Source organism: Schistocerca piceifrons, chromosome 8 (assembly GCF_021461385.2).
Source record: "Schistocerca piceifrons isolate TAMUIC-IGC-003096 chromosome 8, iqSchPice1.1, whole genome shotgun sequence".
Taxonomy (NCBI): domain Eukaryota; kingdom Metazoa; phylum Arthropoda; class Insecta; order Orthoptera; family Acrididae; genus Schistocerca; species Schistocerca piceifrons.
Window position 1 is genome coordinate 333,518,747 of NC_060145.1, and position 72,089 is coordinate 333,590,835.

Below are 72,089 nucleotides of genomic sequence, written 5' to 3' on the forward strand. Positions count from 1 at the left end.
GCCCACACCCACGTCAGACCTACCCAGCAGAGGTTTGTCCAACTGGTTGGCCTATGTATGGTGGCCTTTAAGACAGGCCAGGTGACATGAACCAAAATACCCTGCTGTGTTGCTCTCTAAGGACCAGGGGCGTTCTGTGAAGAACTCACCGGACAGCTGGAGGAGGTATTAACCCAGCCAGACAGCAGGTATGCCGCCGACCTATAATGTTTCGACCAAGGTTCGATCCGTCGCCTGTAGCAAATTTTTTCCTTGTGATATAGAAAACAGTGCAAAAATCAAGAGCTAAGATGAACACTAAAATGGTAACCAGTGGAAATACTCACCCCAGCAAATGAATGGCTACGTAACAACTGGGCACACCTTCCCCAGTGAGTTCTCAGAAGGTAGGTGGTAAGGGGAGCAAAATGAACAGATCACTGTTTGCCTGCTTGTCCAGAACGCAGACGAACTGTTCAACTTCTATGTTCTTTAACTGCTTGGCGAAAGTGTATTGCAATAAACAAATGTCAAGGGCTGGGGGGTTGGAGATCTTTTTTCCACTACAGACAACACGGAAATGCATCGGGTGTTCTCAAAACACAGTAAGAGTTGGGAGCCAGCAGCAGTTTTCTGTATTTTTGTACGTGAAAAGGCCGTGCATTGGTGGAATAAAGAAGCGAGATGATGATATAGACTCACAAGTCGATAGTTCTGTGCAGAGCTCAGGGAAAAAACTGGTCATTGGAGAATGATTTTTACACCGTTTTTGATGAGACAGAAACACTAACATAACAATTACGTCACTGGCTTGAGCTGGGTCAATATTTTTTCGTTGATGAGTGATTTTTAGACGTAAACCGAGTGCAGAGCAGTCACGGAGATACAGTTTACTTTACTCTTCGTACAGCGGTAGAGAAAATACTCTTCTTCACGGTGGAAACCAGATAACGATAGATACTCTTCTCTTGACGGCTTATCACTGCTCGTGAGACAGAACAGTCCAAATGGCATCCACCTGCCCCATCCGCAGTCTGCTCGTCGACACACAACAGTTATAATGAGAATATCTGGCGACATTAACTGACAAGGAAGAAATTTTAGTTATCTTGTCACCAGCACAAAGTATATAGTGAATTGATCGAAATTCCGATGACGTGATTGCTCATGTACTAACGAACAGTGACCGTCGAGCATTGCGAACGGTGGTTTAAAACATTGCATGATATCCGAAGAAGGAATCACTCGTAAGCTCCAAGTGTTATCATGACTGTACGTAGGGAGTTATAAAGAATGGGGTACAATGTTCCAGCTGCTCCTCATGAGCCACACATCTCTGTAGGCAGTACCAAGCGGTGCTTGATGTGGAGTGAAGAGTGACGTCACTGGACCGTGATTTACTGGAAGCGAGTGATTTGGAGTGCTGAATCACGCTATACCCTGTGACAATCATATGAAAAGGTTTAGAGGTGCCGATTGTCTTGAGAACCTTATCTGCCATCATGTGTAGTGCCAACAGCGAAGTACAGAGGAGGTGGTGTTACAATACAGGAGTGTTTCAGTCTGTTACAGTGTGGTCCACTTATTGCAATTAAGACGACGCTAAATACGGAAAGATGTGAACACATTTTGCAGCATCACGTAATGCGTACAGTAGAGGAACAGCTCGGAGATGATGATTTTTTGCGCCAGCATGGGAACGCACTCTGTCATAAAACAGCATCTGTGAGGCAATGGTTTGTGCACGATAACATTCCTGAAATGGACTGGCCTGTCCAGCGTCCCGATGGAACGCCTCTGGAATAAGTTGACTTCGCTCCAGACCACAGCTTCAAAAATTGCTACCTTCAGACTGAAACCGACGTTCACGTATGTCTCTCCTCAGGTCGCCAAAGAAGTCAAAATCCGATGAAAGAATGGGGCTATACGGAGGATGTTAACAGTGTTTCCCAACGAAGCCTTCGTGCGATTGGCAGTGCAGGGAGGGTGTTATCGTGCAACAGAATGATTGCGTCCGAGAGCATACCGACAGCCTGAGGGCAGAGGGCAAAGCCAACAGTGGAAACATCCCACATTTCCCCCGCCACAGAAATGCAAAGCTGTTCACACAAGTTTCGGTAAGATCGTGATGACCTTCTTCTTCGACTGCAGCGGTCCCCTGCGAGTAAGTTTCACGAGCGTGGAACAACAATGAGCGCGCAGAGCTATGAAGACACTTTGCAGAAACTGCGACCCGCCATAAAGTCAAAACGCCCACGAATGCTGTCAGACGGAATCGTCCTGTTGCGTAACGCCCGTCCCACACTGTCTATCGGACGAAGGGAAACACTGCAGGATCTTTCACTGTGTGTCTTCCACAGCTTTGGCAACCTGAAAAAAAGGACATGCGTTGACGTCGGTTTCAGTCGGACGAGGAAGTGTAAGAATGGGTGCGGTTGTGGGTCCGTCAGCGGCCGAGAGCGTTCTACGAATCAGGAATTGATCGTCTCTTCTCCAAGTGGCATAAATGTCTTTACGCGTGTGATGATTACTTTTGAACGGAACAATTCGACGGTCCCATTGATGGGTGTTCGGTGTGATTTGACTGCTCCATAAACTTTAATAGTGAAGATAAGGCGTCTTCCAAAACTCCTGAAGATAGGCAGGGTTTTTCGCGACTATGTGGAGGGTGCTGTGATATTCGGCGGAAGCAAATTTCATCCACTTGTCGTGCAAAGAGGAATTCGCCAAGGCTGTGTAATGGCTCCTACATTATTTGGTATATCCTTCTCGCTCCTTGTCAAAGCTGTATCTGTTGAAACAGTCATCGGCATACATTTATATATAAGTCAAATGAAAACGAGATGGAAAAACGTAAGTAAACTTTTTATCATTCCAGAAGTAACATGGAAATCGCAGTCCCACTTGTTGACAAGGTTGTTTCGAGAATGTTGCAGAGGTTTCAAAAAAATGTGTGTGAAATCTTATGGGACGTAATTGCTAAGGTCATCAGTCACTAAGCTTACACGCTACTTAACCTAAATTATCCTAAGGACAAACACACACACCCATGCCCGAGGGAGGACTCGAACCTCCGCCGGGACCAGCCCCACAGTCTATGACTGCAGCGCCCAAGACCGCTCGGCTAATCCCGTGCGGCGCAGAGGTTTGTCTTACACATTCTCCATACAACCCCGATCTTTCCCCATACGATACCCATGCTTTTGGAGCCCTACAGATAGACATTAGATTTGCTTCGTACGAAGAATTGTATGTCTGGGTACAACCAATTCTAAACATTTTTCCTTGAAGGCACTGACCGTCTTGTCTCACGGTGGGATACATGTATTAACAGTTACGGCGATTACTTGTGACATAATAAACAGTTTACTTACGACATTTCCTGGCAGATTAAAACTGTGTTCCAGACCGAGACTCGAACACGAGACCATTTGCCTTTCGCGGACAAATGCTCTACCATCTGAGCTACCCAAGAACGACGCACATCCGCTTCTCACAGCTTCAATTCGGCCAGTACCTCGTCTCCTATCCTTCCAAACTTCACAGAAGCCCTTCTGCGAACCTTATTCTGGAATCATCTCCCAGCCATGTCCCCACAATATCTTTTCTTCCAGGAGTGCTAGTTCTGCAGGTTCGCGGAAGAGCTTCTGCGTAATTTGGAAGGTAGGAGACGAAGTACTAGTAGAATTGAAGGAGGACGGGTCGTGAGTTGTCCTTGGGTAGCTCAGATGATAGAACACTTGCCCGCGAAAGGCAAAGGTCCCGCGTTACAATCTCGGTCCGGCATACAGTTTTGATCTGCCAGGTAGTTTCATATCAGGGCACACCCCGCCGCAGAGTGAAAATCTCATTCTAGTTTACTTATGTTTTTTTCCATCGGTATTGCTTTCATTTGACTGCCCGTTATACAAAGACTAACGGTAATCTTTACAACGTCTCGCTATTCATATCCAAACGATATCGTGAGGACTTAATTGTAAGCCACCTTTTATCCCCTGACGATGCACCATTTGTAGAACTAACTACCTTCAAAGGCTTATGGACAAATTTACTGGTGCTCGCAAGCTCGTCTTTATGTCTGTTAACGTATAGAAGACTGCGATTATGGCGCAAGGATACACAGATATGCCTTGTTTAACATTGTGTGGTTCCTTTTTCAGTCTAGTCGACAGATTCTCCTAACGTGGCTCGCTACTGTCAGAACTCTCCGGACGACGAAACAAACGCGAGAATTGACAAAGAAACGAATACTTTCGGAAATCCTCGCGCAAGAGTATCGGTCAACAAACACCTTACGGTTGCCATAAAATATTCGTCTGTCAAGCATGCGTGTCACGCACCCTTGTGTATGTTACCATACTTGAACACTATCCTAAACAATAGCGTAAACTCGACACCTTACCCTTGCGGTGATTAGGAAATATTATTAACATGGAAGGACTATGTGACACATGAGATGGTCCTGAATGCTGCCACTCTTGGGGAACGTCGCCTGAGGTGGCTAGGAGACTTACATCGTATGGACCACTCCCGTCTTCTCCGACGCACACTACTCCATGAGACAGCACCTGCCAAGAGTCTGCAGTAAAGACCTGCATTGTGCCCCATGAACGCATTTAATATTGACTGCGACAAGTGGGAGGAGCTTGCCGAAGACTGTAGGGGACAGAGGACGGCAGCAAGATACGCGACGGAGCCTGCATCGACAACTTAGCTGCGACGAACTCCTCATATACCGTGATACACACTTGGTATGTTTGTGGGCTCCAAGTGGGCTCTCGCATCGGACTCGCTGTCACCAACGAAAGTGCTTGCGTGATGTTACTTCAGTCTTCTGTTCAGAGGTGTAGTCCATTGACGGAATAATGTTCAACTTGCCACAACAAATACGGAATCTCAGCGCTTCAACAATGTACGAGGTGCATTCAGGTTCTAAGGCCTCCAATTTTTTTTCTCTGGACTGGAAAGAGATAGAAACATGCGCATTGTTTTAAAATGAGGCCGCGTTCATTGTCAATACGTCCCAGAGATGGCAGCATCGTACGGCAGATGGAATTTTACCGCCAGCGGCGAGAATGAGCACTGTTTTAAATACTTAAAATGGCGACGTTTTCCTTACTTGAACAGCGTGCAATCATTCGTTTTCTGAATTTGCGTGGTGTCAAACCAATTGAAATTCATCGACAGTTGAAAGAGACATGTGGTGATGGAGTTATGGATGTGTCGAAAGTGCGTTCATGGGTGCGACAGTTTAATGAAGGCAGAACATCGTGTGACTACAAACCGAAACAACCCCGGGCTCGCACAAGCCGGTCTGACGACATGATCGAGAAAGTGGAGAGAATTGTTTTGGGGGATCGCCGAATGACTGTTGAACAGATCGCCTCCAGAGTTGGCATTTCTGTGGGTTCTGTGCACACAATCGTGCATGACGACCTGAAAATGCGAAAAGTGTCATTCAGGTGGGTGCCACGAATGCTGACGGACGACCACAGGACTGCCCGTGTGGCATGTTGCCAAGCAATGTTGACGCGCAACGACAGCATGAATGGGACTTTCTTTTCGTCGGTTGTGACAGTGGATGAGACGTGGATGCCATTTTTCAATCCAGAAACAAAGCGCCAGTCAGCTCAATGGAAGCACACAGATTCACCGACACCAAAAAAATTTCGGGTAACCGCCAGTGCTGAAAAAATGATGGTGTCCATGTTCTGGGACAGCGAGGGCGTAATCCTTACCCATTGCGTTCCAAAGGGCACTACGGTAACAGGTGCATCCTACGAAAATGTTTTGAAGAACAAATTCCTTCCTGCACTGCAACAAAAACGTCCGGGAACGGCTGCGCGTGTGCTGTTTCATCAAGACAACGCACCCGCACATCGAGCTAACGTTACGCAACAGTTTCTTCGTGATAACAACTTTGAAGTGATTCCTCATGCTCCCTACTCACCTGACCTGGCTCCTAGTTCCTTTTGGCTTTTTCCAACAATGAAAGACACTCTCCGTGGCCGCACATTCACCAGCCGTGCTGCTATTGCCTCAGTGATTTTCCAGTGGTCAAAACAGACTCCTAAAGAAGACTTCGCCGCTGCCATGGAATCATGGCGTCAGCGTTGTGAAAAATGTGTACGTCTGCAGGGCGATTACGTCGAGAAGTAACGCCAGTTTCGTCGATTTCGGGTGAGTGGTTAATTAGAAAAAAAAATCTGAGGCCTTAGAACTTGAATGCACCTCGTACAAGGCGATTTTTTCCACCGTGTAAAAACTCTAGGGATTGATCGATGAGGGTATACTGAACAAAAAAGTCTCATGAACTTATGTCCAGAAATGCATGGTTTCCAAGGTAGAGGCCATTTATTCAATGCAGCATGCATTGTTTCCTCCTAGAGAGTAGTACTGTTCCTCATACGTCATGTTCTAGCGCGCTCTCCTGCCGTAGTAATTGGTAATGTTCTGTCCAGTTTACTTCTCTTGCTGATTAACCTTGTATTGGCAGTGATACAGCATTGTAGACAATGGTTCCGTATTCGAATCGAGAGCCTGCCGACATGCTGTTTACTTACGGAAAAGCAAGTGGGAACAGGCGGCGGGCATTGCTGCTGTTGTATCAGGAGGCCTGTCCCCGCCGACAACAACAACAGCATTCAATGTTTTCAACAAAGTTTCACCATTTTTCTGAGACAGGGTCATTTCAGGAAGCAGGAAATCATGAAGGACGTACCCAAAATGCTCGGACACCAGACTTAGAACAAAATGTGATCAACACTATGGAAGGCGACCGCCGGTCAGTACCAGACAGTTGGCTCGCCAGTACAGGATAAGCCAGACAATCGTGTGGAACATTCTTCACAACAGTTGTTACTGTCCTTATCACTTACAGTGTGTGCAGGGCTTATTAGCGACAGACTTTTCATATCGGGAGTAGCTTTGTAACTAGTTTCTTCTCCAGACAGCCACGATTACAGGATTTGTGTCATCCATCCTATTCGCAGATGAGACCACATTTACACGGAGCGGTATCTTCAATTTTAATAACAGTCATCTGTGAAATGTTAAGCAGAACCGCCGTGGTATGATGACAGCGAATCATCAGCGTCGGTGCAGGTGGACTGTATGGGACCGGGATAATTGGCGCCGTATTTTGGGGCCAGTCTTCCACGTCGCCTAAGGGCCGGAACTAACGACGTTTCTTGCGAGCAGCTTTTCCTCCCCTGCTGGAAGAAGCGACATTCATGATTCAAGTGTTATGTGGCTGCTACATGATAGTGCTCCAGCCGTCTTCGCCGCTGTCGTCCGGACGCATCTCAATCGTGTCTTCCCAGGTCAATGGATCGGGCGAGGGAGTTGAATGGATTGGCCGCGCGGAGTGGCCGAGCGGTTAGAGGCGCCATGTCAATGATTGCGCGGCCATTCACACCGGAGGTTCGAGTCCTCCCTCAGGCATGTGTGTGTGTGTGTGTGTGTGTGTGTGTGCGTGTGTGTGTGTGTGTGTGTGTGCTGTTCTTAGCATAAGTTAGTTTAAGTAATGTGTATGTCTATGGACCGATAACCTCAGCAGTTTGGTCCCTTAGGAATTCACACACATTTGAACATTTTTTGAATGGGTTGCTCGTTCACCGGATTTCTGATTATGGGGCCACATCAGAATTACCACGCATGCAGAGCCCATTCCAGATATGGAGATACTGGAGCAGCGTATTCATGCTTCCTTTGACACTGTTCGAATGCAGCCTGGCCGATGTGAACGTGTGAGGCAGAAAATGGTATGGCGCGTACACGCATGCTTTGAGGCACATGGAAACCATTTTCAGCACATACTGTAGCTCTGGCTGCATGGTACAGGGCGTATTAGATCGCAGTCTCTGTAACCAAGTATGATTGAATAAATGGTCTCTAGCATGGAAACCTGCATTTCCGAACATAAGTTCATCAGAAGTATTTTGTTCCGTATCCTCTCATCGATCAACCCGTAGAGTTTCTACACGGTGGAAAAAATCACCTTGTATATGCCTGACATTCATCTTTTCGTGGTTTGTAAAGGTAGCTTCGTCGGCGAAGAGAATTCTTTGAGGATGAAAAGCGTATTGTCCTGAAGCCACATCGTAACGGAGCGACAGAATTTCACGCGTCATCTTCATTCCCGTTCGTTAATCTTTTGATGAAGTGACACATAATACGGATTGAAGTTGTTTGCATGCAAAATGCGAACAATGCTTAACCGACTTTTTACAGGCGCACTTAACTGACTTTTTACAGGCGCACTGCAGTTTGTCTGTGCTAACGTCTGGGTTATAAGCAACATCTGCCAGAGGTTCTGTTTTGTCCATTCCACTCGTTGCATGTCAACCGCTTACCCTCTGCACTGTATTCAGCTGCTCTTCCAAAAGCACTTTCTTCCACATTCACCGAATTGTCATCATTGTTGGGCCCCGTCGCTCGGGGTAGCTTCGTATGCACAACTAAACCGTTCTGTTGGCGATCCTTCAGAATTTTTCGTAAAGAAGTAGCACATCCACACTGCACAATACAAAATAAAGGATCACTTCTTTAAAACCCCGTATTTTTCTCCCGTTGTGTCGCAGATGTTTGAAATTTGTCTCAAAGGTGGCTACACCCTTCCTCTGTAACGGTGCAAAAGCGTGGCGCCCTGCGACGTTAGCCCAGCGCTCGACAACGCTTCGAAGGGCAACGTGTCGACACACGCGGAAAGGACACAACTCAGAAGTTCATGTAAAGTGTAAGTTGGGTTAATGATGTCACACTGGCACCAAATTTCACCATAATTGTGCATAGTGCCACCGTGGCCGTGTCACATGATGGAAACGTCGTCACATCCCCTCTTATCATCATTTTACTTCTTTTGACGCCTCTGCGACAGAGGTCAGAACCGCGACACGTACCACTGAAATAACGCGGTTTTCATATCAGTTGTCGAAAACATTCCAGATACACCGTCCTCCAGAATCTGCACGAAAAGGCCTGAGAAGACGGGCTTGGAGCAGATGCCCACGCTAATCTTCATGTACAAGTATTTCCATCTCTGCGTAATTACGGCGATCTACTGTAAATCCGTTTCATACTGTTTATTCTGATATTAACTACCCAAGCGGACTTTGTGTAGCTTGACTATCGTATAACTTCAGATTCAATAGCCTGTCAACTATACCTATTCTACACGCAAAATGAAGCACTTATTGTTGGATGTGAGTCTCCCATAGATTCTGGTGCATCGCACTGGAAGTGTGGTAGCACTGGCTACTGAATCTGAAGTTTTACGATAGTCAAGCTACACAAAGTCCGCTTGGGTAGTTAATATCAAGATAAACAGCATGAAACGGATGTACAGTAGATCGCCGTAATTACGCAGAGATGAAAATACTTGTACATGTTCATGTTACCAGATAGTAATTCAGTAGAAATTATTAGCTGCAAACTCAGACTTACTATAACGTTATTATGAGGAGGTGCTGCTCTATAAAATTGTTGTAACATCCAGTGAGATGTTGACAAAAATGTGAACCCGGTACAGGTACACCGATTAGCATCTAGTTACTCATGCAGAGAAATGTGAAATTATGTAGACTTGTAGCACACGATTATTAAGTTACAACTGGCGTTACGTGTGTCATATGGTGTCTTCAGTAGGGGAGCTTTGGAGTAGAGGTTAGGGAGATGAGTTATAATTAAAGAAAGGAGAGGTGCTATGTTGTGTTTAAGTACTTAAACTGAGTTCTATATGTAAGACTTTTTGATCCTTCCAACAGCTCATGATTTCGTCTGAAACTACTGCTTCACAGCTGTATAAAGTGAAAAGATCAACCACATTCCGTCGTACATGAAGAGTAAACGAGGAAAAAGTCGTTGGGTGCCATGTCGGGTGCGTAAGGGGATTGAGGACGCTCAGTAGAAACAGCATGTACGATTATGTCTGAGCAGAATGTGCTCGGGCGTGGTCGCCATGGGGCACAACGTCCCCTTCGACAGTTATTCGCGAAACTTGGTCTTGACAGCCTTCCATAACCACATCAGGAGATTTGGGAGTTATGCTCATGCGGCATTTTACCCCTTACGAGCATTATCTGTTAGCACCACAGCATGACAGCCATCCAAACCATTCAGTATCACCTGGCCCAGTGGTGATTGGGTGTTTGTCACTTTTAGCGGCAGTGAATCCTCATGTTTCCACTGCTTGCTCCGCTCTTGTGTATCGTTGTCGAACTGATGCGTCGGACGCTCTTTAGTGTTGATTAAAGACATCTGGGTTGGTCTGACACAGATGCAACATATCCGCTAATGCTTTTCGAAAAGGAATGAGCAATCGCTTAACTCTGCAGCAACCGTCGTGATGTTCAGAGTGTCGTGCAGGGCAATGAAAACTGATGCGATTGATTTTTTCACTTTTTGCACTGTCGCCTCGATTGTGACACGCCTGCCATTTAGCACCAGCTCCTGAGATTGACAGCTCATCACAAAGAGATGATCCGCCCCTTCGTTCCCCGTCATTTAGGCTGATTTGAGCATCTTAGAAGTGTCTGCGTCAACCAGTGGGTACCGTTTTGCACTAGTTGTACACTGAAGATGAAAGCAGAGCTGACCATTTGCAGCATAGTCGACAGGACCGATTGCGGACCTCTGGTACAGAGCCGAGTGGAGGGTCTGAATCAGAGGCTCAGACGGTTCTGCGACCGTGTAGGCTGCAGATTCCTCGACTTGCGCCAAAGGGTGGTTGGGTTTCGGATTCCGCTGAATAGATCAGGTGTCCACTATACGCAGGAGACGGCTACACGGGTAGCAGGGGCTGTGTGGCGTGGACTGGGCGGTTTTATAGGTTAGAGGGTCTCGGGAAAACACAAGAAGGGTTTCAGTCATAAAGGGTGCAGGCTGAACACAGGAAGAACGTAGATACAGTTGTAAATTGCCGTAGCTGTGTTGGGTAAGTACCAGAGCTCCAAGCGCTAATAGTAAACACTGGTGCTCAAATCCTTATAGGCACTGAAAGCTGGCTAAAGCCGGATATAAGCTCAGCCGAAATTTTTGCGAAGAACCTAATGGTGTTCCGAAAAGATAGGCTAAACACGGTTGGCGGTGGCGTGTTTGTTGCTGTCAGAAGTAGTTTAACTTGTCGCGAAATTGAAGCAGATACTTCCTCTGAGTTAGTATGGACAGAGGTAATTGTTGGTAACCGGAATAAAATAATAATTGGATCCTTTTACCGACCTCCCAAGTCTGATGATACAAACTTCCTGGCAGATTAAAACTGTGTGCCCGACCGAGACTCGAACTCGGGACCTTTGCCTTTCGCGGGCAAGTGCTCTACCATCTGAGCTACCGAAGCACGACTCACGGCCGGTCCTCACAGCTTTACTTCTGCCAGTATCTCGTCTCCTACCTTCCAAACTTTACAGAAGCTCTCCTGCGAACTTTGCAGAACTAGCACTCCTGAAAGAAAGGATACTGCGGAGACATAGCTTAGCCACAGCCTGGGGGATGTTTCCAGAATGATATTTTCACTCTGCAGCGGAGTGTGCGCTGATATGAAACTTCCTGGCAGATTAAAACTGAAAATCTCATTCTGGAAACATCCCCCAGGCTGTGGCTAAGCCATGTCTCCGCATTATCCTTTCTTTCAGGAGTGCTAGTTCTGCAAGGTTCGCAGGAGAGCTTCTGTAAAGTTTGGAAGGTAGGAGACGAGATACTGGCAGAAGTAAAACTGTGAGGACCGGGCGTGAGTCGTGCTTCGGTAGCTCAGATGGTAGAGCACTTGCCCGCGAAAGGCAAAGATCCCGAGTTCGAGTCTCGGTCGGGCACACAGTTCTAATGTGCCAGGAAGTTTCATATCAGCGCACACTCCGCTGCAGAGTGAAAATCTCATTCTGATGATACTGTTGCTGAAAGGTTCAAAGAAAACTTGAGTTTGATTTCAAACACGTACCCGACTCATACGATAATAGTTGGTGGTGAATTTAATTTTCCCTCCATATGTTGGCGAAAATACATATTTAATTCCGGAGCTACGCATAAAATATCATCCGAAAATGTGCTAAACGCATTCTCTCAAAATTATTACGAGCAGTTAGTTCATGAGCCCATGCGAATAGTAAACGGTTTTGAAAACACACTTGACCTCTTAGCAACAAATAATCCTGAGTTAATAACGAGCATCAAAACCGATTCAGGGATTAGTGAACACAGTGTAGTCGTAGGGAGATTGAATATTGTAATTCCCAAATCCTCGAAAATAAGCGAAAAGCAGATAAAAATTCACTTGACACCTTCCTGAGAGACAATCTCCATTCATTCCAAATTAATAATATAAACGTAGACCAGATGTAGCTTAACTTCAAAGAAACAGTACCGGCAGCAATTGATAGATTTATACCAAATAAATTAACAAACGAGGGAGCTGATCTTCCTCGGTACACAAAACGGGTTAGAACACTGTTGCAGAAACAACGAAACAAATATGCCAAATTTAAACAGACGCAAAATCCCAAAGATTGGCGATCTTTTACAGAAGCTCGAAATTTTGCGCGGACTTCAATGCGAAATGCTTATAACAGTTTCCACAACGAAACTTTGTCTCGAAACCTGGCAGAAAATCCAAAGTTTGTCTCGAAACCTGGCAGAAAATCCAAAGAGATTCTGGTTGTATGTGAAGTATGTTAGTGGCAAGTAACAATCAGTGCCTTATCCGCGCGATAGTAATGGAGATACTATCAAAGACAATGTTGCCAAAGCAGAGTTACTAAACACAGCCGGCCGGGGGGGCCGAGCGGTTCTAGGCGCTACAGTCTGGATCCGCGCGACCTATACGGTCGCAGGTTCGAATCCTGCTATGGGCATGGATGTGTGTAATGTCCTTAGGCTAGTTAGGTTTAAGTAGTTCTAGGGGACTGATGACCTCAGAAGTTAAGTCCCATAATGCTCAGAGCCATTTGAACTAAACACAGCCTTCCTAAATGCCTTCACAAAAGAGGACGAAGTAAATATTCCAGGATTCGAATCTTCTGGTCCAGACTGTATACCAATTAGGTTCCTTTCGGAGTATGCTGATGCATTAGCTCCATACTTAATAATCATATAAAACCGTACCCAAAGACTGGAAATTTGCTCAGGTCACATAAATATTCAAGAAAGGTAGTAGGAGTAATCCACTAAATTACAGGCCCATATCGTTAACATCGATATGCAGCAAGATTTTGGAACATATATCGTGTTCGAACATTGTGAATTGCCTCGAAGAAGACGACACACAGTCAACATGGGTTTAGAAAACACCTTTCCTGTTAAAAACAACTAGCTCTTTATTCACATTAAGTGTTGAGTGCTATTGACAAGGGACTTCAGAACGAATCCGTATTTCTGGATTTCTGAAAGGCTTTACACACTGTACCACACAAGCGGCTAGTAGTGAAATTGCGTGTTATGGAATATCGTCTCAATCGTCTCAGTTATGTGACTGGATTTGTGATTTCCTATCAGAGAGGTCACAGTTCGTAGTAAGTGAGGGAAAGTCATCGAGTAAAACAGAAGTGATTTCTGGCGTTCCCCAAAGTAGTGTTATAGGCCCTTTGCTGTTCCTTATCTATATAAACGATTTGAGAGACAATCTGAGGAGCCGTCTTCGGTTGTTTGCAGATGACGCTGTCGTTTATCGACTAATAAAGTCATCATAAGATCAAAACAAACTGCAAAACTATTTAGAAAAGATATCGGAAAGGTGCGAAAAGTGGCAGTTGACCCTAAATATCGAAAAGTGTGAGGTCATCCCCATGAGTGCTAAAAGGAACTCGTTAAACTTCGGTTACACGATAAATCAGTCTAATCTAAAAGCCGTAAATTCAACTAAATACCTAGGTATTACAATGGCGCACAACTTAAATTGGAAGGAACACACAGAAAATGTTGTGGGGAAGGCTAACCAAAGATTGCGTTTCGTTGGCAGGACACTTAGAAAATGTAACACATCTACTAAGGAGACTGCTTACACTACGCTTGTCCGTCCTCTTTTAGAATACTGCTGCGCGGTGTGGGATCCTGACCAGATAGGACTGACGAATTACATCGAAAAAGTTCAAAGAAAGGCAGCACGTTTTTTATTATGGCGAAATAGGTGAGAGAGTGTCATAGAAATGATACAGGATTTGGGCTGGACATCATTAAAAGAAAGTTGTTTTTCGTTGCGACGGAATCTTCTCACGAACTTCCAGTCACCAACTTTCTCCTCCGAATGCGAAAATATTTTGTTGACACCGACCTACATAGGAAGGAACGATCACCACGATAAAATAAGGGAAATCAGAGCTCGTACGGAAAGACATAGGTGTTCGTTCTTTCCACGCGCTATACGAGATTGGAATAATAGAGAATTGTGATGTCTGGGGAGTTTCGTGACCAGCGGAAGTGTTTCAACTCAGGAGAGTGTTCCTGGAGCCACTCTGTAGCAATTCTGGATATGTGGAGTGTCGCATTGTCCTGCTGGAATTGCCCACGTCCGTCGGAATGCACAATGGATGCAGGTGATCAGACAAGAAGCTTACGTACGTGTCACCTGTATCTAGACGTATCAAGGGTGCCATATCAGTTCAACTGCACACGACCCACACCATTACATATGCTCCACCAGCTTGAATAGTCCCCTGCTGACGTGCAGGTTCCATGGATTCAAGAGGTTGTCTCCATACCCGTGCACGTCCATCCGCTCGATGGAATTTGAAACGAGACTCGTCCAACCAGGCACTATGTTTCCAGTCCAATATCGGTGTTGACGGGCCCAGGCAAGGCGTAAAGCTGTGTCGTGCAGTCAAGTGGACCTTCCACACCGAAAGCCCATATCCATGATATTTCGTTCAGTGGTTCACAAGCTGACTGTTGTTGATGGCCCAGCATCGAAATATGCAGCAATTTACGGAAGGCTTGCACTTCTGTTACGCTGAACGAGTCTCTTCAGTCGCCATTGGTCCCGTTCTTGCAGGATGTGTTTCTGGCCACAGAGATGTCGGAGATTTGATGTTTTACCGGATTCGTGATATTCACGGTATACTCGTGAAGTGGTCGTACGGGAAAATCCGCACTGTATCGCTACCTCGGAGATGCTGTGTCCCATCGCTCGTCCGCCGACTATAGCACCACGTTCAAAGTCGCTTAAATCTTGATAACCTCACACTGTAGCAGCGACAACCTATCTAACAACTGCGCCAGACACTTTTTGTCTCATATAGGCGTTGCCAACCGCAGCGCCGTACTCTACCTGTTTACATGTCTCTGTATTTGAATACGCATGCCTGTACCAGTTTCTTTGGCTCTTCAGTGTATGACGGTCCATTGTTTCCGTACTCTCCTTCCTTATGACACTCCTCGTAGTTCGGCTTGGTATGGCTTCCATAGATCTGAGCATCATTTCAGATAGATCGCACAATATAAGCAATGTCTTAAGTAACATAGAAGAGTTTCCCGGCAAATCTGCCTTAGACTTTCAGTTAGTTCACTTATAACTGAAAGTGATTGATATTTCCACTTAATACAGCTACGAAATAACGTTTTCAAGCAAATCAGACCTTTTAGAAGGCCAGAAGTTTCAGGAAGTCTTACATGTGGAACTGTTTTACGTGATTAAACACAGTTTAGTGCCTGTCCTTTCCTTAGGTATACCTCATCTCCTTAACTTCCACACATAAACTTTCCACCTGAAGATACCGTATGACATATGTAACGTCAGTTGTGACCTACGATTTGTCCGCTAAAGGACCAGACAGTATCCCATTTGTCTCTATTAAGAACTAGCTTCTAATCAGTGGATCAAGATCATATTTGCGTCGGCGTCTGACAGGATATTACGACATCGTCATAAGTAGAAGTTTCAGGTGTACCCCAGGGAAATGTGCTGGGACATCGCTGTTCACGTTGCATATCAGTGACGTTGCAGACAATATTAATATTAATCTCAGACATTTTCCAGATGATACAGTTATATGTGATGAAGTACTGTCTGAAAGAAGCTGCATAAATAGTCAGACCTTGATAAGATTTCAAAGTGGTACAAAGACTGGCAACTTGCTTTAAATGTTCTCAAATACAGTATAAAACCGTGCACTTCATAAAACAAAAAACGTAGTATCCTGTGACTATAATACGATTGAGTCACTGTTGGAATCGGCCAACTCATACAAATACCTTGGTGTAACACTCTGTAGGGATATGAAATGGAATGATCACATAGGCTCAGTTATGAGTAAAGCAGGCGGTAGATTTCGGTTTATTGGTGGAATAGTGGGGAAGTGCAATCAGCCTATAAAAGGAGGTTGCTCACAAAACACTCGTGTGACCACTTCTAGAACATTGCTCAAGTGTGTGGGAAGGACTAACAGAGGAAAATGGCTCAAATGGTTCTCAGCACTATGGGACTTAACAGCTGTGGTCATCAGTTCCCTAGAACTTAGAACTACTTAAACCTAACTAACCTAAGGACATCACACACATCCATGCCCGAGGCAGGATTCGAACCTGCGACCGTAGCAGTCGCACGGTTCCGGACTGCGCGCCTAGAACCGTGAGACCACCGCGGCTGGCTCTAACAGAGGATATTGAACGTTTACGGAGAAGGGCAGCACGAATTGTCACATGTTTGTTTAATCCGTGAGAGAATGTCAAGAGATACTGAAGAAACTGAACTGGAAGACTCTAGAAGATAGACGTAAAATATCCCTAGAAAATCTTCTAACAAAATTTCAAGAACCGGCTCTAAATTATGACTCTAGGAATATACTACAACCTTCTACGTTCCCGCTGACATAGGGGTCGTGAGGACAAGACTAGAATAATTACTGCACGCACATAGGCATTCAAGTAATCATTCTTCCCGCGCTCCATACGTGAATGAAACGGCAACAAACCTTAATAACTGGTACAATGGAACGTACCACCTGCCATGCACCTCACAATAGTCGTTGCACAGGAACAAGCAGTCAATGATTTGGTGTCTGTCGTCGAACCTCACGTAAACAGTTGCTTAAAAACCAGGTGTACTAACACCAGCTCCCAGAATACGTCAGCTGTACGTGAGTTTGATTAGAAGAGTCAGTCAGAATACAAACATAACATCAGTATTAATACATGTAACTTTGGGAATAAAGGTAGCCTTCACTATCGGCAATATAGCCTTGCTCTTGAACAGAATGGAGTTGGTTGGCCTAAAAGAAGTTTTAAAAATAAACAGAAATCATTTCTGCTTCACAACTCCTTCCGTTCCATAGATGATTTTTTGTAATAATCACAGCTGTGTCGGATTAGGTTACATTCATTACATTTGATAGTATATTAAGAATAACTTAAAAATCGAGTCGTGTAAATAGTGATCAGGTAATCCCATATTCACTGAGAAAATGTATAATATTCGCAAATGTTCTGGCACGTTCCACACCGTACCGAGCAGATGCTAATGATGACGACTTTTTTTTGTCATCAGTCTTCTGACTGGTTTGATGCAGTCCGCCACAAATTCCTCTCCTGTGCTAACCGCTTCACCTCAGAGTAGCACTTGCAACCTACGTCCTCAATTATTTGCTGGATGTATTCCAATCTCTATCTTCCTCTACAATTTTTGCCTCCTCTGCAGTTTTTGCCCTCTACAGCTCCCTCTAATACCATGGAAGTCATTCCCTCATGTCTTAAACAGATGTCCTATCATCCTGTCAGTGTTTTCCACATATTCTGCTCCTCTCCGATTCTGCGCAGAACCTCTTCATTCCTTACCTTATCAGTCCACCTAACTTTCAACATTCGTCTGTAGCACCACAACTCAAATGCTTCGGTTCTCTGCTGTTCCAGTTTTCCCACAGTCCATGTTTCACTACCATACAATGCTGTACTCCAGACGTACATTCTCAGAAATTTCTTCCTCAATGTTTGATATTAGTGGTCTTCTCTTGGTCAGGAATTCTCGTTTTGCCATTGCTAGTTTGCTTTTGATGTCTTCCTTGCTCCGTCCCTCATTGGTTATTTTACTGCCTACGTAGCAGAATTCCTTAACGTCATCCACTTCGTGACCATCAATCCTGAAGTTAAGTTTCTCGCAGTTCTCATTTCTACTACTTCTCATTACTTTCGTCTTTCTTCGATTTGCTCAGAGTCCATATTCTGTACTCATTAGACTCTTCATTCCGTTCAGCAGATCATGTAATTCTTCTTCACTTTCACTCAATGTGATCAGCGAATTGTATCATTGATATCCTTTCACCTTAAATTTTAATTCTACTCCTGAACATTTCTTTTATTTCCATCATTGCTTCTTGGATGTACACATTGAAAAGCAGGGGCAAAAGGCTACATCCTTGTCTTACTCCTTTTTTAATACGAGCACTTCGTTCTTGGTCGTCCACTCTTATTATTCCCTCATGACTGTTGTACGGTCGTGCTCAAAAGTATCCGAACGACCTGAATTGCATTTCGCCTGACTCGCATGCAAACCGCATAACGCAGCTGTCTAGCAGGTCCTCTAATCGCTCCTTGGTGCAGTCGTTTGACTATTGAAAATGGTTCTAACAAGTTACCACTAGAAAACTCTGCTCTGTATCGCAATAACTCAAGATGTAAAATAATACCATGATACTAAAAATATCAGGGAACACCTTATCCCAGATAAGACTGTCCGTAAGGCTTGTAAACTCACATTTATTGCAATAAATGACTTACCTGAAATGTTACCACTCTCATTATTACGTCAGATATGTAACGAACGTAGTAAGTTCGTCGTATTCATGATTTCCTCTTCAAAGTAACATACCATACTTGTTATTTAACACAAAATGATATTAAAAATTTACGTTATTCACTAGCAGCTAGTTGAGAATACGTATGAATTTCAAATGACAAGACTAACCGCCACGTTCTGCATATGGATTCAAACCCAGGTCACGCAGACTAAGATTTCGTGACTGACGGAAACTAACAGTCATTCCTGACTAGGCATACAGAGAATGATATACCTCGATTTTAGACAGTATCAGTTAGCAAATATCAACTTAAAATTAGATTACGTAAACTTTTTAACGGAGGCGAATCCCTACCCAGCGTCTATTATTCTGTTAAGGAACTACGAGAGATGTTAAATACTGCTTCTTCACAAGTAACTTACTTGAAATGCCGTGAGGTAAAGCTTTGTGCTGGACAGTGATTCGAACCCAGAACCTAATCGGATTGTTATCGAAGTACAATCAACTGTGACGTATCGGATTTTCTCGGCAGTAGCAAGATGTTTTAACTGAAATGACGAGACAAAACATTAATTTTTTTCCTTCCCAGGACTCCAACCCGGCACCTATCGCTGCTGTATTCTAGAGAAAACGAACGTTAAATATGGGTTTGTTACACCAGCAGCGACATGTAAGCATGTTTGAACTACAAATAATATGACGAAGAGTTCAGTACTGACTGGTAATCGAACCTGACACATATCGTTGTTGACTACACAGAAAGAGACGTCAGCTACCGAAGTTTTCTTCACCAGCAGCTCGGAATAACATCCTTTAACTTACAGTGATCTCTCAAATAGTTCTGTGTCTCACTGGGACTCAAAAACGTCAGATATCGTTAGTGTTGACAACAAATGAAAATGCATTAAAAATCAAAATTATTATCCACCAACAGGTAGGTGTTCTCAAGCTAGAGCTTGATAATACATGACGAAAACTTTAGTGCCAGGCTAGGATTCGAACCCCTTCACGCGCAATATGTGGAGATGTTGAGAAATCTACAGTTTTGAACAAACAACAAATTGTACTCAAGCTGTATTGTCACTAAGGAATCAAATTACGCGTTAAGGGCGGTCTGAGTTGCATTCCCATTTCAGAACCAATTTTATCGACATACAGAAGCTCGAATAAAAGATGGAATAAGTGTCCTGTAACCCTACATAGCGTCTGTTTCGTCATTAGAAATAAATAACTAGTATAAGAAAGGTTACTGGTGGTAGAGTTCCCACATTTCGCCACTCCTGACATTATCGTGGTTCAACCTAACGTCTACATGGTAGAGAAGGAATATCTTGTTTAATGTGAATTTCAGACCACAATGCCATTATACGTTTTTCACTTGGCGTAGGCAGAAGATAACAGGATGTGTATCTCCCTATTAAAAATCATCGGATGAAGTTGGAATCGAACCCACACCATCATCATAGGAACCTATCACCAATCCAACAGATCACCAAACCCTCTTCTCTGAGACTCATTTTTCTATCATAACACCATTGCGGCACACTCGATGAGAATTCTGACACACAGGCTCCATGTAGTCGTTTGCAGCATGTTCAGTACATTCATTTACTTGGTTGACTGAGTCACCATGAAGTAGCTGCCTCGTCTACCCAGTGCATACATACATCTCCATTTTGTAATCACCGAAATAAATTCACGTAACTGCCACCTACACAGAACTGACAACAGTGTAGGATGCAGAAATTTAAATAGGAAGTGTTCTTTTCCATTTGAGCTACTCTATTGCGCTATCTTTTTGTTGAAAAAGTCGTGCAGTGCAAAAAAAAACTTGTAACTGTCTGTCTCTCAGAAGTCTAGAACCGGCCATATGCATTATCTCACAGCTCTGTGGAATGCGGAAGTTCTGGAGGAACTGTTGTTGACTTCTGGTGCTGCTGTAGCGACATGACAGCTAGTAGTGTAACGGTAAGCGCCTCCCACTGTAGATAAGACGTCGCGAGTTCTATTACATTCGCTGCTACATTTTTTAAAAAGCAGTTCTTCTGTCTTGTGAAGTTATCAATTTAATGGAACTTTGAACATAATTCCCTTCACTTCTCAACTTAAAGTAGCCGCATGTGGCAAAAGGGCTAACTTCTACAACATTTTGTTCTTTTCGGGTTTAATAGACAGCCAGGCAGCAGATGCATCTCGAAGCTTTTGTATTATGTATGGGGAGAGTGCATCGTGTCAAAATAGAAAACTATTTTCTACATTAGCTGACGTCTGGTAGTGGCATTTTATTCTTCTCCAATGCATGTGCATTGTCAGACTGTTATAGATAACATCAGAGAATTCGCATATATCGTGGTTTTAACAACACTAAAAGAAACCTTACAAAAATTGTGCACAGCATTATATGAAATGAAATAAAACTACCCACGATAACCTTACAAGGAAAGTCTTTTTTAATAAAACTGAGTACCTTTACACAAGCGTGTCTCTATCGGTACGAATTAGTAAAATACTACTCAGTTAGATTTCAATTGGGTCTGTGTTTAATTGGTATGCTGTGTCATACTCAACAGGTATGCAAATGTGCCATTTCATAAATAAAGTTATGTATTCCTAGAAACCTAATGCTTGCTTGTCAGCAGCGGAAAGAGGCGTTACCTGTTGTGCAGCATTGTAAGCTTTTCACCATTGCACTATGAGGCGAAAGTATTTTCTTGCGTTTTCCTTATCGATGTTTGATTTAACTGCCTGTAGCTCTCTCACAGAGGGGATAAAAACGTCATAGTAAGCGAGACTGGAAACACGAACCATAACAGACGCTTTTTCACAGGTCAGCACGTCACCACATAGCTAACGAAGAGGTGTGTGTTATGCCTACCTCTTACCAGGCCAATAGTGGCTAGAACTCGTAAACCGCTATTTAAAGGACGAGACTAGCTGCGATTTCCAAGTGCAACGACTTTCCTGGGCTGAAAAACGTAAATTTACAATCTTTTGTTACACCTCAAGCGATAATAACTCAGATTATTCAATGGAAATGGCAGGAAAAATCAAGTGAACTTTGAGGCTCAATTCCGTGCACACCAGGAAGTAACTCTTCGATCACAGAGTTGCCAAACTTACCTTGCATTGTTGCCAAATCTCAGTTACAGTACCAGCAGGAAGAAAATGGTTCAAATGGCTCTGAGCACTATGCGACTTCTGAGGTCATCAGTCGCCTAGAACTTATAACTAATTAAACCTAACTAACCTAAGGACATCACACACATCCATGCCCGAGGCAAGATTCGCACCTGCGACCGTAGCGGTGGCCCGGTTCCAAACTGTAGCGCCTAGAACCGAACGGCCACTCCGGCCGGCGAACTACTTCTATAATGACCAAACTGTCTTAAATGATCTTCAAGCACATGTGTTCCAGCAGGGGCATGAAGAAAATGATAGTAATAATGACGGTAATAATCGAATTATCCGGTAACTTCACACTTCACAGTGGATTTTCTCGAACGAAGAAATTTCCTGAATTAGTGAAAATTTCAAAATGGCTTCACATCGAGGCTATGATGCCTAGAAGAGTCTTTAGATCCTTCTGTCGTGAGAATAGCATAATCTCCTCGTCAGAAGCTTGCTTCTACTTAACCATTTAATAGACTCGCATTTTTCCCACCGTGACTAATTTTGTAAGCTAAGCACATCATCCGTTGCAGCACACTCCTGAGGCTGGGAAATGTGGCCACAATGGTCTGGTGGAACGAACTATCACAAATGCAATGCGTGGGTTCAGGTATTTACTTTTAAGAGGCACAAACAGATTTACTTTACCTCTGGTAACCTCAAAAGAAAGGCGTTATAATCCAGAATCCGCATTAAACATCACGTTCCTTCATTCCCAACTAGACAGAGCCGGTTTACGTTGGGAAATGACATAGGCGGAGGTCATGGTAAACAGAAATACTGTCGCCGGTAAACTTACGTACATTAGAAAACTTTATTTTATTTGATGGACCGATAGCCATTTAAAGGAACAGGGCTCTTATTTTACTTGTGCTTGATTGAACTAGAGACGTTGAAAAATTTGGTGCTGGACTGTGATTCGAATTCGTATCTCCTCTTTCGAGGATATGAATCTCTCGGAACAGTATGGTTCAATCACTTCGTTCCTTTTTCCAAGATTGCAGTCTTCTCTAAGTCTCCTCCAAAGGTAAGTATGTGGGTCCGATTCCTGATCCAGTACAAAAATATTCATAATTTCATTTCAAGCCCTATCACGTGCACACCGGCCTGATAGTGAAAATAACATGCATTTTTAATGTCTGTTCATGTGTTGCCAACAATTTCTGGTCAAACACGAACACATCTTACTGTTGGTGAGTAAGGAATTTACACATAAGCTATATTCGTGGACGATAAAGAAGAACGGTGGGAGTGCGGTTCGATTGTCACTCAGGCACAAAAATTTGTGTCCTTATTTTAGATTCAAACACCTAGCAGCTAGTAAGAAAAACCGATACGTAACATTTGATTTTACTTAGTTAACAATCCGATTACGTGTTGGGTTCGTATCTCTGTCACAGAACTTCACATCATGCACTTCATCTTTAAATGCAACACACTTCGTAACCTCTGAATGGAGGTATATCAGACATCTTTCGTGGTTAGTTAACAGGGATGAAAGGGAATCGATAGGAGTCCCGGTTTATTACAAAAACTGTGGTCTTTTATTTTCAAGTTTAGATTTGGTTACTGATATTGGCGAAAAATTCGGTAATTCATGGCTCTTCACGGCTAGTCAGCAATTTGATATGATTAGATTAGGTTAGATTAATACTTGTTTCATAGATCATGAGTACGACATTTCGTAATGATTTAGAACATGTCATTTTAATGAAAGATTTCTTTACATACCGGTATTCAATTTCTTTACATCAATTTTTTACCCTCTCTCTCTCATCCTTTTTAATTTCTCTCTCTCTCTCTCTCTCTCTCTCTCTCTCTCTCTCTCTCTCACACACACACACACACACACACACACACACACACACACATATACACACACACACACATTCTTGTTTTACTTTTATTTGTTTGGTGTGCTCGACTATCGGCGAGACACGCAAACGTCCTGAATGAGTTTCTCAGTTTTGTGTACAGTTACGAAATAAATATAAAAACAATTATGAGAGTTACTGATTTATGATGCTTAGTTGCAGTCAGTTCTGCGTATTATTAGTAACTACGCTCCAGTCCCTAAACCTAGTTACAGACATGCGAATCAGATGCATTACGTATTCCAGGCCGTAGCACCCGCGTCTTTGATAAGTCAGTTATGGTCACTTCCCAGCCTACTGTAGCATCACATCGGTTCGTCTTCGTCCTGCTGGTACTGTAACTGAGATTTGGCAACAATGCGAGGTATGTTTTGCAACTCTGTGATCGAAGAGTTACTTCCTGGTGTGCACGGAATTAAGCCTCAAAGTTCACTTGATTTTTCCTGCCATTTCCATTGAATAATCTGAGTTATTATCGCTTTAGGTGTAACAAAAGATTGTAAATTTACGTTTTTCAGCCCAGGAAAGTCGTTGCACTTGGAAATCGCAACCAGTCTCGTCCTTTAAATAGCGGTTTACGAGTTCTAGCCACTATTGGCCTGGTAAGAGGTAGGCATAACACACACCTCTTCGTTAGCTATGTGGTGACGTGCTGACCTGTGAAAAAGCGTCTGTTATGGTTCGTGTTTCCAGTCTCGCTTACTATGACGTTTTTATCCCTTCTGTGAAAGAGCTACAAGCAGTCAGATCAAACATCGATAAGGAAAACGCAAGAAAATACTTTCGCCTCATAGTGCAGTGGTGAAAAGCTTACAATGCTGCACAACAGGTAATGTCTATTTCCGTTGCTTACAAGCAAATTTTGGGTTTCTAGGGATACATAATTTTTTTTATGAAATGCTACATTTGCGTACCTCTTGGATATGACACAGCATACCAATTAAACACAGACCCAATTGAAAGCTAACTGAGTATTATTTTACTAATTCGGTCCGATAGAGGCACGCTTGTGTACAGATACTCAGCTTTATTAAAACAGACTTTCGTCGTAAGATTATCATGGGTAGTTTTATCTCATTTCTTACAATACAGTGCACAATTTTCGTAGTGTTTCTTTTAGTGTTGATTAAACAATAGTAGACCTGAGAGAGAAATTAATCATCAATGATATATGCGAGTTCTCTAAAGTTATCTATAACAGTCTGACAATGCACATGCATGTAGAAAACTCGTTCTGAGTTAAAGCTCTCAAACAAGGTTTGAAGAAGAATAAAATGCCACTACCAGACGACAGCTAACGTAGGAAATAGTTTTCTGTCTATTTTGACACGATGCGCTCTCTCCATGCATAGTACAAAAGTTTCGAGATGCATCTGCTGCCTGGCCATCTATTACACCTGAAAAGAACAAAATGTCACAGTAGTTGGCACTTTTTCCACATGCGATTATTTTGGGTTGAGAAGTGAAGGGAATTATGTTCAAAGTTCCATTAGATTGATATCTTCAGCAGACAGCACAATTGCGTTTTAAAAAACGTGCACTACACGTACCATTTCACTACTAGCTGAATGATAATTACAGCATCTCCAGAAGTCAACAATTCCCTCAGCACTTCCGCATTCCACGGTGTTGTGAGAGAATTCATAAGGCCAGATGTAGACGTCTGAGAGACAAACAGTTACAACTTTTCTTTGGCACTGCACGACGTTTTCAACGAAAAGATAGCGCAATAGAGTAGCTCAAGTGGAAAGGAACAGTTCCTATTTAAATTTCTGCATACTACAATGTTGGCAGTTCTGTGTAGGCGGCAGTTACGTGATTTTATTTCGGTGATTACAAAATAGAGACGAATCTATGCACCGGGTAGACGAGACAACTACTTCATGGCGATTCGGTCAACCAAGTAATTAAATGTACTGAACATGCTGCAAACTACTACTGGGAGCTTGTGTGTCAGACTTCTCATCCAGTGTGGCGCAACGCCGTTACAATAATTGCTGATAGATTCATATGCTCATGGTCTGGGTTCGATTCCAACTCCTACCGATGTTTTTTGATAGGGAGATACACATCCTGTTATCTTCTGCCTACGCCAAGTGAAGAACGTATAATGGCATTGTGGTCTGAAACTCACATTAAACATGATATCCCTTCTCTACCAAGTAGACATTAGGTTGAACCACAATAAAGTCAGGAGTGGCGAAATGTGGGAACTCTATCACCAGTAACCTTTCTTATACTAGTTATTTATTTCTAATGACGAAACAGACGCTATGTAGGGTCACAGGACACTTATTCCATCTTTTATTTGAGCTTCTGTATGTCGATAAAATTGGTTCTGAAATGGGAATGCAACTCAGACCGCCCTTAACGCGGAATCTGATCCCTTCGTGACAATACAGCTCGACTACAATTTGTTTTTTGTTCAAAACTGTAGATTTCTCAACATCTCCACATATTGCGCGTGAAGGGATTCGAATCCTAGCCCGACACTAAAGTTTTCATCATGTATTATCAAGCTCTAGCATGTTAACACCTGTCTGCTGGTGGATAATAATTTTGATTTTTAATGTATTTTAATTCGTTGTCAACACTAACGATATCTGACGTTTTTGACTCCCAGTGAGACACAGAACTATTTGCGAGATCACGGTAAGTTAAAGGATGTTATTCCGAGCTGCGGATGGAGAAAAATTCGGTAGCTGACGTCTCTTTGTGTATTGTTGTTGTTGTTGTGGTCTTCAGTCCTGAGACTGGTTTGATGTAGCTCTCCATGCTACTCTATCCTGTGCAAGCCTCTTCATCTCCCAGTACCTACTGCAACCTACATCCTTCTGAATCTGCTTAGTGTATTCATCTCTTGGTCTCCCTCTACGATTTTTACCCTCCACGCTGCCCTCCAATACTAAATTGGTGATCCCTTGATGCCTCAGAACATGTCCTACCAACCGATCCCTTCTTCTGGTCAAGTTGTGCCACAAACTTCTCTTCTCCCCAATCCTATTCAATACTTCCTCATTAGTTATGTGGTCTATCCATCTAATCTTCAGCATTCTTCTGTAGCACCACATTTCGAAAGCTTCTATTCTCTTCTTGTCCAAACTATTTATCGTCCATGTTTCACTTCCATACATGGCTACACTCCATACAACTACTTTCAGAAATGACTTCCTGACACTTAAATCTATACTCGATGTTAACAAATTTCTCTTCTTCAGAAACGCTTTCCTTGCCATTGCCAGCCTACATTTTATATCCTCTCTACTTCGACCATCATCAGTTATTTTGCTCCCCAAATAGCAAAACTCCTTTACTACTTTAAGTGTCTCATTTCCTAATCTAATTCCCTCAGCATCACCCGACTTAATTCGACTACATTCCATTATCCTCGTTTTGCTTTTGTTGATGTTCATCTTATATCCTCCTTTCAAGACACTGTCCATTCCATTCAACTGCTCTTCCAAGTCCTTTGCTGTCTCTGACAGAATTACAATGTCATCGGCGAACCTCAAAGTTTTTGTTTCTTCTCCATGGATTTTAATACCTAATCCGAATTTTTCTTTTGTTTCCTTTACTGCTTGCTCAATATACAGATTGAATAACATCGGGGAGAGACTACAACCCTGTCTTACTCCCTTCCCAACCACTGCTTCCCTTTCATGTCCTTCGACTCTTATAACTGCCATCTAGTTTCTGTACAAATTGTAAATAGCCTGCCGCTCCCTGTATTTTGCCCCTGCCACCTTTAGAGTTTGAAAGAGAGTATTTCAGTCAACATTGTCAAAAGCTTTCTCTAAGTCTACAAATGCTAGAAACGTAGGTTTGCCTTTCCTTAATCTTTCTTCTAAGATAAGTCGTAAGGTCAGTATTGCCTCACTTGTTCCAGTGTTTCTACGGAATCCAAACTGATCTTCCCCGAGGTCGGCTTCTACTAGTTTTCCATTCGTCTGTAAAGAATTCGTGTTAGTATTTTGCAGCTGTGGCTTATTAAACTGATTGTTCGGTAATTTTCACATCTGTCAACACCTGCTTTCTTTGGGATTGGAATTATTATATTCTTCCTGAAGTCTGAGGGTATTTCGTCTGTTTCATACATCTTGCTCACCATATGGTAGACTTTTGTCAGGACTGGCTCTCCCAAGGCCGTCAGTAGTTTCAATGGAATGTTGTCTACTCCCGGGGCCTTGTTACGATTCATGTCTTTCAGAGCTCTGTCAAACTCTTCACGCAGTATTGTATCTCCCATTTCATCTTCATCTACATCCTCTTCCATTTCCATAATATTGTCCTCAAGTACATCGCCTTTGTATAGACCCTCTATATACTCCATCCACCTTTCTGCTTTCCCTTCTTTGCTTAGAACTGGGTTTCCATGTGAGCTCTTGATATTCATACAAGTCGTTCTCTTATCTCCAAAGGTCTCTTTAATTTTCCTGTAGGCAGTATCTATCTTACCCCTACTGAGATAAGTCTCTACATCCTTACATTTGTCCGCTAGCCATCCCTGCTTAGCCATTTTGCACTTCCTGTCGATCTCATTTTTGAGACGTTTGTATTCCTTTTTGCCTGCTTCATTTACTGCATTTTTATATTTTCTCCTTTCATCAATAAAATTCAATATTTCTTCTGTTACCCAAGGATTTCTACTAGTCCTCGTCTTATTACCTACTTGATCCTCTGCTGCCTTCACTACTTCATCCCTCAAAGCAACCAATTCTTCTTCTACTGTATTTCTTTCCCCCATTCCTGTCAATTGTTCCCTTATGCTTTCCCTGAAACTCTCTACAACCTCTGGTTCTTTCAGTTTATCCAGGTCCCATCACTTTAAACTCCCACCTTTTTGCAGTTTCTTCAGTTTTAAGCTACAGTTCATAACTAATAGATTGTGGTCAGAGTCCACATCTGCCCCTGGAAATGTCTTATAATTTAAAACCTGGTTCCTAAATCTCTGTCTTACCATTATATAATCTATCTGATACCTTTTAGTATCTCCAGGGTTCTTCCATGTATACAACCTTCTTTCATGGTTCTTAAACCATGTGTTAGCTATGATTATGTTGTGCTCTGTGCAAAATTCTACCAGGCGGCTTCCTCTTTCATTTCTTAGCCCCAATCCATATTCACCTACTACGTTTCCTTCTCTCCCTTTTCCTACACTCGAATTCCAGTCACCCATGACTATTAAATTTTCGTCTCCCTTCACTATCTGAATAATTTCTTTTCTTTCATCACACATTTCTTCAATTTCTTCGTCATCTGCAGAGCTAGTTGGCATATAAACTTGTACTACTGTAGTAGGTGTGGGCTTCGTATCTATCTTGGCCACAATAATGCGTTCACTATGCTGTTTGTAGTAGCTTACCCGCATTCCTATTTTCCTATTCATTATTAAACCGACTCCTGCATTACCCCTATTTGATTTTGTGTTTATAACCCTGTAGTCACCTGACCAGAAGTCTTGTTCCTCCTGCCACCGAACTTCACTGATTCCCACTATAGCTAACTTTAACCTATCCATTTCCCTTTTTAAATTGTCTAACCTACCTGCCCGATTAAGGGATCTGACATTCCACACTCCGATCCGTAGAACGCCAGTTTTCTTTGTCCTGATAAAGACATCCTCTTGAGTAGTCCCCGCCCGGAGATCCGAATGGGGGACTATTTTACCTCCGGAATATTTTACCCAAGAAGACGCCATCATCATTTAATCATACAGTAAAGCTGCATGCCCTCGGGAAAAATTACGGCTGTAGTTTCCCCTTGCTTTCAGCCGTTCGCAGTACCAGCACAGCAAGGCCGTTTTGGTTAGTGTTACAAGGCCAGATCAGTCAATCATCCAGACTGTTGCCCTTGCAACTACTGAAAAGGCTGCTGCCCCTCTTCAGGAACCACACGTTTGTCTGGCCTCTCAACAGATACCCCTCCGTTGTGGTTGCACCTACGGTACGGCTATCTGTATCGCTGAGGCACGCAAGCCTCCCCACCAACGGCAAGGTCCATGGTTCATGGGGGGGGGGGGGGGGGGGCTCTTTGTGTAGTCAACAACTATATGTGTGGGGTTCGATTACCAGTCAGCATGGACTCTTCGTCGTATTATTTGCTGGGTAGGAATTCGCGTCCGTTAAAAATGTTTACGTAACGTAATTTTAAGTTGATGTTTTCTAACTGATACTGTCTAAAATCGAGGTATGTCACTCTCTGTATGCCTAGTCAGGAATGACTGTTAGTTTCTGTCAGTCACGAAATCTTTGCTTAGTCTGCATGACCTGGGTTTGAATCCATATGCAAAATGAGGCGGTTCGTCTTGTCATCTGAAGTTCATACATATTCTCAACTAGCAGCTCGTGAATAAGTTAAATTTTTAATTTCATTTTGTATTAAATAACAAGTATGGTATGTTACTTTGAAGCGGAAATCATGAATACGACGAACGTACTACGTGCATTACCTATCTGACGTAATAATGGGAGTGGTAACATTTCAGGTATGTCATTTATTGTAATAAATTTGAGCTTACAAGCCTTATTGACAGTTTCATCTGTGATAAGGTGTTCCCTGATATTTGTAGTATCAAGTGGTTCAAGTGGCTCTGAGCACTATGGGACGTAACTTCTGAGGTCATCAGTCCTTTAGAACTTAGAACTACTTAAACCTAACTAACCTAAGGACATTACACACATCCATGCCCGAGGCAGGATTCGAACCTGCGGCCGTAGCGGTTGCGCGGTTCCAAACTGTAGCACCTAGAACCGCTCGGCCACCCAGGCCGGCTTTGTAGTATCGTGGTATTACTTTACATCTTGAGTTATTGCGATACAGAGCAGTGTTTTCTTGTGGTGATTTGTTGGAACCATTTTCAATAGTCAAACGACTGTACCGAGGAGCGAGTAGAGGACCTGCTAGACAGCTGCGTTATGAGGGTTGTATGCGAATCAGGCGAAATGCAATTCAGGTCGTTCGGATACTTCTGAGCACGACTGTACATGACCAAACGCGCCGTAACTGTGGGCCTATTTGGGACTATTTCTCGCTCAACACGAGGGAAGAGCGCGATGACGTCGATCCCGCTCCATGGAATGTAGATGGTATTCGTTGAGTTGAGGTGGAGGTCGCCTAGGTCGGCCATAATGAGAATGATCGACGATGGATGTCGACGGTGTGGGGCTAGAGTGTGTGCGTGGCGAAGTGCCGGGATTGGTGACGTCATGATCCACAGGATCAGTTGCAGGCCGTCGTGGTTTCCTGGGGTCCTTAATAGTCAGGAATTCCTGGTGCGAGGGTCGTAATGTAACTGCAGCTGTGTCCACATCGCTCGGGATTTTGTAACTTCAAGAGAAGTGTCGGGTGATAAATCCATTCTCGACTTAACGGTCCTTGTGCAACCCCTCAACCAGGAGGAAATCAAAGACTAGTTTGACTTGAATGTCTTCTGGCAGAAAGTGTGGTGCCCCTAGGTGCAACACAAAAATGTTGTTGGTGTTTGAGCTGGGTGATGTGTCATCAGGCTGTGGAGAGCCTGGAGGAACCACAACAGTCAGAATGGATCGTACGTCTTTGGTATGGGGGATGTCGCACACGGTCCAATCTGCTTTTAAACGGTTGACTGCCCCACTAGTTGGCTTATGTTGCAGGTGTCAGTGTCTCGTCTGATGACTCCATGAGGCCTATTGTAAGGATTGTAGTGTAGGTTAGATAGGTTCAACCTGGAGCATGACGTAGTTATAGGCTCCTATTGCCTTATGTACGAGATTTTCGAAGAATTGTGTGGCTGTGGAGGTGGTATCCTGAGCTGTGTGATGCACTGTTTGACTCATGTAACGAGGATACGGAATTCGGATGTATCCATCACAACTTGTAGCAAAAAGTCTGCTGGCAGAGTGAGCAGATAACCATAGAGGACTTCTGTGAATGGGACACAGCAATCATGTTTGTGAGTGATGCTTACACCTAATAGCGTCCAAGGTAACGGTTCAGTCCAGCAGTTGCTGTGACATATAAGGAGGCTTTAATTGTGTGGTGCAGTCATTTCATGAAGCCATTGTTTTCTGGATGGTTAACAGTTGTGCAGTAATATCATGTACTGCAGAGGTTCCATAGCTCATTAAATAGGACCAACTTAAACAGTTGTCCTTGTTCAGTGGTCATAGAGATCAGATAGCCAAAGCATGATAGCCGTGCTTTGCCAAATACTCTGGATGTCATCTTTACTGTAATCTCCTTGAGGGAATGTCTCCCACCCAGCTCATCACACAATCGACGATAGAGAGTAAAGCTCAGGAAGAAGCCATACCAGGTCGACACGGACATGATGAAATCGACCTTTCAGAATCTCAACCGACCAATTGGCAGCTGCTCATGGTGACCCAGTTTGCTGGATTATTAAGCCATGTAGGTGTGCATCCTATCTCGGCAATCCTTTTTGACATTAGGCCAATACTTCAACAGATTGCTGGGATTCACACTGCAGATTGTAACAGAAATACTGAAGTATCTCAGCTGGCAGACATTAAAAGGAAGACTCCTACAATACCCTGCGAAAGTATACATAAAAAATTTCAAAATCGTTTTCCAGAGAGGAGTCCACGAAACTGAAGCTGTCATCTACTCGTATTTGTACGAATTTAAATTTGTTGTGTGGCACAATATTTCGTTAATGTGTAAACGGTTTAAGCGCTCTCAATAGATGCAGACGGGATCAGTACGACCACAGACTGATAAAGGTTTCGGTGCCACGAACCGAAATCTTATACACAATGGCACTTTAGCTTGCACGACTTTTCTATGAAGACGATCAAGCCACAGACAATAATTACGTAGCACATGTAGCGTAAACTGAAGCAATGGTTAGCTGCCAGACAAAAGCCTGTACAGTCTTTACAAGTACATTGACAAGACATAAATTAAGAAAAAGAGTATTTTACTGTTGGAGGTGATGTGACTTAACCATCCAGTTATAGAGAGGTCTCATAGTAAGCGTGAACTCTGAACCGTGGTTCAAAAACAATTGCAAGAAGTGAAAGTCACGTCTACAAGGTGGTCAGAAACAATCTGAATAGCTTCTAGGGGTGTTGCAAGGTAGGTTGTGTTGAACACTTACAACCTGCGTTTGTCTTGTGGCAACGTACACTACTGGTCATTAAAATTGCTACACCACGAAGATGTCTTGCTACAGACGGGAAATTTAACCGACAGGAAGAAGATGCTGTGATATGCAAATGATTAGCTTTCCAGAGCATTCACACAAGGTTCGCGCCAGTGGCGACACCTACAACGTGCTGAGATGAGGAAAGTTTCCAACCGATTTCTCACGCATAAACAGCAGTTGACCGGCGTTGCCTAGTGAAACGTTGTTGTGATGCCTCGTGTGAGGCGGATAAATGCGTACCATCACGTTTCCGACTTTGATAAAGGTCGGATTGTAGCCTATCGCGATTGCGGTTTATCATGTTGCGACATTGTTGCTTGCGTTGGTCGAGATCCAATGACTGTTAGCAGAATATGGAAGCGGTGGGTTCAGGAGGGTAATACGGAACGCCGTGCTGGATCCCAACGGCGTCGTATCACTAGCAGTCGAGATGACAGGCATCTTATCCGCATGGCTGTAATGGATCGTGCAGCCACGTCTCGATCCCTGAGTCAACAGATGGGGACATTTGCAAGACAACAACCATCTGCACGAACAGTTCGACGACGTTTGCAGCAGCATGGACTATCAGCTCGGAGACCATGGCTGCGGTTACCCTTGACGCTGCATCACAGACAGGAGGGCCTGCGATGGTGTACTCAACGACGAACATGGGTGCACGAATGGCAAAACGTCATTTTTTCGGACGAATCCAGGTTCTGTTTACAGCATCATGATGGTCGCATCCGTGTTTGTCGACATCGCGGTGAACGCACATTGGAAGCGTGTGTTCATCATCGCTATACTGGTGTATCACCCGGCGTGATGGTATGGGGTGCCATTGCTTACACGTCTAGGTCACTTCTTGTTCGCATTGACGGCACTTTGAACAGTGGACGTTACATTTCAGATGTGTTACGACCCGTGGCCCTACCCTTCAGTCGATCCCTGCGAAACCCTACATTTCAGCAGGATAATGCACTACCGCATGTTGCAGGTCCTGTACGGGCCTTTCTGGATGCAGAAAATGTTCGACTGCTGCCCAGATCTCTCACCAGTTGAAAACGTCTGGTCAATGGTGGCCGAGCAACTGGCTCGTCACAATACGCCAGTCACTACTCTTGATGAACTGTGCTATCGAGTTGAAGCTGCATGGGCAGCTGTACCTGTACACGCCATCCAAGCTCTGTTTGACTCAATGCCCAGGCGTATCAAGGCCGTTATTACGGCCAGAGGTGGTTGTTCTGGGTACTGACATCTCAGGATCTATGCACCCAAATTGCGTGAAAATGTAATCCCATGTCATTTCTAGTATAATATATTTGTCCAATGAATACCCGTTTATCATCTGCATTTCTTCTTGGTGTAGCAAATTTAATGGCCAGTAGTGTAACTGATGGCCCGTAAATTCACGGACTTTATTCACCCAGTATATGAGAATAAGAGCACGTAGCGACTTCCAACGAGCTTTACACGTAATTTCAAATCCTTATAAAACTTTTTGTCGCTGACACTACCGCAGAACGACGGACGAAAAAACATTTTCCGCTGTTCATGCAGTAAAAAAGCACCATTAGGCGTGACGTTTTAATTTATTACTACCAACTCTAATCGCAACACAGTTTTCAGACGGTGTCCATATACGAGCTATGTTCAAAAAGTATAGGGTATTTTCATTTGTTGGAAATATTTATTTATTCTTCTACATTAATGTTATCTCGTACAAAGTAGTCCCCATTAGATATCATACTCTTACGCCAGCACTTCTTCCACTGCCCGAAACTCTTCTGGAAATCGATCTTTGAGACTTTCAATGATACGCTTTTAATCTCATCGAAGCTTGTAAAACGACAGTCCTCTAAGATTCTCTTTGTTTTTGGGAACAGAAATAAGTCATACGCGACCATATGTGACGAATATCATGGCTGGGGCATCATTACAGTGTTACTTTCGCCCAAAATTCACGAATAAGGAATGAAGTGTGAGCAGGTACACTATCGTGGAGCAAAGGTCATGAACTGTTACGCCGCAAATCCGGCGTTTTCTTCTCAGAGGGCTTCTCACAAATGCCGTTGAGACTGTAGGTATTACTCCTTACTGATCGTTTAATTTTTGGCAGGTACTCATGGTGCACCAGGCCGTTAAAATCAAAGAAAACAGTGAGCAGAACCTTCGCATTCGACAGTAATTGCCAAGATTTTTTCGGTCTTGGAAATCCAGAATGCCTTCAGTAGGACGACTGATTGTTAGTTTCGGCGTCAGTACACCTGTGTTTCGTCACCTGTTACAACACGTTTCGGTAGTTCGGCATAGTTGTTGACTTCCATTCGTCGTTGCTTTTGTTCGAAATTCAATACTTTGGTACAAATTTTGCTGCTGCATGTTTCACACTGCAAAAATCTGGTTTCTTGTCATAAACCAGTTGATACGGTAACATCAGAAACGTCTCTGACTGTGATTCGGCGATTGTTCATAATCATCTCTTACACTTTTTCCACGTTGTCATCGATTGTTGATGTGCCGAGGCATCCAGAACATTCGTCATCTTTAATTTCTTCACGGCCATCTTGGAAACGCTTATACAATTCGTAAAGCCTTGTTTTGCTCACAGCAGTCACCAAAAGCAATATTCAACATTTCTCATCATTTCTCAAACTTTGTTACATTTTATTCCATTTTTATAACAAAATTAAATACGGATTCTCCGATCAGTTTTTAAAACAAGTCGATAATCACCACTCGTAAGTAAACGCATCAACCTCCGAGACAACTGAAGACAAACTAAACAATATCGCTACCAGTGTACAGATACATTTCAGACATGTTTACCAATGCAGCAATGAAAAACGATGTGAATCGAACTAACACAACCTGCGAATTTACAAAATTTCCGATAGTTTTTGAACACACCTCGTACGCCACTTAACGTACCTGTAGAACCATATCACTATAGGACACATAATACAGAAAATATGAAGTCATAAACATTTAGATGGGTGAAAAACTAGCGTTTGCTTGAAATGGCGAGCAGTAAAATTTCCACATCACGCACGACGTGCTACTTTATTACTTCTTTACCACTAACGTTGTTCGCAACTCGCTTTGCAGACAGTATCTATATATCACTGAATGTACTGGTTAACACTATACCGCCGGCGATGACAATCCACTGTGGCCTCGCGTGCTACGGATTCGTCGACGCGAACCAGCCCTCTCTATACGGAAATAAAATGTCAGCGAGCGGACGCACGACACGGAACTAAACGCCACGAAATAAAAGTGCTCACGCTATCTGATGCAGAATTAACAATTAAATGTCACCAGAGACGGGCCCACCAGCTTCCCCTCCCCCAGCACACCCGACCCGAATCCAACACCACTCCCGACGTGATCCTCGCCTCCCCCAACCTCCTTGCAAGCATCACCACAGATGTCCTTGACCTCATTGGCAGTAACCATGCTCCCGTTCTCCTCACTATCTCTAATGGTCGCCATCCCCGATCCCACTCCTCGCCCGACATCCCTCCTAAACTTGTCCATGATTACTCCCTTGCCAACTGGGATGCGTACCAGGACTCCATTCACACCCAGGTCGAAGGCCACGACCTTACCCTCCAATCTCCTGATGACATCTCCCACACCGCTGCCTTCCTGCACCAGACCTTGTATGACGCCGTCGCCACCCGACCATCCCCGATCCCACTCCTCGCCCGACATCCCTCCTAAACTTGTCCATGATTACTCCCTTGCCAACTGGGATGCGTACCAGGACTCCATTCACACCCAGGTCGAAGGCCACGACCTTACCCTCCAATCTCCTGATGACATCTCCCACACCGCTGCCTTCCTGCACCAGACCTTGTATGACGCCGTCGCCACCCATATCCCTACCAAAGCCATCCACCCTCACCATCCAGTCCTGACCCCACAGGCCGTCCTTCTCCTTCGTGAATCCCGCCGCCTCTACCGCTCTTTTCTCCGCCCTCGTGACCAGGACACACTCACCCGCCACCGGCAATTACAACGACACATCCGCAACCTGCTTACTGCGAAGAAACGCCGCACATGGCGACAGACATGTACACAACTCAACACCACATTCCCAATAAACTCTTCCAAGTATTGGTCTGCTTTCCACCGCCTTACTGGGAACCGCCCCACCCCCCAGTACCCTCTCCTCCTTGATGACCGTCCCTTTCTTGACAACCTCAGTAAGACCGGCCACATTGCCTCGCACCTATCCCATATTTTTCCATCCCAGGTGATCCCCAATTTGATTACTCCGTCTTCCCTGTCATCAACAGTACAGATTCCTCTGTTCCTCCCCTTGCTCCTAGCTTCCAGTACTTGGGCCACACACCACCATCTGAACTCAACACTACCATCACTACACAGGACATCAGCCTCACACTCCGCACTGAACGCAACACTGCTCCCGGCCACAAACTTGTTACCTACTGCCACCTCAAACACTGTCCTCCCTCCGTCCTTTCGGTCCTTGCCACCCTCTACAACGTCATCCTTGCCACCGGCTTCTACCCCAACCTGTGGAAAACCACCCATATCCTGATGTTCTCCAAACCCAACAAGCCTCCTTCTGATGCCTCTTCCACTCGTCCTATATGTCTCACCTCAGTGTTCAGCAAGCTCTAAGAATCCATTCTTATCCGGCGCATCCATCACCACCTCGACCGAAACCACCTCCTCCCCAACACCCAATATGGATTTCAACCTTCCTTCTGTGCCGTTGACCAACTCCTACACCTCACTCATCTCCTCTCCCTTCAGCTTAACTCCCGTCGTTCTGCCATTTTTGTCTCTCTCGACCTCGAAAAGGCCTACGACGTCTGGCATCCCGTTCTCCTGTTTAAACTCCAGATCTACGCCCTTTCTGTCAACTACATCTATTTGATTCCCTCCTTCTTCTCCTGCTGCCCCTCCTATGTTACCATCCATAACGCCAATACCGACACCTTCTGCCCCTCTGCAGGTGTGCCCCAGGGCTCTCTCCTCTCCCCTCTCCTCTACCTCCTCTACATGGCAGATATGCCCCAACGCCCCCTCCCCTCCAATACACCTCCTGCAGTATTCCAATGTCACCGTATTCCTTGCCCTTGCTCCAACCCTCCAACGGTCCAATGCCTTCTCCAGAATCACGTTGACCTTTTTGCTGTATGGTGTAACCAGTGGCTCCTGAAAATCAATTCTTCCAAGACCCAGACAATCATCGTAGTTCGTACCACTCGCTCCTTCCAGCTCCTTGATTTCTCCCTCACCATCTGCGCCCATCCTGTCCGCCTCTCCCCCACCCTCACCTATCTTGGCCTCATCATTGACCGTCACCTCACCTGGATCCCTCATCTCTGCTTTCTCCAATCCAAAACCCACAACCACCTCTGACTCCTCAAACTCCTCTTTGGCCGGACATGGGGGTTGAACCCCTCTACCATCCTCCACACCTACAAATCCTTAATCTGGCCCGTCCTCTGTTATGCCAGTCCTGCCTGGATATCCAACCCCCCCCCAAATTCTATAAGTCCCTCCAGATCCTTGAGCGCCATGCACTCCCCCTTGCCTTCTGTATACGCTTCCCGTCCCCCACACGGATCCTCTATGACCTGATTCCCACATTTGCTCCTATTCCTTGAACATATCCGCATGTTCTACACCTCCCTCCACCTTGATCCCCCTCATTCCCTGGTTGCTCCTCTCCTCTCCAACCCCCCACCCTCGGCTGCGCCTTTACTGTTGTGTCCCCCTTACCCTCCATCTCTACACCTTTCATCTCCTTTCCCAAGATGGCTTCTGTTGACTCCCCCTCCTGGATGATGCCCTCTCTCCCTCCATTTATCTCTCCTATCAACTCTAATCCTCATCTCCCCCTCTCTTCTTCTGTCCTTTTCCTGGGCTCCCTCTTCCCCCCTTCCATCTTGTTTTTTTCCCATCTATCCTCTCTCTGCCTCCCTTCTCTCCACCGTCCTTTTGCATTTCCCTCCTGTGCCTTTCCCCATTCCCTCTCGCGTCTTCCCTGCCACCCTCCTTATGACTCCTATCCCTCCGTCGGTCGCCCCCCCCCCCCTTCGTTTATCCTCTCCTCACCCTTTTTTCCCCTCATCTGTCCAGGTCCTTCCCATCTGCCCTTGGCTGTGGTGTGTCATCTTCGTGACGACTATTTAGTGCTGTGTTTCCAGTGAGTGTTCAGTGTTGTGCATTTTTTCCTAAGTGTTGCGAACAGAATTCATACTGTCGCTGGGTGAGATTTTTATATCTCTTGCGAACAGAAATCAGACTGTCGCCGTGTTTTATAATTCTCTGTCTACTATTTTACCAGTGCTTCCAGTGTATTTTATTAGCTTCGCCAACCCTTTGTTTTATGTTTTAACTTTCCACAATTTTCTTTCGTTTTACAATTTAAGTCACCGTTTTATCGCCTGCTTTTATTGTTTCTTATCTTCTTCTTGATGATGATGATGATGATGACTCCCATACTTCTTTACAGAGCGTAGGGGAGCAATGCGGGAGACCCGCGCCACCTTACTAGGCAAGATCCTAGTGAAGGTTGTTTGCCATTGCCTTCCTCCGACCGTAATGGGGATGAATGATGATGATGAAGACGACACAACAACAACCAGTCATCTGAAGGCAGGAAAAATCCCTGACCCCGCCGGGAATCGAACCCGGGACCCCGTGCTCAGGAAGCGAGAATGCTACCGCGAGACCACGATGTTTTGAAAATTCTGTAGGGTGAAGAGCGGCGTACTAGGCTGGTGCCGGTCCACCCCCTTCGGGGGGGGGGGGGGGGGGATCGAAATTCAATAAAGGAGAAAAAAAAGGCCCACCAGTACGAAAGGAAAAGTCAGTATTGTGTTGCCAGTAGGGAAGCAGTAACAGCGGAATACATCGGTCAGGAGACTCAGTGACTTCGTAATTGGATGTCACCTGACTGACAGATCCATCAGGGACAATTCATCCCTTCTAAACTTGCCCAAGCAGACTGTTGGCGATGTCACTGCGAAGTGGAAATGCAAAAGAACAACCACGGCTAAACCAAGTCTGGCAGATCTCACGTACTGATAGGCAGGGGCCGCCGATCGTTACGAAGGGTGGTTGCGAAAAATAGCATTAAATTTATATCTACATCTACATAGATTCCCCGCAAGCCACCGTACGGTGCGTGGTGAAGGTTCCCTCTACAACTAATTATCATTTCCCTTCCTGTTCCACTCGCAAATAGAGCGAGACAAAAACTACTGTTTGTACTCCTCTTTATGAGCCCTAATTTCTCGTATCTTATCTTCGTTGTCCTTATGCGCGATGTATGTTGGTGGCATTAGAATCATTCGGCAATCAGTTTCAAATGAAGTTCTCTAAATTTTCTCAATATCGTTTCTCGAAATGAACGTCGCCTTCCCTCCAGGGATTCCCATTTGAGTTCCCGAAGCATCTGCACAACGCGTTCCGAACCTAGCAGTAACAAATCTAGCGGCCCGCCTCTGAATTGCTTCGATGTCTTCCTTCAATCCGACCTAGTACGGATCCCAAACACACGAACGGTAATCTAGGTCGCACCAGCGTCCAATATGCGGTCTCTTTTACAGGTCAAGCATTATCTATCTATATCCGGATCCCGCTCCAGCTACCTCCGGGTCTGGGTCCTGACGAGTCCTCCCCACGTGGCCGAGGCTCGTCTGTGTTTTGAAAGCAACATATGAAGACTTTCCTACTGGCTTGCTAGGCCCAACGCAAGAAAGGATTTTCTGTTGGGGTTGTCTCCCTTAGCCTTTGGAGTTTCTCCTCCATCACAAGGCAGTGGTTCCCTTTTCATTTAATCCCCAGAAAGGAGGGTCGCCTCATCTGCCAGCTACGCCGTTCCAAAGTCTTCCGCCGTCGCTGCCATTAAGGTCTTCACCCGTAACCGTAGGCATGGGTTCCGTGTTATACCCCACGGGACTGAGTCCCTGCCTGAACTCAGCCATCCTAGCACTCCGGCCTACTGAAGTGTAGGATGCCCACCCCCGCGACGTGGACGCGCCAGACAGGAATTACCCCAGTGGAGGAATAGGGAAGGGGATCCTACCTCCCTGGAGCCGAGTTAATGATTGTGTGTGGTGCCACAATCAAAGGCTACAGGTCAAGCACTATTTCCTAAAATTCTCCCAATAAACCGAAGTCTATCATTTGCCTTCCCTACCACAGTTTTCACATGATCGTTCCACATCATATCGCTTTGCAACGTTACGCTCGGATATTTAAACGACTTGACTGTGTCATGCAGGACGCTAGTAATACTGTATCCGAACGTTACAGGATTCTTCTTCCTACTCATCCACATAAACTTACATTTTTCCACATATAGGGCTGGGGGCCATTCATCACACCAAGAAGGTAGCGCTCGCGAGTTCCGAACTGCTACCAGGAGTCCAGTTAGCACAGCGACTGCGTGTAGGGAGTTAAAAAGAATTGGAAACAGCGGTCGAGCAGCTCCTCATAAGCCACACATTTCTGTGGGTAATGCTGAGCGGCGCTTGAGGTGGTGTAAAGAACAACGGCAGTGGACAGTAACTGACTAGAAACGAGTAGTGTGGAGTGATGAATCGCGCTATACCCTGTGCCAATCCGATGAAGTGGTTTGGGTTTGGCGAATGCCTAGAGAACGTTATCTGCCGCAGTGTAGTACGGAGGAGGTGTTTTCCGTTGTTAGGGTATGGTCCCCTTCTTACGCTTAAGAGAAGGAGGAGATGAACGTATCTTACTGCACTGTGTGCGGCATACAATAGAAGAAAAATTCGAAGACGATGATTGTTTGTATAAGCATGACAATGTACCCTGTCATAAAGCAGCATCTGTGAGGCTATGGTTTTGTGGTGAATACTATTCCTGAAACAGACTGGTCCGCCCAGAGTCCCGATCTGATTCCAATGAAAACCTTTTGGGACGAGTTAGAATGTTGACTTCACTCCACACCCAGCGTTCAACGTCTCTACCTTCTCTGTTTCCAGATCGTGAGGGAGAATGGGCTGCCATTCCTCCACAGGTATTCAGACATTTCATTGTCAGTGATCCAGCAGAGTTCAAGCTGTCAAAAGGCGAAGGGTGGACACACCCCATATTAATGTCCACTATAATGGGGTACTATCTGAAAGAAGCTGCACAAATCTCGATGAGATTTCAAAATGGTGCAAAGATTGGCAACCCACTTTAAACGTTCAGGAATATAACATTGTGCACTTCAGAAAACTAAAAAAACGTGGTATCGTATGACTATAATATCAATGAGTCACTGTTAGAATCAGCCAACTCGTACAAATACCTGGGTGTAGCACTCTATAGCAATATGAAATGGAATGGTCACATAGGCTCGCTCTTAGGTAAAGCAGGTGGTAGTCTTCCGTTTATTGGCAGAATACTGGGGAAGAGCAATCAGCGGAGCAGACAAAGGAACGCTCTGTTTTCTTTTTTTTTTTTTGTAGAATATCTGAGTGTAATATCAGAAAAAACTGGCAGAGGTATAAGAGCCAAAAACATTATTCCAGCGTATTTTACATTTTCAGGTCCAGGCAGAAAACTCAGGCACAAGGAAAAAGCAGTGGTTGCTCTGGGAAATATAGAGAGCGAACCGGCAGGTAATTTCGAATGAGATTTCAAGAACACTTTAACTTAAATAATCCTCGCTCTGCTTTAACAGTACACTTACGCGACATGGGGCACAGAATCACAAGCCCTTCATAAAAAAAATACTTCACAAAACAGAAAAAAAGCCATATTTTGAATATATATTTGAGGAAGAAGACATTTTTAGACACAAAAAAGAAAACGCACAGTTCACGATGAGTAACCAGTCGGAATTAAAGCACCATAGCATTCTGGCTAACTTTGATTGTTTGTATGAACAGGTGCAAGCAGGTATTAAAATTCTGTACTATTCTCGCTTGTAAAGGTAGCCACCTACCGCTCCACGTCATAGGTATATGACTTCACATCGTGTTAGCAGTGACAATTCTTTATCGCCTTCTTATTTTTAAAAAAAGAATTTATCGTTCCCTTTTTATAATTTTTTTTCTCTTTCTAGATGCAGGCAAATTTTGAAGAATGGGGCACTTCTTCCTTACCTTTCGCTCGGCATAATATTGACGATATTCTCTTAATAGTAACTTTTGACTATGATCTTTTACCATTGTGGGTATATTTTAGACATTCCTTTACTAATTTTAATATCCATAAAAAAGTGGTGACACTGTACCTTGCTTTTTACCAGGTAGGTTCACTGATGATGTGGCTTAAAGCCGCGAAACCGGTCGTGTTTTAATAAACTATCCCGAGAAAGTGTATTAACAAAGTTTCAAGAACCTGCATTAAATTATGATTCTAGGAATATACTACAATCCCCTACTTACCGCTCACTCGTGGATCGTAAGGATGGGACTAGAATAATTACTGCACGCACAGAGGCATTCAAACAATCATTCTTCCCGCTCTCCATACGTGACCGGAAGAGGAGGAAACCCTAATAAGAGGTACAGTGGTACGCACACTCTACCATGCACCTCACGATGGTTTGCGGAATATAGAAATATGTGTAGAATATTTGTCCGAATGTAATATGGTGTCCCATCTAACTTTGCCACTTCATATGCACTGAAGAGCCAAAGAAACTGGTACACCTGCCCCTGCAGGCACGCAGAAATGCCGCAACACAACGTGCCGTGGACTCGACTAATGTCTGAAGTAGGGCTGGAGGGAACTGACACTATGAATCCCGCACGGCTGTCCATAAATACGTAAGAGTACGAGGAGGTTGAGATCTCTTCTGAACAGCACGTTGCAGGCGTCCCAGATTTGCTTAATAATGTTCATGTCTGAGGAGCTTGGTGGCCAGCAGAAGTGTTTAAACTCGGAAGAGTGTTCCTGGAGCCACTCTGTAGCAATTCTAGACGTGTGCGGTGTCGCATTGTCCTGCTGGAATTGCCCAAGTTCGTCGGAATGCACAACGGACATGAATGGATGCAGGTGATCAGAAAGGATGCTTACGTTCATGTCACCTGTCATAGTCGTATCTAGACGTATCAGGGGTCCCATATCACTCGAATTGCATAAGCCCCACACCACTACAGAACCTCCACCAGCTTCAACAGTCCCCTACTGACATGCAGGGTCCATGGATTCATGAGGTTGTCTCCATACCCGTACACGTCTATCCGCTCAATACAATTTGGAACGAGACTCATCCGACCATGCAACATGTTTCCAGTCATCAACAGTCCAATGTCGGTAGTGATGGGCCCAGGCGAGGCGTAGAGCTTTTTGTCGGGCAGTCGTCAATGATACACGAGAGGGATTTCGGCTTCGAAAGCTCATATCGATGATGTTTCGTTGAATGGTTTGCACTCTGACACTTGTTGATGGCCTAGCATTAAAATGTGCAACAATTTGCGGAACGGTCGCACATCTGTGACGTTGAACGTTTCTCTTCAGTCGTCGTTGATCCCGTTCTTGCAGGATCTTTTTCCGGCCGCAGCGATGTCGGAGATTTAACGTTTTTCCAGGCTCCCGATATTCACGGTACCCTCGTGAAATGGTTGTACGGGAAAATCTACTAACACGGAGATGCTGTGTCCCATCGCTCGTGCGCCGACTATAACACCACGTTCAAACTCACTTAAATCTTGATAACCAGCAATTCTAGCAGCAGTAACCGCTCTAAGAACTGCGCCAGACACTTGTTGTCTTACATAGGCGTTGCCGACCGCAGCGCCTTATTATGCCTGTTTACATATCTATTTTGAGTACGAATGCCTATACCAGTTTCTTTGGCGTTTCAGTACATTTCCAAAATGAAACATCATGTGAAAAACGCATTGAGCCAGGGATGTACCTATGTGAGGAGTTCACACAATGAGTATACACAAACCATATAAGCAAACAAAAGTCGTTTTCACCACAAAGTTAAATTTTGTTTTTATTTATTTATTTAGTTTTAGGCACGTAACGTTTTCTCTGCGGAAACGAGAACTATTCGTAGAATTAGTGATGGCAGACTTCGTTTCAATGCTCAAAACAACATACCTTCTGGTGTACTTAGACGTTAAATAATGGAAACGTTGCCACAGTTTCTGCCGAATGTCGTAATGCCGTAATGCGGGTTGCCAGCACTGTCTTAAAGCCTGCAGTAGGCAACCCTTGCTCTGCGCATTATGGCAAAACTATGGCGCCGTTGCCACCCATTAAAGTCTACGTATTTCAGAAGGTATAAGGTTTAGAACAGTGAAACACAAGTCTGCCGTCACTAATTGTAGCTCTGGCTTTTATTTCTTTAGAAAAAAACATACATGTGCATTTAAAAAATTGGCCAGGTGCGTGTAGGGCACGCGCACTGAGAGTTCTGCAAAAAGTTATGTATATAGACAGTTCATCCATTCTGGGAATCGAGACTTTTGACAATTTTTGCCTGTTATCGATATTGATATCGGCAAGTTCCACGATTTTCGAGAATGTTTTACTTTCAATAATACAGTATGAATGTTACATAAAGCCATGCGGGAGGCATACGACCATTATTATAATAATCTGTAGGTCTCCATTCTGGATTACTGGATCGTAATGGTAAAAGTCAAACACAGGCATTGCTGATATGACTCGTTTCAGAATTTATATATCATTAGACATCCAGGAGCGATTACTCCACGTAGTTACAGAGTTCCAAGTTGTATGTGGGACAAACATTCGCAAACCAGTCTGGATACCTGGTGACGAATAAATTGCGAAACGCGTCATATGAGTGGTAACATCATTCCGTGCTTGATGTTTGACTTACACCATTGCGTCAATCTGAATGCAGAACTACAAACTGTTTCAGTTTCAAGTTTGACTTCGGAAGCAAATGATAAAGGAAATATTTTTTCGTGTGATATAGTTACTAATTAACAATTTTATATTTTTACCATTACTTTTACTGTGAAACCTTGCTTTTTGCGAAATATCATGATTATAGGTCAACGAGAAGTGCCCTGTAGGTGTTGATGAGCGACTTTTCTAATGTCTACATATGTGACAAAATATATCTTGTGATTCAGTTCACTTAGAAGCTTAAAATTTTTACTCTGCTAAGACACCATGTTCGCCGCGATAGCTGAGTGGTCAGTGCGGCGGTCTGTCATGCCAAGGGGCCCGGGTGCGATTCCTGGCTGGACCGGAGATTTTTCTCCGTTCAGGGACGGGGTGTTGTGTTGTCCTCATTATCATTTAATCATCATCAGTAGAAGGCAACGGCAAACCACCACTGGAATCACTTCCCTAGACGCTCATGCGGTGGACCTCTCTGACGAGGCATCCCCCATGACAAGACATGCCGTAAGGCAGAACAGAAAGTTCTTTTTTTTTTTTTTTAAGACACCATACTCCTTAATATGTGACATAAATTTGAACTTTATGCGTCTACCTGTTCCTGAGAAAAGCCTGTCTTAAGAGATGGACAAACAGACAGACATGAGGACAAGAAAGCGATCCTACGAAGATTCCGTTTTAAAAGATTGGGGCACCGGGTGGGGTAGCGTAGTGGTTAGCACACTGGACTCGCATTCGGGAGGATGGCGGTTCAAACCCGCGTCCGACCATCCTGATTTAGGTTTTCCGTGATTTCCCTAAATCGCTTGAGGCAAAAGCCAGGGTGGTTCCTTCAAAAGGTTCAAATGGTTCAAATGGCTCTGAACACTATGGGACTTAACTTCTAAGGTCATCAGTCCCCTAGAACTTAGAACTACTTAAACCTAACTAACCTAAGGACATCACACACATCCATGCCCCCTGCGAAAGGACACAGCCACTTTCCTCCTCCATCCTTCCCTAATCCGAGCTTGTTCTCCGTCTCTAATGACATCGTTGTCGACGGCACTTTAAACGCTAATATCGTCCTCCTCCAGATTGAGGCACAGAATCCTAAAAACGTGACTGTGTGTTGAAAGTAATGTTTAACTACATGTATGGATTGGCCATTCCTGCACACTGTGTGAACCCCTGACACAGGTGGATGCCTGTCCAATTGCATTTTTCACATTTTGTTTCGTTTCGGAAATATATGATGTGGCAGAGTTAAATGGGACACCCTACATATTACATCACTCAAACGACATTGTTAGAAAAAAAGGAAGGAATTGAAACAAAAATTGTCTAGGCTGCACTTTATAACTCTAGTTTGATAGTAGTGAAGAACTTAAAATTTTTAGTTCCACTCGTGATGTGTACACACTTTCATTGGTGTGTCATGAGACGTGCATCAGGCCGAGTGCACTCTTTCCTTGGTCCGCCGCATGAGGGATCTCGTCCTTAAGGGGTTACTGAGCTACGTAAGCTGGAAGGAAGGAAGTTCATGGTTTAACGTCCCGCCGACATCAGGTAATTAGAGACAGAGCTCAAGCTCAGATCGTTTCAAGGATGGGGAAGGAAGTCGGCCGTGCCACTTCAAAGGAACCATCCCGGCATTTGCTTGGAGCAAGTTGGGGAAATCATGGAAAATCGAAATCAGGATCGCCGGATCCGGGTTTGAACCGCCGTCCTGCCGAATGTGAGTCCAGTGTGCTAACCACTACGCCATCTCACTCGGTCTTAAAGGTTAACAACAACAACAAAATCTAAGGTCCTCACGGGTACCGAACCCCGAATATTTGGATTGACAGCGTGACAAAACTACCAAGCAAAATTAATGTCTTGTTAAATACCACGTGGTTCTGGAGTGAGAGTACGTTTTAGGAACCTTTTGCAGACGTAGGTAGTTACAAAGATATTAAACACCTCAATTTAATACAACAATCAAACATAATTAAAATTTAACATATATGCTGACGTGTAGTTAATTGAAGGTGTAGTTAGTTCCAAAAATAATGTTTCGTATTGTCACCAGGAGACTCTTCACTCATACACATCATTTCGTTTGACATCAGGACCATCAAGGTATCGCTGGCTATACATTACATTCACTGGGCGTTTCTATCTGCCTGTTTGAAGAATGGAGTCAACATCCCTCCATAATGGAGGCGATGCCAGCGCAGGGGAGATGAAAGGATGTTAGTACTTACCGGCACAGATCCTGGACACACAATTTTCCAGTAACGCGCATTTTACTCTGAAAGAATGCTGTAGAATGACAGAGAGGTTTTAATATTTGCCAGTCCTCGCATTCTTTTAGCAATCCGTACTTTGTTATTTAAGTAATCCCGTACTGTATATTGATCATAATTTACGAGGTGCGACAATAAAGAATGAGACAGACGTGAAAAGAAATTTTGCTTACTGTTTTAGTCAAGTTTAGTGTTGTCTCCTTCAAAGTAGTTCGCTTCTGATTGCACGCACTTTTCCAGCGCTTCTGCCATTGATGGTAACATTTCTGGGACTCATTTTCTGTAATATCCTCCAAGACCCTCGTCACAGCTTTTTGGACATCTTGTGTTAATTGAAAGTGGTGTCCCTTGACCGCAGTTTTGACTCTTGGAAATAGAAAAAAGTCGCACGGAGCGATATCTGGTGAATAAGGTGGCTGTGGTAGTACTGAAATTTGTTTTGAGGTTAAAAATTGCTGTACTGACAGGGCAGTGTGGGATGGCGCATTATCGTTATGCAGAATCCAATTATCAGCAATGTTGGCACGAACACGAAGCACTCTTTGATGAAGTCTTTCTAAAATTTCTTTGTAGTAATATTGGTAAACTGTTTGTCCAGGAGGCACCCACTCTTTATGAACAATTCCCTTGGAATCAAAGAAGCACACAAGCATGCATTTCACTTTTGACTTTGACATGCGAGCTTTTTTGGTCTGGGTGATCCCTTTGAGGACCATTGCGAACTTTGGCGTTTTGTCTTTGGATCGTACTGAAAAAACAACTTTCATCACCAGTGATAACACGGCCCAACAATTCTGGATTGATGGCACAATATTATGCGGTTGCATTTCTGTGACGAGAGACACAAACACGTGTTAACTTATTACAGCACAACTCACGACTGAGCAGTTGCATCGATGTGCCGCTTGGACTAGAAGCAGCTTATAGACCAAGGTCAAAGATATTGTGTCTATGCAAGCTTGTAGGGTTGCCACATCTTGCAAAGAAAATCAGTCTCATTACTTTACTGTCGCACCTCGTATGAGGCATGTTTTAACAGCCTTTTTAAACATGTTGTTTTGTTATCCCTCTCAGTTCCTAGGACAGTCTGTTGCACAGTCTGAATCTCTAGTAGAAAATACGTCTTTCAGTTTTCTGTTTAATTTTCTCGGTGGATGTAAGTTAACTCTAGCTTTTGTTCTATGGCCTTGAATGGAGCAATTAGTTTAATAATTACTAACCATATTCCAAAATGTGCACAGTTGACTGGTAGATGGACTCACAAGGGGAGGCCACCACGTTCGCACCACGGATTTATCTGAAACTTTGTGCACTTTTGGCAGTCCATTAGATGAACATAATGTGCAAGTAACATGGCGCACTACGTAGGAGATTTTGATAAAATCGCAATAGAAGTTTTACGCGTCAGTGATGTACCGGTATGTTCCGACACGGTGCAGGCGCTGGCGGCGTCCATGTTGTTAGCATTCAAGCTCACCAGTCGGTGGCCCGCTAGATCGAGTTGCAATCACTTTTTTTTATTTATATTTTTTTCGACACTAATCATATTATTTCGTACTTGCTACGTTTGAAAGGTAATATAATGAAGAGACACGTGTTTTTCCATGAACTTATTTTTATTTCCAATGTTATTTGCCTCTTTACTAATTTTTATTATTACAACAAATATTATGCGATTTTTATTTCTGTAGCGAAGTTAAAAACTTTATAAAGAGCCTTCAAACTTGTTAATATCTGATTGACAACGAACGAGAATTTGCTTTTTGTGAAGATGCTACTACAATACATTCAATCGCACATCACTTATTTCGGCACCAATATTTAAGAAAATGTTGCGTTACGCGTTGTTTACCTCCAAATTATCGGAAGAAAGAGAAATTTTTAAATAATATTGACAAACTTTGTTTTTCCTTAGAAACTCTGAAGATTCCTTGTGCGTGCGACAAAACTGAATCAATTCGATGTAGTAGATGCCGTTTTAATTTATGTTTTCCGTGTCTATATGAAAAATATCATCCCGCAACTTGAAATGTCGATAGCACGTCCAATGATTAATCGTACATTACCATCATATTCTGGCATACTGAAACTCATTGTACTATCGAATAAAGTTATCTACACGTTTATTGCCGGCCGCGGAGGTATAGCGGTTCTAGACGCGCAGTCCGGAACCGCGCGGCTGCTACGGTCGCAGGTTCGAATCCTGCCTCGGCCGTGGATGTGTGTGATGTCCTTAGATTAGTTAGGTTTAAGTAGTTCTACGTTCTAGGGGACTGATGACCACAGATGTTAAGTCCATAGTGCTCAGAGCCATTTGAACCATTTTACACGTTTATTTACCGGCGTTTGACTTAGGTTTCCCAAGCCTTCCCTCTTCCTTCTAACCTGTTGTTGTTGTTGTTGTGGTCTTCAGTCCTGAGACTGGTTTGATGCAGCTCTCCATGCTACTCTATCCTGTGCAAGCCTCTTCATCTCCCAGTACCTACTGCAACCTACACCCTTCTGTATCCGTTTAGTGTATTCATCTCTTGGTCTCCCTCTGCGATTTTTACCCTCCACGCTGCCCTCCAATACTAAATTGGTGATCCCTTGATGCCTCAGAACATGTCCTACCAACCGATCCCTTCTTCTAGTCAAGTTGTGCCACAAACTTCTCCCCAATCCTATTCAATACCTCCTAATTAGTTCTATGATCTACTCATCTAATCTTCAGCATTCTTCTGTAGCACCACATTTCAAAAGCTTCTATTCTCTTCTTGTCCGAACTAGTTATCGTCCATGTTTCATTTCCATACGTGGCTACACTCTATACAAATACTTTCAGAAATGACTTCCTGACACTTAAATCAATACTCGATATTAACAAATTTCTCTTCTTCAGAAACGCTTTCCTTGCCATTGCAAGTCTACATTTTATATCCTCCCTTCTTCGACTACCTTCAGTTATTTTGCTCCCCAAATAGCAAAACTCTTTTACTACTTTAAGTGTCTCATTTCCTAATCTAATTCCCTCAGCGCCACCAGAGTTAACTCGACTACATTCCATTATCCTCGTTTTGCTTTTGTTGACGTTCATCTTAAATCCTCCTTTCAAGACACTATCCATTCCGTTCAACTGCTCTTCCAAGTCCTTTGCTGTCTCTGACAGAATTACAATGTTATCAGCGAACCTCAAAGTTTTTATTTCTTCTCCATGTATTTTAATACCTACTCCGAATTTTTCTTTTGTTTCCTTCACTGCTTGCTCAATATACGGATTGAATAACATCGGGGAGAGGCTACAACCCTGTCTCACTCCCTTCCCAACCACTGCTTCCCTTTCATGCCCCTCGACTCTTATAACTGCCATCTGGTTTCTGTGCAAATTGTAAATAGCCTTTCGCTCCCTGTATTATTCCAGTCAACATTGTCAAAAGCTTTCTCTAAGTCTACAAATGCTAGCAACGTAGGTTTGCCTTTCCTTAATCTTTCTTCTAAGATAAGTCGTAAGGTCAGTATTGCCTCACGTGTGCCACCATTTCTACGGAATCCAAACTAATCTTTCCCGAGGTCGGCTTCTACCGCTTTTTCCATTCGTCTGTAAAGAATTCGCATTAGTATTTTGCATCCGTGACTTATTAAGCCGATGTTCGGTAATTTTCACATCTGTCAGCACCTGCTTTCTTTGTGATTGGAATTATTATATTCTTCTTGAAGTCTGAGGGTATTTCGCCTATCTCATACATCTTGCTCACCAGATGGTAGAGTTTTGTCAGGACTGGCTCTCCCGAGGCCGCCAGTAGTTCTAATGGAATGTTGTCTACTCCCAGGGCCTTGTTTTTGGCTCAGGTCTTTCAGTGATCTGTCAAACTCTTCACGCAGTATCGTATCTTCCCTTTCATCTTCATCTACATCCTCTTCCATTTCCAGAATATTGTCCTCAAGTACGTCGCCCTTGTATAGACCCTCTATATACTCCTCCCACCTTTCTGCTTTCCCTTCTTTGCTTAGAACTGGGTTTCCATCTGAGCTCTTGATATTCATACAAGTGGTTCTCTTTTCTCCAAAGGTCTCTTTAATTTTCCTGTAGGCAGTATCTATCTTACCCCTAGTGAGATAAGCCTCTACATCCTTACATTTGTCCTCTAGTCATCACTGCTTAGCCATTTTGCACTTCCTGTCGATCTCATTTTTGAGACGTTTGTATTCCTTTTTGCTTGCTTCATTTACTGCGTTTTTATATTTTCTCCATTCATCAATTAAATTCAATATTTCTTCTGTTACCCAAGGATTTCTACTAGTCCTCGTCTTTTTACCTACTTGATCCTCTGCTGCCTTCACTACTTCATCTCTCAATGCTACCCAGTCTTCTTCTACTGTATTTCTTTCCCCCATCCCTGTCAATTGTTCCCTTATGCTCTCCCTGAAACCTCTGGTTTAGTCAGTTTATCCAAGTCCCATCTCCTTAAATTACCACATTTTTGCAGTTTCTTCAGTTTTAATCTACAGTTCATAACCAATAGATTGTGGTCAGAGTACACATCTGCCCCTGTAAATGTCTTACAATTTAAAACCTGGTTCCTAAATCTCTGTCTTACCATTATATAATATATCTGAAACCTGTCAGTATCTCCAGGCTTCTTCCATGTATGCAACCTTCTTTTATGATTCTTGAACCAAGTATTAGCAATGATTAAGTTATGCTCTGTGCAAAATTCTACCAGGCGGCTTCCTCTTTCATATATTAGCCCCAATACATATTCACCTACTACGTTCCCTTCTCTCCCTTTACCTACTACCGAATTCCAGTCAACCATGACTATTAAATTTTCATCTCCCTTCACTGCCTGAATAATTTCTTTTATTTCATTATACATTTCTTCAATTTCTTCGTCATCTGCAGAGCTAGTTGGCATATAAACTTGTACTACTGTAGTAGACGTGGGCCTCGTGTCCATCTTGGCCACAATAAGGCGATCACTATGCTGCTTGTAGTAGCTTACCCGCACTCCTATTTTTTTTATTCATTATTAAACCGACTCCTGCATTACCCCTCTTTGATTTTGTATTTATAACCCGTTATTCGCCTGACCAAAAGTCTTGTTCCTCCTGCCACCGAACTTCACTAATTCCTACTACATCTAACTTTAACCTATCCATTTCCCTTTTTAAATTTTCTAACCTACCTGCTCGATTAAGGGATCTGACATTCCACGCACCGATCCGTAGAACGCCAGTTTTCTTTCTCCTGATAACGACGTCCTCTTGAGTAGTCCCCGCCCGGAGATCGGAATGGGGGACTATTTTACCTCCGGAATATTTTACCCAAGAGGACGATATCACCATTTAACCATACAGTAAAGCTGCATGCCCTCGGGAAAAATTACGGCTGTAGTTACCCCTTGCTTTGAGCCCTTCGCAGTACCAGCACAGCAAGGCCGTTTTGGTTATTGTTACAAGGCCAGATCAGTCAATCATCCAGACTGTTGCCCTTGCAACTACTGAAAAGGCTGCTGCCCCTCTTCAGGAACCACACGTTTGTCTGGCCTCTCAACAGATACCCCTCCGTTGTGGTTGCACCTACGGTACGGCTATCTGTATCGCTGAGGCACGTAAGCCTCCCCACCAACGGCAAGGTCTATGGTTCTTGGGGGAAGCCTTCAAACATATGTCTGCAGATCGATGCGTCGAAGTGCACAGCAGTTCTTGGTACGTTACCCGATTGCTGATATAAGGGATTTCGGAAATCGCGAAAGGCGTACACTTTCTGGAGCATTTAATGCGTCTGTTCACTTGCTTTTCGACGGTTGTAATATTTCTTGTGATAACAAAAATTAGCAAACAACCAAATAATACTGGAAATTTAGTAAAAGTTCATGCAAATGCACGCGTCTTTTCATCATGTTATCGTTCAGGTGTAATATGTATGAAATAATGTAACTTGTGTCGAAAAAATATAAATAAGAAAGCATGAGTGGGACCCGCCCCTGCGACCCAGCGATTGCAGAGCCTGACGCTAACCACACGACCACAACGCCGCCATCCAGTTGTCAGTGTCGCAACGTATCGGTGCATCACTGATGCGTAAAACTTCTCTTGTTATTTTATCGAACTCGCCTAAGTAGTTAGCATTAAATTGCTTGCACATTATGTTGTCCTAATGGGCTACTAAATGTGTGCCGAGTTTGAAGTCAACCCGTGATTCGAACGTCGCAGCCTCCCCTTGTCAGATAGTGCTGTTCGTGCCCCCAACTCCTTTAACAGATTTTCTCGTACAGGAAGCCGAAGACTGCGGTTTATCTTAAAGCATTTTTCTGTAAATTGATTTTGGGTGCTTGGTCCTCTAAAATTTTGCTACAAATATCGACTGAGTTAACATACGAATTGTACACTGAAGAGCCAAAGAAACTGGTACACCTGCCTAATATCGTGTAGGGCCTCCCCGAGCACACAGAAGTGCCTCAACACGACGTTGCATGGACTCGATTAATGTCTGAATCTTGCAGAGTTGTCCATAAATCCGGAAGAGTACGAGGGGGTGAAGATCTCTTCTGAACAACACGTTGCAAGGCATCCCAGATATACTCAATAATATATATACTCAATAATATTCATGTCTGGGGAGTTTGGTGGCCAGTGGAAGTGTTTTAACTCAGAAGAGTGTTCCTGGAGCCACTCTGTAGCAGTTCTGGACGTATGGGGTGTCGCATTGTCCTGCTGGAATTGCCCAAGTCCTTCGGAACGCACAATGCACAATGGACACCAATCGATGCAGGTGATCAGACAGGATGCTCACGTTCATGTCACCTGTCAGAGTCGTATATAAACGTATCAGGGGTCCCATATCACTCCAACTGCACACGCCCCACACCATTACAGAGCCTTCATCTGCTTGAACAGTCCGCTGCAGACATCCAGGCTCCATGTATTCATGAGAAAAACGGTCTATTGACACACAATGAACACGGATTTAGAAAACATCGTTATTGTGAAACACAATTAGCTCTTTACTCGCACAGAGTTTTGAGTGTTATTGACAAGAGATTTCAAATTGATTCCGTATTTCTGGATTTCCAGGTGCCTTTGACAGTGTACCACACAAGCGGCTTGTACTGAAATTGCGTGCTTATGGAATATCGCTTCAGTTATCTGACTGGATTTGTGATTTCCTGTCAGAGAGGTCACAGTTCGTAGTGATTGACGGAGAGTCATCGTGTAAAAAGCAGAAGTGATTTCTGGCGTTCCTCAAGGTATGTTATAGGACCTTTTCTGTTCTGTATCTACATAAACGATTTGGGAGACAATATCAGCAGCCGTCGTAGGTTGTCTGCATACGACGCTGTCTTTTATCGACTAGTAACTTCATCAGAAGATCAAAACAAATTGCAAAACGATTTAGAAAAGATATCCGTATGGTGCGAAAATTGGCAATTGATCCTAAATAACGAAAAGTGAGAGATCATCCACACGACTGCTAAAGGGAATCCGTTAAACTGAGGTTACACGATAAATCACTCAAATCTAAATGCCGTAAATTCAACTAAATACCTAGAAATTACAACTACGAACAACTTAAATTGGAAGGAACGCATAGAAAATGTTGTGGGGAAGGCTAACCAGAGTCAGCGTTTTATTGGCAGGACACTTAGAAAATGTAACAGATCTACTAAGGAGACTGCCTAAACTACGCTTGTCCGTCCTCTTTTTAGAATGCTGCAGCGCGGTGTGTGATTCTTAACAGATAAGACTGACGGAGTACATCGAGAAAGTTCAAAGAAGAGCACGTTCTGTCTTATTGCGAAATAAGGTGGAGAGTGTCACTGAAATGATACAGGATTTGGGCTGGACATCATTGAAACAAAGGCGTTTCTCGTTGCGGCAGAACCTTCTCAAGAAATTCCAATCACCAGCTTTCTCCTCCGAATGTGAAAATATTTTGTTGACGCCTACCTACATAGGGAGAAACGATCACCATGATAAAATAAAGGAAATCAGAGCTCGCACGGAAAGATGTAGATGTTCGTTCTTTCCGAGCGTCATACGAGATTGGAATACTAGAGAATTGTGAAGTGGTTCGATGAACCCTCTTCCAGGCACTTAAATGTGATTTGTAGAGTACCGATGTAGACGTAGATGTAGATGTAGATGAGGTTGTCTCCGTATCCGTGCAAGTCCATCCGCTCAATACAATTTGAAACGAGTCTCGTCCGACCATGCAACATGTTTCCAGTCGTCAACAGTCCAATGTCGGTGTTGACAGCCGGCCGGAGTGGCCCAGCGGTTCTAGGCACTACAGTCTGGAACCGCGAGACCGCTACGGTCGCAGGAATCCTGCCTCGGGCATGGATGTGTGTGATGTCCTTAGGTTAGTGAGGTTTAAGTAGTTCTACGTTCTAGGGGACTGATGGCCTCAGATGTTAAGTCCCATAGCGCTCAGAGCCATTTGAACCATTTTCGGTGTTGACGGGCTCAGGCGAGGCGTCGCGCCGTTCTCAAGGGTACGCGAGTGGGCCTTCGGGTCCGAAAGCCCATACCGATGATACTTGTTAATGGCCTAGCGTTGAAATCTGCAGCAATTTTCGGAAGGGTTGCACTTCTGTCACGTTGAACGACTCTTCAAGTCGTCCTTTGTCCCGTTCTTGCAGGATCTTTTTCTGGCCGATCGGAGATTGCTGTTTTGCCGGATTCCTGATATTCACGGTACACTCGTGAAATGGAGAATCCCCACATCATCGCTACCTTGGAGATGCTGTGACCCATCGCTCATGCACCGACTATAACACAACGTTCAAACTCACTTAAATCTTGATAACCAGCAATCCTAGCAGCAGTAACCGATCTAACAACTGCGCCCGCTGTCTCATATAGGCGTTGCCTACCGCAGTGCCGTATTTACCTGTTTACATATCTCCGCATTTGAATACGCGTGCCTATACCAGTTTCTCTGGCGCTTCAGTGTATTCAACTACGCAACACTTTCTGTTTCTGACGGTCTGGCCATCGGCTGGGGGATGCTACCTTTGATGCTGCTGTTCATATTCCCTCCTTTCCGAACCTGGACGCACGAAGGGTCTAAGACACAGTGCACGTGCAACACCAGTAAAGTGGCCTAGGATCAGTCCCCTGAGAATGTTGGACAATTCCTGCCCTGCCTAACTTTCTTGGTCTGTCTAATCTGCCTTTAGCTCATCTGTGACGAGCTCAGTGCAATGCACGTAAATCGTAAGTAATAACCGCAGATCAAAATACTCGCATATTTAATATTTAAACAAAAAGAGTCGGCATCCCCTTTGCAGTGGAACGCCGACACAATGAGATAAACAAATTAGGAATGCAGAGTCCATATTTGTTTGTAAAGGGTCTCCTAATCAGGATCAGTTGTAGGATAATAGTTTGGTTCTGAGATTCAAACCAAGTCTGAGTTTAATACCGTATTTTACGCACTGTTGTTGTGGTCTTCAGTCCTGAGACTGGTTTGATGCAGCTCTCCATGCTACTCTATCCTGTGCAAGCTTCTTCATCTCCCAGTACCTACTGCAACCTACATCCTTCTGAATCTGCTTAGTGTATTGATCTCTTGGTCTCCCTCTACGATTTTTACCCTCCACGCTGCCCTCCAATGCTAAATTTGTGATCCCTTGATGCCTCAAAACATGTCCTACCAACCCATCCCTTCTTCTAGTCAAGTTGTGCCACAAACTTCTCTTCTCCCCAATCCTATTCAGTACCTCCTCATTAGTTACGTGATCTACCCACCTTATCTTCAGCATTCTTCTGTAGCACCACATTTCGAAAGCTTCTGTTCTCTTCTTGTCCAAACTGGTTATCGTCCATGTTTCACTTCCATACATGGCTACACTCTATACAAATACTTTCAGAAACGGCTTCCTGACACTTAAATCTATACTCGATGTTAACAAATTTCTCTTTTTCAGAAACGCTTTCCTTGCCATTGCCAGTCTACATTTTATATCCTCTCTACTTCGACCATCATCAGTTATTTTACTCCCTAAATAGCAAAACTCCTTTACTACTTTAAGTGTCTCATTTCCTAATCTAATCCCCTCAGCATCACCCGATTTAATTTGACTACATTCCATTATCCTCGTTTTGCTTTTGTTGATGTTCATCTTATATCCTCCATTCAAGACACTGTCCATTCCGTTCAACTGCTCTTCCAAGTCCTTTGCTGTCTCTGACAGAATTACAATGTCATCGGCGAACCTCAAAGTTTTTACTTCTTCTCCATGAATTTTAATACCTACTCCGAATTGTCCTTTTGTTTCCTTTACTGCTTGCTCAATATACAGATTGAATAACATCGGGGAGAGGCTACAACCCTGTCTCACTCCTTTCCCCACCACTGCTTCCCTTTCATGCCCCTCGACTCTTATAACTGCCATCTGGTTTCTGTACAAATTGTAAATAGCCTTTCGCTCCCTGTATTTTACCCCTGCCATCTTCAGAATTTGAAAGAGAGTATTCCAGTCAACATCATCAAAAGCTTTCTCTAAGTCTACAAATGCTAGAAACGTAGGTTTGCCTTTTCTTAATCTTTCTTCTAAGATAAGTCGTAAGGTTAGTATTGCCACACGTGTTCCAACATTTCTACGGAATCCAAACTGATCCTCCCCGAGGTCCGCTTCTACCAGATTTTCCATTCGTCTGTAAAGAATTCGTGTTAGTATTTTGCAGCTGTGACTTATTAAACTGATAGTTCGGTAATTTTCACATCTATCAACACCTGCTTTCTTTGGGATTGGAATTATTATATTCTTCTTGAAGTCTGAGGGTATTTCGCCTGTTTCATACATCTTGCTCACAAGATGGTAGAGTTTTGTCATGACTGGCTCTCCCAAGGCCATCAGTACTTCTAATGGAATGTTGTCTACTCCCGGGGCCTTGTTTCGACTCAGGTCTTTCACTGCTCTGTCAAACTCTTCACGCAGTATCTTATCTCTCATTTCATCTTCATCTACATCCTCTTCCATTTCCATAATATTGTCCTCAAGTACATCGCCCTTGTATAAACCCTGTATATACTCCTTCCACCTTTCTGCCTTCCCTTCTTTGCTTAGAACTGCGTTGCCATCTGAGCTCTTGATATTCATACAAGTGGTTCTCTTCTCTCCAAAGGTCTCTTTAATTTTCCTGTAAGCAGTATCTATCTTACCCCTAGTGAGACAAGCCCCTACATCCTTACATTTGTCCTCTAGCCATCCCTGCTTAGCCATTTTGCAGTTCCTGTCGATCTCATTTTTGAGACGTTTGTATTCCTTTTTGCCTGCTTCATTTACTGCATTTTTATATTTTCTCCATTCATCAATTAAATTCAATATTTCTCCTGTTACCCAAAGATTTCTATTAGCCGTCGTCTTTTTACCTACTTGATCCTCTGCTGCCTTCACTACTTCATCCCTCAGAGCTACCCATTCTTCTTCTACTGTATTTCTTTCCCCCATTCCTGTCAATTGTTCCCTTATACTCTCCCTGAAACTCTCTACAACCTCTGGTTTTTTCAGTTTATTCAGGTCCCATCTCCTTAAATTCCCGCCTTTTTGCAGTTTCTTCAGTTTCAATCTGCAGTTCATAACCAATAGATTGTGGTCAGAATCCACATCTGCCCCTGGAAATGTCTTACAATTTAAAACCTGGTTCCTAAATCTCTGTCTTACCATTATGTAATCTATCTGATACCTTTTAGTATCTCCAGGGTTCTTCCATGTATACAACCTTCTTTCATGGTTCTTGAACCAAGTGTTAGCTATGATTAAGTTATGCTCTGTGCAAAATTCTACAAGCCGGCTTCCTCTTTCATTTCTTCCCCCCAATCCATATTCACCTACTATGTTTCCTTCTCTCCCTTTTCCTACTGACGAATTCCAGTCACCCATGACTATTAAATTTTCGTCTCCCTTCACTATCTGAATAATTTCTTTTATCTCGTCATACATTTCATCAATTTCTTCATCATCTGCAGAGCTAGTTGGCATATAAACTTGTACTACTGTAATAGGCATGGGCTTTGTGTCTATCTTGGCCACAATAATGCGTTCACTATGCTGTTTGTAGTAGCTAACCCGCACTCCTATTTTTTTATTCATTATTAAACCTACTCCTGCATTACCCCTATTTGATTTTGTATTTATAACCCTGTAATCACCTGACCAAAAGTCTTGTTCCTCCTGCCACCGAACATCACTAATTCCCACTATATCTAACTTTAACGTATCCATTTCCCTTTTTAAATTTTCTAACCTACCTGCCCGATTAAGGGATCTGACATTCCACGCTCCGATCCGTAGAATGCCAGTTTTCTTTCTCCTGATAACGACGTCCTCTTGGGTAGTCCCCGCCCGGAGATCCGAATGGGGGACTATTTTACCTCCGGAATATTTTACCCAAGAGGACGCCATCATCATTTAATCATACAGTAAAGCTGCATGTCCTCGGGAAAAATTACGGCTGTAGTTTCCCCTTGCTTTCAGCCGTTCGCAGTACCAGCACAGCAAGGCCGTTTTGGTTAATGTTACAAGGCCAGATCAGTCAATCATCCAGACTGTTGCCCCTGCAACTACTGAAAAGGCTGCTGCCCCTCTTCAGGAACCACATGTTTGTCTGGCCTCTCAACAGATACCCCTCCGTTGTGGTTGCACCTACGGTACGGCCATCTGTATGGCTGAGGCACGCAAGCCTCCCCACCAACGGCAAGGTCCATGGTTCATGGGGGGGGGGGGGGATTTTAAGGACTATTGGACGTAATTTTTCCTTCGAAAAATTGTCCTCAAAATTCAGCTGCATCTTATACACGTAATTAATATAAAAATGACCAGTGTTTGATTTAAAATTTCCGCCAGTCTTAAAATAGTCATATATTCGATGCCACGAGAAACCTATCTCTATCTGGCAACATTGGATCCAACGTGCAGCAGCAGTGCACCGATGCGACGAACGTGAGTTGGCGGCGTTTCACAAGCTTGTTAACAATGCCTACCTCCCGCCCCGCCATCACAAACCCAGAACACTGTCTAGCCAATGATGTATCACTGCAGCCTACGGTGCCAATGAACTTGAACCGAAAGTGATTTGTGTTGTCGGTATATTCATCTAATGCGGGCCATAAATTGAAAGTAATAGAATATGCAAAAGAATTTGGAAATATAACATCTGAGCGACGTTACGGCTCTCCACCGATAGAAATAACCATTCGCGATTGGAGGGCTATTAAAGAAGAACTGAAAAAAAGGGAAGACTGACTGTGCAAATACAGGACTGAATCCAAAATGCTCAAATCTAGAAGATGACATATTGAAATGGATTCAAGGACGTAGTCAAAATTGCGTTGGAATTAACACAAAAAAAAATTCAAGTACCTGCTCGTAAATTAGCGCTACTGTGGGACTTAACAGTGTGGAAGTTATTGGTGCTAGAGGTTTATGAAGCGTCTGGGACTAAGCATGCGAACCAAAACCAAAATATCTCAGAAAATGCCACAAGAGTACAAACAGAAAATATTTTGTTTCCATCGCTTTATTATTCAATATCGAAAGAAAACCAGCCAAATAGCGAATGTAGATGGAACCCCTCTGACATTTGATGTGCCGAGTAACAAAACTCTTGCCATGAAAGGTGCTAAAACTGCAGCTATAAAAACAAGTAGACATGAAAAATGCCCTACAGTGTTGTCCTTTCATGTTGTGCTGACGGTACTAAATTTAATCCAATAATCATTTTCAAGCACAAAACAATGCCAAAACCTTCTGAAATACCGCCAGGTGTTGTTGTTCATGTACATGACAAGGGTTGTGTTGTGACTTGGCAAGACAGCCAAGTCACTATGAGAGGAAGCCGAAAGGCACGCGCTTAAGCTCACGCAGGCTGGCGCGAGGTCTGGAATAGTTAAGGGAATTAATAGTAGCAAATAAAGTACGTAGTTGATGTAATACTTAACTTTACTCCATAAGTGGTGTACATCGGTCTGACGGTACAGGCATCACAAGTTAAATATCTATTGATAATGGCGCCTAGCTAGGTCGTAGCAAATGACGTAGCTGAAGGCTATGCTAACTACCGTATCTCTAAATGACTCTTCTCCCTAGCGACATGAATCAATTAATTGCTGGACACGTTTCTGAAATGGCAGAAATTGAAAGACTTCAGGATTCCAACCCTTAGTGTCTGATCAGTGGCACTAATGATGAGGATAATAATAATACACTACTGACCATTAAAATTGCTACACCAAGAAGAAATGCAGATGATAAACGGGTATTCATTGGACAGGGATCGAATGAAGGGTAGAGTCACGGGTCGTAAAACATCTGAAATGTAACGTCCACTGTTCAAAGTGCCGTCAATGCGAATAAGAGATGACCGAGACGTGTAAACAATGGCACCCATACCATCACGCCGGGTGATGCGCCAGTATGGCGAGGACGATTACACGCTTCCAATGTGCATTCACCGCGATGTCGCCAAACAAGGATGCTGCCATCATGATGCTGTACACAGAACCGGGATTCATTCGAAAAAATGACGTTTTGCCATTCGTGCACCCAGGTTCGTCGTTGAGTACACCATCGCAGGCGCTCCTGTCTGTGATGCAGCGTCAAGCGTAACTGCAAACGCCGTCAAACTGATCGTGCAGATGGTGATTGTCTTGCAAACGTCCCCATCTGTTCACTCAGGGATCGAGACGTGGCTGCACGATCCGTTACAGCCATGTGGATAAGATGCCTGTCATCTCGACTGCTAGTGATACGAGGCCGTTGGGATGCAGCACGGTGTTCCGTATTACCCTCCTGAACCCATCGATTCCATATTCTGCTAACAGTCATTGGATCTCGACCAACGCGAGCAGCAATGTCGCGATACGATAAACCGCAAAGTCGGAAACGTGATGGTACGCATTTCTCCTCCTTACACAAGGCATCACAACAACGTTTCACCAGGCAATGCCGATCAACTGCTGTTTGTGTATGAGAAATCGGTTGGAAACTTCCCTCATGTCAGCACGTTGTAGGTGTCGCCACCGGCGCCAACCTTGTGTGAATGCTCTGAAAAGCTAATCATTTGCATATCACAGCATCCTCTTCCTGTCAGTTAAATTTCGCGTCTGTAGCACGTCGTGGTGTAGCAATTTTAATGGCCAGTAGTGTAATAATAATAATAATAATAACTGGTGGCGCGGTGAGTGACACAGCCTCGCGTCTCTCCAACGCCTCACGATTGTCGATGATGACGAACTGGCTGCCGATCCTTAAATACGGCTTTCCGCTGCTGATATTTGCGTTCTTCCTGCCAGTAGGTCCGTAGAGTGTTCTGGCGTTGCTCGTCGGGCGCAACTGACCCGATTAATGCCCTTGATGTTGACACCCAGGCATGCGGAGTGCTGCGTCTTGTTATGTCCTCCACAGGCTGATGACACAGTGTTCTCCTTCATGTTGCTTATACCGGCGCTCTACCGACCCACGAGCATCATGGTACCATACCAGCGGGCTGCACGACAGAGTGATACACACATACGACTTCTGGCTCCCAATATTCCTACACATTTTAACTAACTTCATTACTGTTAAACACTTACATTTAACTACCTTAATTGCTCTAATCATTCGACTCAGTACAGTAGCAAAAATGTGAAGAGCCAACATGTTTCCATTGATCGTCGATCGAACCCCAATGATCTCATGCCCACTGCAGTCGTAACTGACGATGGCGTTGCGTCAATATGTGAACACGTAGGGCCCGTCAGCTGCACATACCCGTGTTCAGCAGTGTACAATGAACGGCGTGCTCCGAAACTTTTGTGCATAGACCAGCATTGTGCTCTTTCGGCAGAGATGGCGCAGATTACCACCTATCTTGAAACTTCCTGGCAGATTAAAACTGTGTGCCGGACCGAGACTCGAACTCAGGACCTTTGCCTTCCGCGGGTCTCTACCAACTAAGCGACCCAAGCACGACTCACGGCCCGTCCTCACAGCTTTACTTCTGCCAGTACCTCGTCTCCTACCTTCCAAACTTTACATAAGCTCTCCTGCGAACCTTGCAGAACTAGCACCCCTGAAAGAAAGGATATTGCGGAGACATGGCTTAGCCACAGGCTGGGGGATGTTTCCAGAATGAGATTTTCACTCTGCAGCGGAGTGTGCGCTGATATTAAACTTCCTGGCAGATTAAAACTGTGTGCCGGACCGAGACTCGAAGGTCCCGAGTTCGAGTCTCGGTCCGGCACACAGTTTTAATCTGCCAGGAAGTTTCGTATCAGCACACACTCCGCTGCAGAGTGAGAATCTCATTATGGAACCATCTGTCCTACTTTACAGAGCAGACAAGTCTCCGAACCCCATGTTCCGTGAAAAATCGTGGACGTTTAACAAATGGCTCTGAGCACTATGGGACTTAACATCTTAGGTCATCAGTCACCTAGAACTTAAAACTACTTAAACCTAACTAACTTAAGGACATCACACACATCCATGCCCGACGCTGGATTCGAACCTGCGACCGTAGCAGCCCAACGGTTCCGGACAGCAGCGCCTAGAACCGCACGTCCACCGAGGCCGGCGGACGTCTAACAATTCAGCGCCTAGTGGTAATTTCACTGCCCTACCTACCTCTTTCTGTAAATGGTGAACATTCGACCAGCTTCGCCGTTTTCGGTATAGTCGTTCACAGCCTCTGCATAATAATCATCTGCTCTATGTCAAAGTCGCTATCTGCATGGGTTTCCCAATTTACGGCCTATATCCTAGCTTGGGTCATGCCCTGTCCGTGTCTGGATCGCTTACATACTTTCTTTACCGTGTTATGTGCATGCAACGCCACCAGACGGAATCTAACATCTCGATGGGCAGTGGTAGTAATGTTTCAGCTCATCAGTGAATATTAATGTATCTTTTGCCAGAAAAGCAACATTTGTTTATTTATTTATTTCTCGGCTACTGTGTCTGTCAGTTGTTGTTGTTGTTGTTGTTGTGGTCTTCAGTCGTGAGACTGGTTTGATGCAGCTCTCCATGCTACTCTATCCTGTGCAAGCTGCTTCATCTCCCAGTACCTACATCCTTCTGAATCTGCTTAGTGTATTCATCTCTTGGTCTCTCTCTACGATTTTTACCCTCCACGCTGCCCTCCAGTACTAAACTGGTGATCCCTTGATGCCTCAGAACATGTCGACCACATTCCATTATCCTCGTTTTGCTTTTGTTGATGTTCATCTTATATGCTCCTTTCAAGGCACTGTCCATTCCGTTCAGCTGCTCTTCCAGGTCCTTTGCTGTCTCTGACACAATTACAATGTCATCGGCAAACCTAAAAGTTTTTATTTCTTCTCCATGGATTTTAATATCTACTCCGAATTTTTTTTGCTTCCTTTACTGCTTGCTCAATATAAAGATTGAATAGCATCGGGGAGAAGTTACAACCCTGTGTCGCTCCCTTACCAACCACTGCTTCCCTTTCTGTCAGTTAAGTAATAAAAATCATTCTTCCTCTCTAGGGTTATGCCAAAAATAGTTTTGTGACAGGGGAGCCAATGTAAAAGATTTTATTCTTTATGAAAGAAGTCAGGATTGTGGACAGGTCTGCCATGAATATTGACAATAAACCGAGAGAGCGAGCAGCCTTCCAAGTAAAGCTCTTGAGATCGAATTCGAGGAAAATGTTTGGTCAATTGCGTGACGGCCCTCCATCAGTGCTGACACCGTATTTAAGTAGACTGCAGCAGCACGTAGGGTCCGCTAAGCTGAACGCATGTACATGCACGTTTACAGGGGCCATTAAAATTGCGTTTTGCTGACAATATAGCCCGTAAATGCGGCTACACGAATCATGTGCGGTATCGTTTCCAGCCACTGTTGCCTAACTATGTTTACGGCAAAACATTTCCGGGCTACTCTACATAGTGTGTCTCAGTGTGAAATTCCAGACTGTATTGCTGTCTCGTTGCGAGTCGCGGCCTTTATGATCCTTGAAGTCTGAACAACAGTCGTGCAGAAGCTCTCGATGCGTCGCTCCAGAAGGCGTCGTGGCCACGAGTGTAGCTGCACGTGACTGGCACGCGGAAAACGACGGTGGGGAAGCGAACCAACAACAAGTTTTGTGGTAAGTTTTGTGTTCTCAGGCGAGAATTGGTCGAATTCGACCCGAATATCGAGAGACAGGTTCCTGATCGCTCCTCCAAGCCAACATACCAGCCCATAGAGCAAAGATCGGGTGCGAGTTTTTGGCCATCAAACGGACCATATTTCTGGATCGCCCGCCTTATGCGTCGGATTTGGGCCACCCGACTTCTGGTTGTTCCTCAATCTGAAGTTTGCAATGAAAGGACATACAAGAAAACTGTACTGCAGTACTAAATGCACTTTCAAAATAAGTACTATAGTGACTGTTTCAAAACACTTTCAAAAGGATTTCAGCTGTGTACTGATTCAGGGGGAGACTATTTTGAATAAATAAAGTGACTTTGAGATCATAAACCATGACTTTTATTCTTCATGGCGACAGTCCTATTGGAACTGGGACACGATGAGTGCCGCCGCGCACTACACGAAAGCGAGCTAGTGATGGTGAGTTCTGCTCGCTTGCATTTGCAGTTCACAAGGAAAAAAGTTAGCATGAAAAAGAGAAATCGGGCTTCGTAGTTCTGTTTTTTGTTAAATAAGCGAACTGCTTCCGGAACTATAACTCGTGAACTGATTCTCGATAAATACCGTGACCAGAATGCTGAAATACGATTTGGCCGGCCGCTGTGACCGTGCGGTTCTAGGCACTTCAGTCTCGAAGCAGGTCGCAGGTCGAATCCTGCCTCGGGCATGGATGTGTGTGATCTACATCTACATCTACATCCACGCTGTGCAATCGACCATACGGCGCGTGGCGGAGGGTACCTCGTATCACAACTAGCATCTTCTGTCCCTGTTCCACTTCCAAACAGAACGAGGGAACAATGACTGCCTATATGCCTCTGTACGAGCCCTAATCTCTCTTATCTTATCGTTGTGGTCTTTCCGCGAAATGTAAGTTGGTGGCAGTAAAATTGTACTGCAGTCAGCCTCAAATGCTGGTTCTCTAAATTTCCTCAGTAGCTATTCACGAAAAGAACGGCTCCTTTTCTCCAAAGACTCCCACCCGAGTTCCTGAAGCATTTCCGTAACACTCGCGTTATGATCAAACCTACCAGTAACAAATCTAGCAGCCCGCCTCTGAACTGCTTCTATGATCTCCCTCAATCCGACCTGATGGGGATCCCAAACGCTCGAGCAGTACTCAAGAATAAGTCGTATTAGTGTTTTATAAGCGGTCTCCTTTACAGATGAACCACATCTTCCCAAAATTCTGCCAATGAACCGAAGACGACTATCCGCCTTCCCCACAACTGGCATTACATGCTTGTCCCACTTCATATAGCTCTGCAATGTTACGCCCAAATATTTAATCGACGTGACTGTGTCAAGCGCTACACTACTAATGGAGTATTCAAACATTACGGGATTCTTTTTCCTATTCTTCTGCATTAGTTTACATTTATATATATTTAGAGTTAGCTACCATTCTTTACACCAATCACAAATCCTGTCCAAGTCATCTTGTATCCTCCTACAGTCACTCAACGACGACACCTTCCCGTACACCACAGCATCATCAGCAAACAGCCGCGCATTGCTATCCACCCTATCCAAAAGATCATTTATGTAGATAGAAAACAACAGCTGACCTACCACACTTCCCTGGGGCACTCCAGATGATACACTCACCTCCGATGAACACTCACCATCGAGGACAACATACTGGGTTCTATTACTTAAGAAGTCTTCGAGCCACTAACATATTTAGGAACCAATCCCATATGCTAGTACCTTAGTTAGGAGTCTGCAGTGAGGCACCGAGTCAAACGCTTTCCGGAAGTCATGGAATATGGCATCCGTCTGATACCCTTCATCCATGGTTCGCAAGATATCATGTGAAAAAAGGGCGAGTTGCGTTTCGCAGGAGCGATGCTTTCTAAAGCCATGCTGACGCATGGACAGCAACTTCTCTGTCTCAAGGAAATTCATTATATTCGAACTGAGAATATGTTCGAGAATCGTGCAACAAATGTCCTTAGGTTAGTTAGGTTTAAATAGTTCTACGTTCTAGGGGACTGATGACCTCAGACGGTCCCATAGTGCTCAGAGCCATTTGAACCAAACACGGTTTGGAACACATCGTACTGCCGATTCATACGACGGTCATTCAATAATTAAAGAGACAAATTGGTTTGGAGTAAAAAAGCGTTTATTTTTACAAAATAATACTTTTTCTACTTTTCAACATAATCCCCCTTAACATTTATGCACTTGTTCCAACGGGCTACACGCTTTTTTATTCCGGCTGCAAATAACTCTTTATCTTGTTGTTTGAACCAATTTCCAACGAACTTTTCATGTCCTCGTTGTCCTGGAACCTCTTTCCACGTAATGCCTTCTTCAATGCACCAAACAAATGGAAATCACTGGGTGCTACATCAGGAGTCAAAGGGGGACGAGGCAGTACTTCCCAACCCATTTTGTCGATGGTTTCATTCGTAGTTGAGCAATATGAGGACGCGCGTTGTCTTGCTGGAGAATCACACCTCTCCTCTGAGATCCACGACGTATCTCTCTCATGGCTGGCTTCACCTTGTTTAAAAGCAAATCCGAGTAGTATTGGCTGTTCATTGTTCGTTGCTCTCCGAGATAATCACAAAAAACTGGACCTACAGCATCCCAAAACACCGTCAACATGATGTACGATGGCTATTCCTCTATTAACGTGTTGTGGGTCGCGAAATTGAAACCACAATGAAAATCCGATGAAGCTCTGCACAAAGTGTTGCGCAGTGCCTCTGGTATGCCTGTCGATCGCGTCACGTCGCTCTTTTCAATTCTCAGTACACAGTGCGCACGTAAAGATGTCTATAAAATAGTGTCTCCCGCCAACTACGAGCCCCAGCTGAGAGATTTCTCCTGATTTCACGCAACCCCACGTAACTTAACTGTCAACATTCCCTTCTTTGTGATTAATTCTCGGCCGCACTCTGCAACTGCAATGAGAACGCTCCTGCAGCGTTTTCGACGGGTGTTGTTGATCACCCACGATACAGCCCGGACTTGCTTCCCTCTGATTTTCATTTCTGCTCACATAAACCGCTGGCTGTGAAGAAAGCATTTTGGCACAGACAACGAGCTGCAGACCAGCTGGTGAAAAGCACTGGCGGCTGTCTTCTATGACGAGGGTATTCGAAAGTTGTACAACGCTATTATAAATGTCTAAGTTGGAACTGCGACTGTGTGGAGAAGTAGTCAGAAAGTATTGCAAACTGTTGCAAATAAAACATTTACGATTTTAACTGTGCTTCTCATTTCGCGACCGATCGGACCTTAATAAACGAATAGCATCGTACCTTTTCGATGTATACTTCCATCGACAATACCTCTTATTACCAGTCACTTGCAGTGTTTTTTTTAAATAATAAACAATTGTTTACATTAATATTTCATAGTTGTTCATCAGTACAGTGACAGATTTTCGTAAATGTGCTACATCTGCGATCAGAATTATGGGACATGAAAAGTAATGTATACAAAGACGATAATAATAAAAAGAAAAAAAAGAAAATTGGCAAGTTGCTGCCCATGAACACGGGAACACGTGTGTTGAAGCTTCAAATATGTTCATATGTCGTAAGAATCTGTATAGAATAAAATTATTTGTCAGTGCTGGGTATATCTTCTGCTACAATAGTAGCACTGGGAATGACCTTTTTCAGATTTCGTACTTTGTATAGAAGTTACCAGGGCTATTCATCTCAGGGTTAGATCGGAGGTACAAATGAAACCACAGTCAAAATCCGATGAAGATTTGTGCAGATGTATTGGTCAGTGTCTCTAGTATTCCCAGCGATCGCGGCAGGTCGCACTTTTCAGTTCTGAGCGCACAGTGAACACGTAAAGATGCTTAGAACAATAGAGACTCCCATGTAAGTGTGGAGTGCATGCTGTCATTCGAGTGTTTCATGCTGAGGGGTCCGCCTGATTTCACGCGTAACGTATCTGTGTAGCGTGACAGCAAGTGCGGCAATGGTGCAGAAACTTTGAAGCAAGATGTGCAATCGTCCATGATTCACAAAATCAGGGAAGGAAATGTGTGCCAACCGATGATCTTGCTAGCGAATGACCAGGCGATTCAAGGAAATCGTCCACAAAGGACAATTCAGAACAAACGAAGAGGAATGTTGCTCGGCCGCAGACTGCATGGGCAACGAAGACACTCCTGCACCGTTTTCGTTGGGAAGACCGGACTGGCACCCTCTGGTGTTCATCTCTGCTCACACGAACCGCTGGCTACGTAGACAACATTTTGGCACAGACAACGTGCTGCAGACCAGCATAGGGAACTGGCGGAAAGCACAAGCGGCTGTCTTCTGTGACGAGGGTACTGGAAAGTCGTTACAATGATACAACAAATGTCTAAGTCAGAGCGGCGACTATGTACAGAAGTAACTGGGAGGTGTAGCTAACTGTTGCAAATAAACTAGTTTTGATTTTCACTGTGATTTCCACTTTGTGACCTATCAGACCTTGAAAAGAAACTGGTAAGGATCCCATATTGATGAACAATGCACAAAAATCGGCCGAAAAAGCGATTTGTAAGCCACTTTCTTCGCGGATGTCATATTTCCTTAATGATCTTCTTACGAATCTCAGTGTGGCATTTACATTTCCTTCTATTTGTTTCATGGGGTCATCCGACTCAGTTACCCGTAGATGTGTTGCTGTAGATACTGTTTTCAGCAATTTGTCGTCAATAGTGTAGTTGTAGAGAAGTGGATTTCTTTTCCTATGTGTGTACAATATATTACATTTTTTTACGTTCAGGAGCAACTGCCAGAGCCTGCACCATTCACCAGTCCTCTGCAGGTCATTTTGCTCATCTATTCTGTGTTCTGGCGTTGCTACTTTCATACAGACAGCCGCATCATCTGCGAGGAGCCTTAAAGAGCTTTCGACGCTAAACTAGACCATTTATATACACTGATTGTAAACAGTAACGGTCCTATCACACTTCCTTGGGGTACTTCGGAAATTACATATACATTTATCGTTTTTGTTACATCAAGAGGGACGCGAATTCTATCTGCAAGGAAGTCTTGATTAAAGTTGAAAATCTGGGCCATACTCGGTAAGCTCGTATTTTTTTCACTGAATGGCAGCGGGGGATGTTGTCAAAAGCCTTCCTGAAGTCAAGGAACGTGGCGTCAACCTGAGAGCCGTTGTCTATATCGGAATGGATATCGTGGAGGAACAGAGCGAGCTGAGTTTCTCAGGATCTCTATTTGTGAAATTCATGTTGATATTCATAGAGGAGACTTTCTTTCTCCAAAAACGTCATAATTCTTCAGCATGAAACGTTCTATAATGCTGCAACAAACTGACGTCAACGATGTGTCTGTAATTACGTGCATCTGTCCTACGATCCTTCTTGAAAATGGGAACGACCTGCGCTTTTTTTTCCAATCACTAAGCACCCTTCTTTTCTCCAGTGATCTACGATAAACTATTGCTGGAAGGGAACAAATTCTTTCACATAATCTTTGTAGAATTTTATTGGTACCTCATCTGGTCCTGACATCTTTCCACAACTAAGCGATTCTCCTTTTTCTTCTGTTCCACGATTGGTTACATCGGTATCTGCCATTACGATGTTCATATTCGTGCGATGATTGAAAGGCGGGATTGTTTTATGATCTCCCGCGGCGAAACAATTTCGGAAAAAATAATTAAGTACTTCCGCCACCTCTCTCTTATCTTCCGTTTCGGTGCCCGTATGGCACTGAGTGACTCAATAGATGATATCGACCCGCATACTGATTTGACGTGAGATCGCAATCTCTGAGGGCTTTTATTCAGATTGATTGACAAAATTTTACTTTCAAAGTAACTGATACCTCCTGACATTTCTCTCCTTAGATTCATTTTCGCTTCGTTCAGCTTTTATTTGTCATTTAGGTTTTTACCTCTCTTGGATGGCAACCGTTCTAGAGGAGCGGAGCATTCGGTTTCGAGTATCGGTCCGACACAATTTTTCAACTTCCACCGTTGCATTGCCGCAGTGCTCTGTGAGG